The 70,057-nt window shown below is 48.9% G+C and overlaps 1 protein-coding gene across 9 annotated transcripts; it reads right to left on the bottom strand.

Moving 5' to 3' along the window:
• Positions 1-23,692: 23,692 nt before the first annotated feature.
• LOC121293428 (apoptosis facilitator Bcl-2-like protein 14) lies at positions 23,693-32,932 on the bottom strand. 9 transcript variants are annotated; one of them, XM_041216520.1, is made up of 6 exons: positions 32,364-32,932; positions 30,918-31,363; positions 28,715-28,831; positions 28,569-28,639; positions 28,183-28,464; positions 23,693-25,153 (listed from the first exon to the last, which is right to left on the bottom strand). In XM_041216520.1, exons 2-6 carry the CDS (start codon positions 31,354-31,356, stop codon positions 25,121-25,123), a joined length of 942 nt encoding a protein of 313 aa, XP_041072454.1. In that variant the 5' UTR covers positions 31,357-31,363; positions 32,364-32,932; the 3' UTR covers positions 23,693-25,120. The 9 variants fall into 9 exon arrangements, with proteins under 9 accessions (XP_041072454.1, XP_041072457.1, XP_041072453.1 ...); XM_041216523.1 differs by having other exon boundaries at positions 32,398-32,932; XM_041216519.1 differs by having other exon boundaries at positions 32,599-32,930.
• Positions 32,933-70,057: the final 37,125 nt, after the last annotated feature.

The raw sequence follows: 70,057 nt of genomic DNA, 5'->3' as shown, positions 1-70,057 counted from the left end.
GTGCACACTCCCTGGAAACCATGTGCACACCTGCAGGATATGTTTCTGGTGGTCACACACCTGCTGCACATTCAGTAAGTGGAATCCCTTGAGGTCGATGTAGTTGACCGTGTATTGCGACAGAGACTTGAGCGCCACATGAGTGCAGTCAGTCGCACCCTGTGCCTGTGCGAATCCCGAGATCCAGGAAAATCCAATGGCCCTTGCGTCCTGGCTGTCCCAGTCCCGGGCAAAATGCACAAAGTTGTGTGCCATGGAGAAGATGGCATCTGTGACCTCATGGATGCATTTGTGGGTGGCGGATTGTGAAATCCCACGGAGGTCATCTGTGGAGCCCTGAAAGGAGCCACTGGCAAAGAAATTGAGCGCCATGGTCACTTTCACAGTCACTGGCCGTGGAATCCCTCCATGTCCCCTTGGCGCCAAGTCCTGCAGTAAGTGGCAGATGTAAGCCATCGGGTCACTAGACATGCGCAGTCATCGGCGACACTGGTTCTCAGTCATCTGCAGGAATGGCAGGTGGCATCTATAGACCCTGGGTGTCGCTAGGTCACCAGGATCCATGCTCCTGATGTGGTCCTCCTGGGGCATGAAAGAGAGAGACATGGTTATCATGGGTGAACTCAGCACCTTTCCTGGCCCTGTTTGACCACCCCTTAATGCTTCCCAGAGAGAACTGGTCACTCCTTGGATAGCCAGAGATGAGTGCGCTGCATGGCTGTCCTGTCAGCCTATGACATGGGGGAACAGCTCCTAACCAGGATACTGAGATTGCAAGGGGCAGTGAGCATCTCCAGCAGTGACTGCTACATGGCCAGCGTTGGTGAGGAGATTGTACAACATGTGCAGTCCAACTGCTCCGCAGTCCAATAAAGTGGTCGTGCACTCTCAGTCTGTGCCGGCGGAGTGAGGGTCGGTTAGGGGGTTGGGTTGGGGGGGGTGGATAAGGTCTGGAGCGCTTGGTGGAATTTTGGTGCCTCCGTGTTGCTTGTGTGGACGGGCAGGCTAGGTGCCTGACCTCAACCGTATCAATGTGGCTGCTCCTGAGCTGTCTCAGTTGGAGAGGAATGGACAGTTTATACAGGTGTCCCTACTGTATGGCTACTTCCCTCGCCTACCCTGCCCCCACCTCGATTTCTTGTGTGTGGATCCAATGCCAGGGCAGCAGTATCCCCGGCACCCCCCCACACACCTGAACCCCTCCCCCCCCGCACATACCCGACTCTCCCTGCACATACCCGACTCTCCCCACACACACCCGACCCCCCTGCACACACCCGACCCCACCCGCGCGCCCCCCGCAAACACCTGCATGCCCCAGGCACACACTCGACCCTCCCGTACACAACCGACCCCCGCAGCACACACCCGCACACCCCACGCACACACCCAACCCCCCCGCACACACCCGACCCACCCCAGCACACACCTGCACGCCCCCCGCACACCCCCCACACATCCCCGCACACCCCCCACACACCCGACCCCCCCCCACACACCCGAGCCCCCCCCCCGCACACACCCGACGCCCCCCGTACACACCTGCATGCCCCCCGCACACACCCGCCCTCTCTCCACCCACACCCGACAACCCCCGCACACACCCGCATGCCCTCGACATCCCCGCACCTATCCGCACCCCCTGCACCCCCCCGCATGCACCCGGCCCCCCCGCACGCACACGACCCCCCCCACACGCACCCGACCCCCCCCCCCGCACGCTCCCGACCCCCCCCGCACGCACCCGACCCCCCAGCCCCCCCGCACGCACCTGATCCCCCCCACACGCACCTGACCCCACCCCGCACGCACCCGAACCCACCCCCCACACACACCCGAACCCCCCCCCCCCCACTCAACCGCGTGCACACACCCGACCCCCGCCCGCACCCCCAACAATAGCATTAGCCGCCTCTGAGGCTGGGCAGTGGTTGCCCCAGACATTCCCCCGCGCCCCAGCAACAGTCACCTCTGTGGCAGGGCGGCTCTTCACCCAGGCACTCCCCCCGCCCCCTGTGCCCCTGAAGCCTGCAAGACAACAGGCGACCCTGGTGAGCTGTGAAAAAAGATGCTGTTCCCTCACCTCAGATCCCCCAAAGTGAAGGCTGCCAAGTGCACATCGCCTGTGTGCTGTTGTGAAACACGTTGACGTGCTTTCCCGCCCACATGGACAGACGATTCAGCTGGATGGCCTTTTAATGATAGGCTGATGTATTACAATGAGCTCCCCAACGACCATTGTCAGTAAACGTGACCCACCGTGGGCTGGCTTAGTGGATGATCGCACCCTGTCTTCCCATTGTTGTGAAATCGATCGCGCCATATTGTCTGTGCACGCCACCTATCATGCCCTCTGCCAGCGGGCATTGAAAATTCTGCCCAGTATGTTTTAGTGCACCTCCATAAAATGTTAAAATACACATCATGACAGTCCATGTGGAAACATAATTCCTGTCTATGTAGATAAGCTCCATAACTACTGAAATTGTACCTATTAAGATGTGATAGTCTAGAAAAAGCTAGTGGAATGTGCCTAAAGTTCTCTTGAATTCACTCCTGGGCCAAAACAAAATTGAGCCATGATTTGTGGCGGTCAGGCATCTTTCGGTGTCTGCTGTTTGTTAGACTTGTCCTTGCATGCTTAGAGTTTTACATTTTTTGTGTAGAAAGTTGCTGAAAGTGTCAGCTGACAATATGGCAACAAGAGAAACTAAGCATCTGGAACCTGAATGAACAGGACAAACATTTCCTTAACCAATGATCAGATTGAAAAGATTGTGTAGTTAACAATGCAAGGGCTCAGAAGGAAATGTAAATTAGAGCTGGTGAATTCTTCCATCAGGTCCCACAAGGAATTCTTGGGCCACTCCAGACTAGCCACTGTCATCTTGTACCACAACCCCCACCCCCCCAACACCACCCTGTTCATTTACCTTGCCATTTCTTTAATTAATGATGGTGGTCTTTTGTCCACTCCTGTATATTGACATAGTGTCACTGATGCTGTGATTTGCTGTAACCTACATTTAAATCAAGCCTGGTAGTTAAAATGGTTTGGGCCTCATATTTGGGAGCCAGGTGAATCTGAGACTCATCCCACTAGCCTCTCACCCAGAGTTAAAATTGGGCTTTTATACTTACCTCAGTCTCTAAGTGTTTGGATGGGTTTGCACCACTCCTTCAAAAAAAGTGGACCACACTATCACCCTTGTCAGTTTGGCATCATGATCTTTACCAAGTGAAGGCTAAACACAAACCCAATGACACCTCAGCCTACCTCCCCCAGACCATCATCCCATCACTGATTGTCACACTATTGTTTCCAAGACTGTCACTGATCTCATCTCATCTGCAGATCTTCCCTCATAGTCCCTTTACTCTATACAGCTGCTTCTGCCAACTTGCTAAGATTCAAACAGGAATGTCCTGGCAGTCTAATCATTTCAACCTGTCCTTACCTCATGAACTGATTTCTCCTATCTTGATTCTATTCTATATCCCCTTGTCTTGTCACTTCCCAACTAAATAAGTGACTCTTCCAACGTTGACTGTCACTTATCACAGTTTCCAATGTCCTGACCCTAATTGTCCTGCTTGCCATCACCTTCCACCCACCACCTCCACAGACAATGGATCATCCTTCACCATTTCTGCCTCCTCCAGCATGATGCTGCCAGCAAACACATGTTCCCCTCTCTCCCTTTGCAGCTTTCTAAACAGACTGTTCCTTCCACAATACCATGGTCTACTCTTTAATCACCCCTCAGCTTCCCCTGTCACTTCCTATACAGGCACAGGAGATGCAACAGGTATCCTTTTACCCCTTACCTTTCCACCATCTAGAACCTGAAACACTCCTTCTGGGTAAAATAGTAATTTACTTGTTTCTTTTTCAATACAGTATTTGTTGCTCGTAAAATGGTCTCCCGTATGTGTGGAAGCCAAACACAGACAAGATGATCACTTTACATAACACTTCTGTCCAGACCGTAAGTATGACCGTAAGCTTCATTTTAACCTGTCATTTTAATTCTTTGCCCAATCCCCACTTGCCCATCTGCCTTCCACACTGTTCCAATTATGCTCAACATAAGCTGGAGGAACAGCACCTCATCTTTGGATTCAGAACTTTACAACTGTCTGGGTTGAACATTGAGTTTGGCAATTTCAAATCATTACTACTGCCCCCCATTTTTTTGGACAGCAACTGTTGGTGATGATTCGATTATTCCCATTTACAATTTCTCTACACTGCCTTTTGTTTCTTTACTTGTCCCATTACCACCCCCTTTTTGATGTGCTCCACCTCCCCTTGAATCATTTAATCTCTGCTGCCTTCCGCTTTATCATGGGCCTTCTGTTTTGTTTTCCCCTCTGCCTGTTTCTCTTCCCCTCTGTACTTGCTTAAAACCTATTGCATCTCTAACTTCTTTCAGTTCTGACAAAGCTCAAACTAAAATGTTGGATGGATTCTCACTGCTTTAGTCTCTGACACAGCATTGGGACCATTTTCCGATCTGGAACCTAACCTCCCAATAAGTAGACCTTGTGGTTGCTTTTTACCAGAGCAGTCCAATTGACAGCCCACCTCTGGGCTCTCTGATCAATGGGAAGGACGGGTTGATGCGTCCATTCTGTCAAAGGAAGCATTTCTAATTAAAGAAGTCACTGCATTTATCAGAGAAACTTGTCAATACTTGAGGCAGGACCTTATGGACAGATTTCCTGCCTGCCACCCAAAGAGTCAGTGAGGAATGCATCCCTGTGTTAAAGTAGGGGAGAGAACCTCCAATGAAATCTCTGACAACAAAAGACACATCTGCAAAAGAGATATAATGATGTCACAACAAAGGAAGGAACCAATTGGTTTATAGCTGGTAAGTGTTACTCTAGATAGTAGTCCAGAAAGTAAAGGGATGGTAGGGCACTCAGCCCTATGGTATGCGCATCCTGTACCATGTGGGAAATCTGAATGACCACATGTGCAGCAAGTATCACCAGCTAGGAGCTCCAGGTTTCAGAGATTGAGCTATGGCTAGAGTTATTACAGGGCATCTGCAAGGCTGAGAGCTTCAAGGATGTCCTTTTCTGGAAGTGGTCATCCCACAGCTTAAAAATGTGCAGGCATAAAGGGAATTGGTGACCATCAGAAAGACAAAGAGGACCAGGCAGGCAGGACTGAAATCCTATGAGTGCATCTCGCTCTCCAACCAGTATTTGATTCAGAATACATGTAAGAGTGATGGTTCCTCTGGGGAGTGCAGGCACAGCCAAGTCCACAGCACTATGGGTAGCTCAGCTGCATAGGGGGGTGGGGAGGCAGACGAGTGGAAGACCTACAGTACTAAGGGATTCAATAGTGAGGGAAATGGACAAGCACCTTTAATGTGAATCCAGGATGGTATGGTGCCAGGATCAGCTGAGTGGCTGAAGGATATTCTGAGGGAGAAGGGTGAAGAGTTAGAGTTCATGGTCCATATCAGTACCAAAGACAGAGGGATGAAGTCCTGAATTGAGAGTTTAGGGAGCTAAGAGAGAGGTTGAAAAGCTGGACATTAAAGGTGGTAATCTTTAGATTACTCCTGGTGCCATGTGCTAGTGAGCATAGAAATAGGAAGATAGAGATGATGAATACACGGCTAAAGAAATGGTGTTGGAGGAAGGGCTTTAGAGGCATTGGGACCGCTTCTGGGGGAGGTGAGACCTGTACAAGCTGGATGAGTTGCACCTCAAGGGCCAGGACCAATATCTTCACAGGGGGTTTTGCTATCCCCTTCCCAAACCTGTTTGAACCTTAGCTTGTTTGAACTCCACCCTAAAGGCATTCGTGATGATTGGTACAATAGAGATCCCATAGCCATAACATTTGTTTGTTTGAAATAGGAACTTCTGTATTGAAATGATGCTGAATTTAGACATATTAGTAGAAGATTGTAAATTTGATCTGTTGACTTTGGAGTTCGAAACTGACCATTGTGTCTGAGGAGTTGATTGTCTACTCAATCAGTGACAAAAAACATCTACAACAAAAACTTTGCCATATTAAGTAAACACTTCGACTCACTGGTTTCCCTTCACACAACATTAACATAAGCCCAGCTGATACTCGCTCCATAATAACTACTTCCATTAAGAGAAGAGTCAGCCTTCCATACATTGGCTTTGCCTCACACATATTGTATACATATACAATGTATACTCAAGTCAGCAGATAAAGAAGTCTGACACAAATCTTCTAAGAAGTTCCACTCCACCCCCATATTCAAAAAGACAAGAAACCATCACACAATTAATCAGGCGATTGCAGACTCGTCTACATAAGGGAAATAGGCTTTAGCATACACACTTAAATCATGGAACATCAGGTCTGCTTCAAAAACAGTGGGCTGAATAATATGCTCCATGATCAGGAGTATTTCCCACATTGTGGAGTGTATTATGGGGCAGGGTGACATTGGTGCCGTTCACGATATCACCACACCAGTTTACAAAAATCCCATACGTGGGTGGATCAAAAAGTTGGGAACCTGCCTGTATGATTTAAATGCCAATTTAAAACCTAATTGAGCCAATTAACTACCTATCTCACTGAAATAATACGGTCAGAAGGCAATAAGATGCCTTCAGGGGGAGATTTACGACAGGTGGGGAATCAGTTTTTTTAAGGGCAAGCTTATCTCAGTGGGTTTTTAAACTGCAGCTGAGAGCAGAGTTTCAACCTTGCAGTTCAAAATCAATTGACTGCAGGGACTGATCATTTCCGTGGGCAGATTGCATTTTAGATATTTTTTCATTCAAAGAACTCTCCTCTAATTCGGAGAGTCTGACGATTGTTCATTGAATATTCTCCTGTAGGTAACCCAGTGAGGAGGAGAGGAGAAGGAGGAGGAGGAGGAGGAGAAGGGAGAAAGGAATAATGGATCACAGGGAGGCTCAGGATACTGTGGGTCCTCAGGAAGGGAACAGAGCAGCGCCAGACCCCAATGGTCAGGAGGAGCCTAGAAGCCCTCAGCAGAGACGTAGATTGCCCTTATGCTGCCCCAAGACTATACAGGCAGCGATCCAGCTACCGGCAACTGAGTGAAACTCAGTGCAGAAGATGACTTAGGCTTCCAAGGGTAATAACGAGTTTAATGAAATATTTTCCCTCCATCTCCCAGTTGCAATGAGAGAGTCCTGAAGCCCTTACATCCCAACCTTCTCCAAAAATCCACATGGTTACATGATTTCTCCTGCCTTTCCTTGACCTTGATTTCGTAGCTCAACTTTCAGACACAAGTCACATGGCCGTAGCCATCAATAAGAACATGAGCATGAGGGAATGTGAGTTGTATTTATTCACAAGCCTTCAATGCATACCAACATCATTAAAGAAAAGTGTCACCCATGTGCTCCAATTCGTGACTAATAATGTGGATATTTACAAACAGGTTTACGAGTGCTCCAGTATAGTGATCCCCCTCGCTTGCGGCTGCATTAGAGAGAGGTGTTTGATCTGCCACCTCCATTGCCCTGGATGACTTCAATGAGCATCCTCTGTGAGGCTGTGGCCTTGAGCGGCCAGCCACTCCAGGAGACTCTCGCTGAGATGCATGCAAGTTCTAAGCCACAAGGGCAATGGTCGAGGCTCTTATCAATGGCCGATGAATGAAGGAGATAATGCCACCATCAGAAGTGCCTCGAGTGGAACTTCCAGATGGAGACAGCTGCTGCTCATCACCTGTCATTCAGACTGGTTGGTCCTCCCTGCCAACCGGTGAGGTTCCAGGAGTTGGGTGGGCAACCAAGCTCCCAGTTCCCCTGTCACCCTGGGTCTATGCCCCTGAGTTCAGAGCCAGGGCGATGGTGTCCAGGCTGGAGCGCATCCCAATGACTGCATCTGCAATGTGCTCAGTTTGCCCCTCCAGGACAGTCACCAGTCTGTCTGTGGGGTAGCTTGGTGCTCTGAAGAGTGGGGTGACCACAGCACTCATGGCCTGGCTGGATACCTCCACAGTCCAGGCCCAAACACACAAGCCCTCTAGTATACCTGCCAAATCTACATGGATCTTGCGCTGAACACCCAGCATCTGCTGCCTTTTGGATGCCTCCAGAGGCTCATCATCTGACTCAGAATCAGTCTCTGGATGACCTCGGACACTCCTCCAACTGCCTGAGGCCTGCTCTACCACACTCCACAGCAGCTGCACATGTGAATGTGAAGTGCTCTCACAAGTGTGTGCATGGCCCCCTGTCTGACGCACTGAACCTTGCCGAATTGCCTGTATCTGCGAAGGTGCTGGGTACAGAGAGAGGATGTAATGCTGCATCCTCCAAGGGTTCCTTCTCCTCATCAAAGGAAGGCTGCTGCAGACAGAGATCAGTAAGGGGGTAATCGGGTATCAGATTACTTCATGCATCAACCCAATCACACAACTCACATAAACCTTTTTGCAGCCTGACAGGCATGAACGAACTCTGCAGGCACTATGAAACCTTGTATGATGATGGGAAGCTTCTGATAATGAAGCTTGTTAAAGTTCCAGTGTGTGAACTCTATTCACCAAACACATTGCATATTTCCTAACTTCCTTTAAACTAGCATTAGCCATTTCCTCTTATCAACTAGTCTGATACTTTTGCCATCTCATCAGAACCAGGCCTCCCTGCAATCCCGTCACTGCCTATACTCCTGGATATGTTGGGTTCCAGCAGGGCCTGCACTTCTCCTCAAAAGGAGTCAGGACTGTGATGTTAGTTATACCCCCCACCTGTATGGGCTTGCTCTCAGGCATTGTGGGCTCGCTTCTCCTGAAAAGATTTGACACAGAGATTTCATCAACAATTTCAAACTATAACATGTCTCAATCCCATTGCCAAATCAGCATGTGCCAGACCGAAGTCTATACACTGATGTCAAAAGATGATCCTGCCAACTACCCATCGTTGAACTAGATCATTGCTTGGAATGTGCAATGGCACAGTCTAGGACAGATGTGCCCTTGTGGAAACATGCAACTTTTGATGAGCAGCTAATCTTGAATACCTACTGCATTCGCTTGTGAGACCTGTATCACGATGGACCAATATTGCTTATACTGATGCCATACTCACATCTTTGCCAACCTCATGAGGTCATTGAGCCTTTTGTGGGACTGGGACCAGATTGCTCTCATGTCAACACTGTTGACCTCGTCAGCTGCCTCCTTCCACGTAGCACGAATCTGCCCGGGCTTCCTCCTTCCTCTTCCCAGCGCTTCACATCTGCACACAGGAGGGCACCAAGGGCAGCCTCACTAGGGATAGCTTTGCCCTTTTTGGAGCGCTCCTCCCCACATGTTGCAGACATGTATGTCATTCATATGCAACTCCTCAATGGTTAAAGGTGGGAGACTTGCTAATTTATGAAAGTTTTGCCACTTATGAAGATTGAGATGATTGTCAGGCAAAAACTCAAATTAAAATAGACACCTGGATAGACAGCAAAACTAGAAATCCTCACAATACACAGTTTCGCCTCTTCAATGAGCATATGCTGGGTTGCCTGACACTGACCCTTACCCTTTAAAGAGCTGACCATGTCCTTGTTCCGGGTTATGGCCTGCAGCCTCCGAGACCGGACATCCTGCCCTCCAGCACACATTGGGCAGGATGATGGTCTGTAACCCACCCTTGGGGCTAATTAGTGGCAATTAGCATACTATCAGATGTGAGACTACGGCAGGCCCGGAAGTCGGAAGGCCGTCATTGGTGCCAGACTGTTTTATTCAGCCCAGTGAATGGAGCAAGTCAGTTATCTTCAAATATGCTCAATTTAATAACCACTGCATCCAATGGTCCAACTCTAGACTTACCTCATCCATCATGCACTGGCATACAAGACAGGTCAGGGAGGCAATGGAGATCTAACAACATCACACCATCCCCCAAGACCGTGGCTTTCTCATCAATGACACCTAGACACAAGAATCCATTCTGCACTGCTGACCAACCAGCCACAAGAATGTTAACATGTAGTGGACCTATTACAAACACAATAGACTGACCAGTCACCAGTAAGATCCCGCTCATGTTTCCCATTCTCCACTTTATAATGCCTCTTTTACCTGTTCCAGTCATTCCCTTAGAGAACGCAACGCAAAATGTTGAGGCCTACCAGTTCTTATAAGCTACTTTTTTGGCAATAACTGCTCTTTTCAGAGTAACCTTGATGTGGGTCTGGGGGAACATGAAAAATCCAGTGGGTGGTCTTCCTGCCACCTACCCGCCTGCACTCAAACTGTCCAAAATTTTACAGGAGGACTGGGGAGGATTCTGGCTTTGGGCCTACTGAGGTCTTTAAGTGGCCAGTTAATGGCCAAATAAGGGTCTCATCCTGCCCCTGCTGGAATTTTATCCTCAGTAGAGGGAGGCCCATGCCATGCAGTAAGCCTACCAGATTTAGCTGTGCGGGCTGGTGTTGGGCAAGGAGGCAATCCTTCTTTGCTGATCCCCTGAACCTATCAGTGAAGAGTGCAGGAGGACATGCTAGTAGCAGCACCAGGCATATCTAAAAATGAGGGGTTACCTTGTAAAGCTCCAACACATGACTACTTGCATGCCAAAAAGTGGAAGCTGCATGGAACAAGCAGAACTAAGCGATCCTACAATTAATGTTTCACATCTAAGCTCTGCAGTTCTGAATGATAGTGGACAAGCAAACAACTAGCTGGACAAGGAGGCTTCACAAATGTCCCCAACCTCAACGATGGGGGAGCCCAGCACATTAGTGCAAAGTCAAGGCTGAAGCATTTGCAACAATCTTCAGTCAGAAGTGTCAAGTTGATGATCCATCTCATCCTCCTCTGCAGGTCCCCAGCATCACAGATGCCGGTTTTCAGCCAATTCAATTCAATCCATATGATATCAAGAAATGGCTGAAGGCACTGGATACTGCAAAACTTGTGCTCCAAAACTAGCCATGCCCCTAGCCAAGATGTTCCAGTACAGCTTCAACACTGGCATCTACCTGGGTATGTGGAAAATTGCCCAGGTATGACCTGTACACAAAAAGCAGGACAAATGCAAGCCAGCCAATTATCACCACCCAACATCGACTCCCCCCGACAACTGCATCAATCTACTCTCGGTCATCAGAAAGTGATGGAAGGTGTTTCTGACGGTGCTATTAAGCAGCATTTGCTCATCTGCTCACAGATGCTCAGTTTGGATTCTGCCAAGGCCACTCAGCTCCTGACCTCATTACAGCCTTGGTTCAGACATGGACAAAAGAGCTGAACTCCAGAGGTGAGGTGAGAGTGACTGCCCTTGACATCAAGGCAGCATTTGACCGTGTGTGGCATTAAGGAGCTGTAGCAAAACTGGAGTCAATGGGAATCAGGGGGAAAACTCGTGACTCGCTGGAGTCATGCCAAGCACAAAGGAAGATCATTGTGGTTGTTACAAGTCAATCATTTCAGTTCAGTTCCGTTCCAGGACATCAGTGCAGGAGTTCCTTAGGGTAGTGCCAAGGCTTAACCACCTTCAGCTACTTCATCAATGACCTTTCCTTCATTCCGCCCTTCAACCCTCCTTTGACCTGTTGAACCCAGCACCCCCTGCCCCACACCACACTCCTTCACTGAGAACCCCAGGCTTACCTGGGCTCCTTGATGTTTTTTTTCTCCTTGTGCTTACTTAGTAGATAAACATCAAAGCACCAACCATCAATAAGGGATTGATTAACACAAAAATATGTAGGTTCATTTATTAAGAATTTGAGAAGTTGATAGCAGCATTACACAGTTGGAGAACTTGTACACACGTCTGATTTGGTAGCTTTCTCAGAACAAACTAAGTCTGAGTCACATGATACATTGCATCATTTCCCTCTAGTAATGTATACATAACCACACCCACTTAAAGCTGTACCACAACATCCCCCTTTTTTCAAATAACTGCCTTACAAATAACCATAACTATTTACAATACATGGAAATGCTTATTTATACATTACAGAGTTCTGAGTTAAGGAACTCAAAGACTTATAAGTCCCTGTAATGTAGTGGAGGTCTGCTTATACTCCCTAATTCAGTAACTGTTATTGTTAGCTTAAGGTTGCTGAGTTTTCTCACAGTGACCTGTGGGAATGTCTCATTTGGACATTCCTTTGGATTTTGACTTGGATCTTGTCCTGGATGTAATGGAGTTACACAGTAGATGATTTGGTGCTCCCCTGATTTGTCCTCTGTTCCACCTCACAACTGCACCATTGGTCTGCGGGAATGTCTCATTTGGACGTTCCTTTGGATTTTGACTTGGATCTTGTCCTGGATGTAATGGAGTTACACAGTAGATGATCCCTTGATTTGTCCTCTGTTCCACCTCACAAATGCACCTTTGTATGATCTCAGCTCTGGTCAGATCCTTGCCACTTCAGCTGGTTGTCACATGTCTTCCGTGGGCTGCTGAACTCAAACCTGGGTTGTCCTACCTTTAAATCTGTCAACTCTTTTTCTCCATTCCTGTCATGTGTGTCTTTCCTTCTCCCCTGTTTTTCCAAAAGTCCTTCCCTGGCTTCGGAATTGGTGAAAACTAGATTTGTTCACACAGGCTGCTAGGTCAGCTGATTTGGGGCTCTGCACACCCTGAAGGACAAAAAGATTTAATTGGAAAGGACAAGCTCTTAATAGTGCTGGTTATAGACACTACCAGAGTACATGAAGCCACGAGTAGACGGATGAAGACTCTGACTACCCAAACAGCCAGCTTTCAGTTAAGCCAAGAGAAAAGTAGCAGGGTTGATGCAGTGAAGCAGCAACAAAGGAATGCACACCAGACAGAGAGAAAGCTGTGGATGACCACATGAGATCACAGACAGGAGGAGATTCCTACATACGGATCAAACTGCAGAGCTTGTAGAAAGCCAAATCACTGGGAAAAGATGTGCAAAGCAAAGAAAAAAAATTCTGCCAGTGATGGAATGGTTGCACTTAGGGTTGTTGCTCTAAGGTGTAGCATTGTAATGTGTATACCTTCTTTGGTCTGTCTGCACTCTAAAATTAATGATTTCACTGTAAAAATCATTCTTTTGGCTAAGCTGTTAGATCTGAGGTAGTGCAGAGAAGTCACATGATCTATTCCTCACTTCTCACACATGCCCCTGAATGGTTTACCAGTAAATTGAGAACCATTATCTGAGATTATCTCCCTGGATGCCCGAAATGAACTGAAAATAGTTTTTCAGTATGTGCTACATTGTGCTTGACATATCGTGCAATTGACAGATGATAGGATACTTAGTTAAATAACCAGTGACAGCTGAGAAATCATTCCCGTGTACATGAAAGAGGTTGGAAGCAATCTTGGCCCAAGGATGAGTAGGAACTTCACCTGGTAAAGGCAGTTTCTTGTGCTGATTTGGTATATTTTCCTGATATGCCTCTTCTGATACTGATTTGTCTTCCAGTACCTAGCTGATTCCATGGATAGTTACCAATGTGACTAGACCTGCTATCCTTTGGTTTCTACTGTGTAGAATATCAGTGACACCCAAGGTGACTGGTTGTTTTTACACTCTAGCATGTTGGATCCTACACATGGTATTACTGAGCCATTACATGCTGAAAGCTTCATGGTAGTGGGTTTTACCAAGGCCTTCCACTTCAGTGGGTACATTGCTTGCAGAATTCTCAAATTCTCAATGTTGGCACAAGCCCTCATGCCATTTTTGCCAATAGTGAATGTTTACTGATTTTCTGAGGACAGATGATCTGAATCGTGGCAAATACATCTGACAGTGTGCTCTGCGACATTGGTGGTGTGGAATATGTGCTCACTGCACCTTGCAGCGTCTTGATCATCATCAGCGTTGTCCATTTAGTCCACCACTTCAAGTATGTTTTTTATATGGAATCTGGAATGGTCATTGTTATTGCTCCAAGATATTGTCTGTTTACGGTCTGCTTGAGCCTCAACATGACTTCTTGTAGCTTCTTTAGCCTTTGCTCTCTTGCATTGCTGTTGTCAGTGACCCTTTTTACTACATGCTTTGGAGAAATCATGAAATGCTGGGAATTTTTTCAGTGCATGTAGAAGCCCGCGCCTTCCAAATGTTTTTCCATGATAGGCTATTCTTGTGACTGTGTCAACGGTTGGGGTTGCACATAAGACCTATAAACTTTGTTGGCCTGTCATAACCACCTGATACTTTTGTATGTCTCTGAGTAACTCACTGCTGCTGTAGTTTTTGGGTTTGTCCAGAAAATCTTTTTGAAATACATCTATTGGAGTAAATGCAATCACTAATTTGACGATTCTCTTTGCCAGCTCTGCTTCTGATAAACCAGAGTAGGCAGGCACCCTTTTCTCTGCATCAGCTGACAAAATGATCGACAAATTCCTTAGGTTGTTGATGATAGGATATAAACTTCAGATGATGGATACAGAAATTCAATTTAACCCAAAGTCATCCAAATCTTCTTTAGATATTTTTGGTCTTCTTCTGTGAGTCTGGATATAAACCTTTATTTCTAATGGCTAAATTCATCTTTATGGCATCCTCTCTTCCCCTTTGATTCATTGAATGATTCTTCAGCAGCTAAGTAGTTATACGTTTTATATTCGTCTCTATTAGCCCTAATACTAGGTTCTAATACTGATCTCTATACTGGACTCTTACGGCAATCCTCATCCTCTGACAATTACTTTAGTCACTTCTGAGTTCCTACAACAACCCCCAACCTCGGGTAAATACCTGTCAACTAGAGTACTCCTAGCTTCCTCACCACAAATTGAACCAATCAACTTTGCAGGCTTGGTGTCCCTTCTAACTGCCAACAATAATTTGTAACTAAGCAGGAGGTCCTGGAACAGCTGGTGCTCTGACCACTTTCCTGACCATAACTTCAGTTTTTTCCTTCAAGTTACATCATAGTATTTGCCACTGAAAAAGATGCCAACTTTAAGACTTCTTAACAACATATCCCAAAATTCACCAATTATCCCAATAATACATACAATTTAAGACTTTTCATCACTAAGCTTATGTATAGTACTATTTCATAACTTAGGCCTTATTACTTACACAAATGTGCCAATGAGGTGAAATCTAACATGGCCATCCAATTGGCTGGCAACTTTCTAAGGCGGGACTTCCTACTGAGATAGAGTCAGAAGTCGTGCCTTAAAGGGTGTTTTTGAGTGGAAGTCTGTTTCTAGTAGAGTTGCTATGAGGCCCCATGCTTTTGCTGGTGTACATCAATGACTTGCACTTGAATGTAGGGGGAACGATTAAGAAGTTTGCAAATGATACTAAAATTGACTGTGTGCTTGATAATGAAGAAGAAAGCTGTAGACTGCAGGAAGATATCAATGGTCTAGTCAGGAAGGTGGAACAGTGGCAAATTGAATTCAGTTTGGCAAAGTGTGAGGTAATTCATTTGGGGAAAGCTAACAAGGCAAGGGAATACACAATAAATGGTGAATACTGAACAGTGTTAGAGGAACAGAGGGACCTTGGAGTGCATGTCTACAGATCTTTGAAGGAGTTGGACAGGTAGATAAGATGGTCAAAAAGGCACACAGGATAGTTGCCTTCATTAGCTGAAGCATTAAAAAAAGAGCTGAGAGGTTATGCTGGAACTATATAAATCACTAGTTAGGCCACAGCTGAAATACTGCATGCAATTCTAGTCAACAAATACGGGAAAGTTATGATGGCGTTCGTGACGGCACAGAGGCAACTTACAAAAATGTTGCCTGGGCAGAATTTTAGTTATTAGTAAAGATTGGATAGGTTAGGGTTGTTTTATTTGGAACAAAGGAGGCCGAGGGGAGACCTAATTGAAGTATATAAAATTTTGAGGGGGTCTAAATACAGTAGATTGAAAGGCCCTAGACCTTTAGTTGAGGGGTCCATAACCAGGGGACATAGATTTAGGCTAAGATGGAAGAGGATCAGAGGGGATTCTAGAGGATGGTGGGGATCTGGAATTCACTACCTGAAAGGAAGCTTCATAATAATATTTTTAAAGTATCTGGATATGTGCTTGAAGTGCTGTAACCTACAAGGATACTGAGTTAGAGGCCTGCAGCACAGGCACCACCCAGTTTCTACATAAAATATTGGTTGGAGTCCTATTAATGACCTGAAAATGGAAAAGAAATGATTCAGTGTTTGTGGGGAAATAGTGAGTGTGAGTTATTCACTAAGCCATGGATCAAGGTCACTTCTATTAAAGTGAGGTAACCATTAAATGTTGTGGTTCCCAGCACTGTTTCAGGCCTATTCAGGTCATAGGTCATGTTTTCCATGTGATAAGAGGCTTATTGCCTGAAACACGTGGGGAAGGATTTTCCCCATGTCTGGTGGGCCGTGCGGGAGTGGCCGCGGAGCCGATTGCCGCCCGCGATCGGGTCCGCGCCGCCATTTTATGCAGGCGGGCCAATGAAGGTCCGCCCAGTGTACTTCATGACTCCCGTGGATAGTGGGAGTGGGTGGGCGGCAGCAGGCGCACTCAGACCGCTGGGTCCAATGGCGACCTAGGAGCCTGTTTAAATAAATGCCTGGCAGCCTTTGCAAGGCTGCTCACAATGGCTGGGAGAAAAGCACATCAGAGGGCAATGTGCCTGACGCAAGTCCGGAGGATAGGCCAACGGGGCAGGCCAGGCCGGAGGACAGGCCAACGGGGTAGGCCAGGCCGAAGGGTTGGCCATCGGGGCAGGCCAGGCCAGAGGATAAGCCAACGGGGCAGGCCAGGCCGAAGGATAGGCCATCGGGGCAGGCCAGGCCGGAGAGAAGGGCAGGGGGGTAGGTCAGCGGGGCAGTGTGCCCCTCAGTTTTCTGATGAGTGCCCAGCTGCCCTCCTGGAGGAGGTGGCAGCACGACGGGAGGTCCTTCTTCCGAAGGACGGGAGGCGGAGACCTCCCCACCTGACCAAACATGCATAGGAGGAGGTTGTCGAGAGTGTGAGCTCCCATGATGTGGTGAGGCACTCGGGAAGGGTGAGTACCATATTGTCTCAAGTCAGCCAATGCAGCCGTCACCCTTTCCCCCCAACCCCCCTCCCCTGGCAAGTCTGAGCACAGAAATGGCATTGAATCCCTCACGGTATGGATCCCTCGCTGGGTGTGACAGCAGAGATTGCCCACACCCAGTTCACTCTGAGAGGATTGAGCTAGGATGTGTTCTCCATCCGCAACATGTGTGATACTGACAGCCAGAATATAGAGTGGGGGTGAAAGTCAAGGGTCTGCACCTAGGCAGAGTGGTGGAACTGTGAAGGATGTCTAAGTCAGGGTGCTAACATGCTGGGAGGGCAGCTTCCATCTGCTGGTGTTTGCTCTCCGTGTGCTTGTGCCTCCTTGCTGAGCAAAGTGACGCCTTGTGGTGCCACAGGTGAAGGAGGCAGCATCTGGGAAATTGGGGGGGGTGGGGTGGTGCTCAGCCCTGGCTTGTTTAGGTGACTGTGCGGCAGCTGCAGGATGACGAAGAACTGGAGTCCTGAAATGTCCCACTCAGGCTGGGTTGGCAGAGATGTGATGGGAATTCAGGTGCAGGCTGGACTGGTCAATGCTCCTCTCTCCTTTTCAGGAAAATACTGTGCACAATGCGTTGGAACGAATGAAGACTGGTGGAGGGCAGGCCCAGTTGGCCATCCTAACAGCTTTCAAGCAGCAGGCCATGGATCTGGAGAGTCGCCATGCCCCTAGGTCCACCAGTGGCGGTGAGGTTGGGTGCCACAGGGAGATATGTTTGGCGAGCACTCAGGTCACCATGTGTGTCCCAGTAGCCATGGCACTGCTGAATGCTCCGTGATTGAAGTTTGCAACATGGGTTGACCATTGATTATGGAAGGATGAGCGCATAATGATCCGGGGGACAGGGACTCACATTGACATTGTCTCCACTTTAATTAATCAAATATTCTTTTTCTTCCTTTCAGCATCACTGGAGCAGGGCTGGGAGGAGGAGGCAGAGGGCCCACCTCTCACCCCTGAAGCCACCGAGCAAATGCACTCTCCAGCATCACACCATCTCAGCCAGGCAGGCACCAGTGCACATGGGCGGGAATGAGATATTTGACTAGTGTCTCAGGGCACGGCAGTGAGGGCACCTCGCACTCGCTTGAGGCCTTGGCAGAGACAAAGTGCCCATGGCATCACCAGTCAAAAGACAGCTGGGGACCAGGTACATGCACGGTCGATGGCTGATGATGTGCCTCTGGAGTCGTCCCTGAGGCAGCGAACGCTGGAAGTGCAGCAGGATATGTGGGAGGATCTGGCTCTCATAGGCAACTTTCACACTGAAACATCACATTCGCGACCCCACTCACCCCTCTTATCCCGCCTGTGGATGAGGTTTATACAAATGTCTCCTACCCGCCTACCCGTTGCACCCGTGCAATGACCTGAAGATCGTACGGGCTGCGAAAAATCGAGGTCAATTGCTGCCTCAAGGGCCTTAACTGGCCCGTTAATTGATGGTGGGCGCACAGCTGAACTTATAGTGCACCTGCCTTCCCACATATCGTGATGGCGCGTGGTGACGTTGGGACCACGACGTCAACGTGCATCATTTTACGCGTCAGCTTGTGGGGCCTGCCTCTGCACACCAACGGGAAAATTCTGCCCATGATGTTTTGGACACTCTGATGATAAGCCCCTTTCAAACTGGAGTCACCACATTGCCAGTGGTTTAAAGATTCTTTCCTGGGACGTGAGTGTTAATGGCAAGGCCAGCCTTTATTGCCCATCCCTAATTGCCCTTGAAAGGGTGGTGAAGAGCCACCTTCTTGAACTGCACAGTGCTGTGAGGGAGTGTCAGGATTTTGACTTAGCGACAGTGAAGGAATGGCAATATATTTCCAAAGTCAGGGTGGTGTGTGGCCTGGAGGGGAACTTGCAGGTGGTGGTGTTCCCATGTATCTGCAGCCCTTGTCCTTTTGGGTGGTAGTGGTTGTGAGTTTGGAAAATGGTGTCTAAGGAGCCTTGGTGAGTTGCTGCAGTGCACCTTGTAGATGATACACACTGCTGCTACCGTGTAGCAATGGTGGAGGGAGTGAATGCTGAAGGTTATGGGTGGTGTGCTAATCAAGCAGGCTTCTTGAGTGTTGTTGGAGCTGTGCTCATCCAGGCAAGTGGAGAGTATTCCATCACACTCCTGACTTGTGTCTTGTTGCTGGTGAAGTCAAGAAGTGAGTTACTTTCTCAGAATCCCCTGCTCTTGTAGCCACTGTATTTATATGGCTAGTTCCTGTAAGTTTCTGGTCAATGATAACCCCAAAATGTTGTTGGTGGGGGATTCAGCAATGATAATGCCATTGAATGCAAAAGGGGGGTGGGGCAGGAGATAAATGCTTTGTTGTTGCATATGGTCATTGCCTGGCACTTCTGTGGTGCAAATATTACTTGCCACAGTACAAAACTGATGTTGTCTAGGTCTTGCTGCATATGGACACAGATTGCTTCAGTATCTGTGGAGTTGCAATAGTACTAAACACTATGCAATCATCAGCGAATATTCCATCTGACCTTATAATGGAAGGAAGGTCATTGATGAAGCAGTGAAGATGGTTGGGCCTAGGACACTACCCAGAGGAACTCCTGAGGTGATCTCCTGGGGCTGAGATGATTGACCGCCAACAGCCACAACCATCAAGGTGGTTAGGCAAATCATCCCATTTTGAGTCAGTTATTGCCTCAGATGAGAGAGTTGAAAATCAACAGCCATCTGTTGGAGAGGCCTGGAAAACAATGACCCAACATTCCAGTGGATGGTGTTTGATCCTGGGAGTGGTGGAGGGGCAGGGGGAGGTGGGTGATGTGAAGGTGTATGTAGATGTGGGAAGGTTGGGGGGTTAGGTGGGGGGCAGGAGCAAATTGTCTGCACTTCCTGGAGCATTATGAAGTTGTGCATCTCGAGCGCTGATGGTCTGTACTAGGGGAAGATAATATATTCAATCTCAGATGGTCAAGTGCCAATACAGCCAGAGCAAATCAAAATCTTGGCCCTTCTGAAGCAGAAGAATTCCCATCCATAGTGATAAAGTACATCATAATTAAATGCGTGCAGCACTAAGTCAACTTATCTCCTGCCTCACTGGCTCGTTGTAGTAGCTCCTTGCTTTACGCCAAGTCCCAATCCAGAACTTGAACACTCAACCCGAAAGGCATACTCCTACTACTAATTTGTATGCTTGCATGTGAATCCAGACTGAAACAACAGGGAGTGCTGTAATGGCATTAATGCTTTTCTTTGGCAACTCACTAAACCAAGGTTCCATTGACCTATTATGCCAGTTTGGGGAGCTTTCACAAAGAGCAGAGTGTTGCCTCTGGTAAATCAACATCATCAAAAATAAAACAGGACTTATCTTGTTGCTGCTCACTGGACAGAAAATTAATAAGGCCAGTACAAAAAAGCAAAGCTCATTTCTGGAGTGATAGAATTAAGAATGGAAGCCAAGTTAAAGATATATATATATATATGGTTCGACCACAACTGGAGGGCTGTGTTCAGTTCTGACCCTGATATTATGATAGGGCACAGAGGCACTGGAGAAGGTGCAAAACAAAAAAACCTCTTTAAAATTATGCTAGGGTTTAATAGAGTAGATACAGAAATTGTTTCCAGTTGTGGGGTGGTGGTGGGAGGAGACCCCAAAACTAGCAGCATTAAATATAAGGCATTAGTAAATCAAATTGGAAATTAAGGAGAAATTTATTTAGCCAGAGCATGGCTACAAGAAGCTGAAGAGGAACCCTGAATTAAAAGGGAAGCTAAATAAACATTTAAGAGAGAAAGGAATAGAAGGCTGTAGTGTTAGAATTAGATGAAGACAGGTGGGAGGAGTCTTGGGCAAAGCACAAATACCAACACTGATGAGTCAGGTTGAATGCCTTGTATCTGTGCCGTTAAGTCTATGTAATTCTATACAATTATAAGCTTGCTTTCTTTCCTTTAGAAAAGGCATCAATGCCATCTAGTGGGCACTGTATACAAAGCAGTTTTCAATCAACTGCTGGTGAGGTTCGAAAATTCAGCTTGATGGAACACAGATAAGGTGCTCATAGTTAAACACGTCACCAGTGGTTAGTTTTAAAAACTTTTATCCAATGTTTAAATTCATATTTATTAGATTTTAATTGCATTTATATAACCTGTCAATTTAATGTGATCATCTAAATATCCACACCTTTCAAAACTATGTGAAGGACAAAATGCTCAAGTATTTGAGTATTAGGTTATATCTTTGCAGGCTGCCTGCTTCCCTATATCCTATAACTGACCAGAGCTGGAAAGGGAACACAAAGGCAACACTTCATTTGACAGCACACACCTGATTATTCAGCACCTGTGTAGGGTTTTGGTGAGACTACATCTGGAATACTATGTGCACTTTTCAGTCTCCACGTTTAAGAAAGGATATACTTGCATTGGAGGCAGTTCAGCAGATTGGTCCCTGGGATGAGGGGCTGAGTAAATTGGGTCTATGTTGTCTGGAGTTTAGAAGAACGAGAGATGATCTCGCTGAAACGTACAAGATTCTGAAGGGGCTTGATAGAGTGGATGCTGAGAGATTGTTTCCGCTGGTTGGGGAATCTAAAATGAGGGAGCACAGCCCAAGGATATGGAGCTGTTTATTCAGGATGGAGAGGAGGTGAAATTACTTACTTCAAAAGGGTTATGAATCTTTGGAATTCTCCATCCTAGAGGGTTGTGGACATTCCAGCATTGAATACATTGAAGGCTGGAATAGTTAGATTTTTGTGCTCTCAGGGAACCAAGGGACACAGGGAGCGGATGGGAAAGAAGTTGAAGCCCAAGATCAGCCATGATCGTATTGAATGGCAGATCAGTTTCAATGGACCATGTGGTCTACACATGCTCCTATTTCATGAAAGGATCGAGTTCTTCCCACAGATGGTGTTGGAAGATAAAACCTGCAGGGCGGGAGAGAACTGGACTGTTGGAATTGTTAATGAACAGACATTAGCAATATTTAATATGTTATTGCCACCTAATATACTATCCAGAGATGACATTTAGGTTCCCCAGAATAACCATTAGGGTTTCTTCAGCTAAGCCAATGGATGGTTTAAACCAACAGTATTCACTACACAGGCCGTATATGGCCCCAACTAGTCCTTTCTGCAGCCCGGTCACTGCCTCTCCCTCTTGCCACCTCCCTCCTGACCCTTCCACTAAATGCCCCTTGCTCCTTTCCTCCCTCTTGCTGCCCATCTTGAGCCCTTTTTCACAGCAAGGGTCCAGGAAAGGGAAGTGGCAAGCAAGAGAGAGTGGAGAAGGAAATGACAATTGAGAGGGAGGGGGTAAGCAGGAGAGAAGCAGCCGGAAGTCAAAAGTTAAGTTACTAAACACTAACTGTATACTCAGCATACTGAGACAGATTAGCGGAGCACTTTGTCTGTCCGCAAGCATGACCCAGACCTCCTTGTCGCTTGCCATTTCAACACTCCACTCGAACATTGCAGCAGGCCAAGAACGGACATGTGGGCATGAGAGCAGTGAAGCTCAACGCAAACTGGAGGAACATCTTCCGACTAGGCACTTTACAGCCTTCTGGATTTAACTTCAGACCGTGAACTCTCTTCTCTATCTTCACTCCTTTTTAAAAAAAAAAAACTTATTTTCATTCAATTTGTTTTACCCTTATATTAATCCTTTATCATTCACCCCCCCTCCCCTACCATGATACTTCTCTAAAGAAATAAATCATAATGAATCTATAGGTATTTTTAGTAGCCTGATTCAAACTTTCCCAATTGAGACTTTTTCTAGTGAATACTACTGGTGTAAACACAATACTGCTTTATTTTACCATTACTTACTGGAAATAACCTGCATTGACAAGGGAAACCAAAGCAACAGGCCAAACGTCTCTGCTTCTGACCAGCATGGTCTCAAGAATGTATTGAAATGGCATTTCTAAATAATTTATATGCTATCATATAGAATAACAGCTTGTTTCTATAATATATATTAAGCAGCACCTTGAATGCAGTACAACTTTCCTAGGTGCTTCACAGGAGTGAAGTTTTTAAAAAAATTGACATTGATCCAAAAGGAGACATTAGTAGGTGACCAAAAGCTTAGACAATGAGGTAGATTTTAATGAGTGTCTTGGAAAAGAGAGAGATGAAGAAACAGAGGCTTAGGGAGGGAATTCCAGAGTTTAGCTTCTAGAAAGCTGAAGTCATGGTCATGGAAGTCAGAGATGCACAAGAGGCCAGAATTGGAGGAACACAGGTTCTGGGAGGATCGTAGGGCTGGAGGAGATATTATATTCACATTTTATATCAGATTAAGTTACATCTAATCCAAATGGATTTTTATTGCTTCTAGAATTATTTCCCACTTGTGCATAATTACCTCAATCCCAAGATTCATAATCTCTTGCTAGATATTTATATTTCATAAATTTATCTTTTAATTTAGCAAGAATCTATCCTGACTTACTTATTTTGTCTGCATTTACATTCCACAACCCTCCCCCCAGACAATTAAATTAGGTTAGAGAAATCTCCCATTATCTATCACAACAGAACTGACACCAGTCTGTACCCCACCCCCCCCACCCCAACACTGCACCACTGTCCCCAATCTCTCTCTGGTGGATAACAGACATTTACAAGAAACAGAGTTCCTAAATGTTGGCCTTACACATATAGTAAGACAGCTTCTGCATGGGAATGAAGACAGGTGACAAAATTATCATGGGAGCTTTATTTAACAAAACGAGAGATGAAATCCAAATATAACTACATTTTACAAGCTTTGACAAAAATTCTGGCAAATAGCATCTCTAGGCCATCTTCCAATGGATTATCCTTCATTTCTAAAGGTGCAGGGAATTTTAACTCTCAGCTGAGATTCTGGCCAGGGGAATGGTAGTGAGAGGTCCAGATGATTTTAACAGTTGGACCTCAATAACTGACTTCCAGATCAGAAAAGACTGAAGTCAGCAGAAGGAGATGGGAGAACCCCTAGTCATTTGAATCCCACAACAGGAGAGAAATAAACTTGAGACACCTTTTCTCTGATCAGTCACGCAATGTTATAATGGCTTCTTCACTCAGGCCCATGTGATTTGGGTACCCTGATGTTATAAAGTACTTTATACAAGTCCATGGGCAGAATTTATTCAATGCCACAGGTCCTGGTGGTGGTGGGGGGCATTGCCAGTTGTATGCAATTGGCCATTTAACAGGATGGGGTCACTGGGCCCAGCCAATCAAGTGCTAGGGGTAGGCAGGAAGCCACCAATTCCAGCTTCAGGTGATGTGAGGGCAGGTGGTGCTGCCACTTTTAAATGGTATCCAGACCTCAATACAGAGTGAATGAAGCTTCTGGATCACTACCTTATGGACCCTGAACAGCTTTCATAATTTTTGTTGCTGCTGCAGCATTGGTGCCTCTGCTCTGCTCCTCCTCCACTCAGGGGTCCAGGAGGACTGGGTGGATGAGTCCCATGTCTGTTTGTTCTTTTTACTGGTTACTGCCCTTGGATGAGATGTCCTTTGGTGGGTCCCTGGTCTTCCTGATCACCTGGTGCTTGCACTCAGTCTGTTTACCTCACAGAGGCAACATCTGAAGGCGGTCCTTCAACTGTGTGATTGTGATGGTCTCCTCTTCCCTTTCGGCAAAAATTTCCACTCCAATGGAAGGTAATTTCACAATGTGGTAGAATCCAGGCAAGGCCTCATGTTCCAAAGGGGAGGTCAACCAGAGGGCTGCACATTTAATTACATACAAATGAGACAAATACCTCTATCTAGCACATTTGGCTTCCTACTGCTTGCAAATGGAATCACTGCCTTCCTGTCACCAACATAATGCAGCCCAGAGTTCCTGGCATCAGGCTTCAAACTCCCCCCTACTCTAAAATATAAAATTATATTTAACACCCTTGCAGAACGTTGTCATTTGGACTTTTCTTAGAGTTATCAGTCAGTTTCCACGAGACTCTGGTTCATTTTTCAGCTGTTCCAAACTCCATAGGTGATTTGATGCATTAGGAGTCCATGATCACTCACCACCACAGTGTAAGCTAGCTCAAGAAACAAGTCTGGTAAAGTGTAAGGCATTGCCATCGTTTAGGAAAGCATTTGTATAACTTGACACCTGGGTTTCTTGCAGTCAGTCAATATATTCTTCTTTCATTAACTTTGCCTGGAAGGAGAGAAATAGAATGGTTATTTAATGACAATACACATGAACTATTAGGATCAAAGATAAAAACAGTTCTGAAATATGAGTAAATATTAGGGGAATAATAGATAAAAAGGGGGGGAAAATCCTGAGGGGTCAGTCCTGTGGTATGATGCAATCAATATAGACAATGCCAGTGCCTGGGAAAGGTAGCCATAGAGGAAAAACCCAAGCCAATGAAATTTTTCAACAAAAAAAGTAAACATGTACTTGTACATTTCGATCATTAGGAAATAGCAATCGTTTAAGTTATATTGGTATTTGTGGGTGTTAGGAATGAGTTTTAACTTTAATGTTTAAGTTTGATTTGTATGTCTGGGTCAGTGCGTTTTTTAAAATTATTCATTCATGGGATGTGGGGTGTCACTGGCTAGGCCATCACTTATTACCCTTCCCAGTTGCCCTTGAGAAAGGGGTGGTGAGCTGCCTTCTTGAACCACTGCAGTCCATGTGTTGTAGGTATATCCACAGTGCTGTTAGGGAGGGAGTTCCAGGATTTTGACCCAGCAACAGTAAAGGAACAGTGATATATTTCCAAGTCAGGATGGTGAAGTCAGGATGGTGAGTGACTTGGAGGGGAACTTCCAGGTGTTGGTGTTCCCATCTATTTGCAACTCTCGTCCTTCTAGATGGAGTGGTCGTGGGTTTGGAAGGTGCTGTCTAAGGAGTTAAGCAAGGCCAAATTGAGCTGTAGTTTCACTTTAAAAAGGTGCCTGTGCTTTTAATGAGTTACACAACTAAGTTTAGTAAAGCAAACATGTTAAAAAAAACCTGGGCTATTGCCTAGCAACAGGGATCCAGAGGGGCAGATCCCTCCCACAGACAAGAAACTAGAAACAGCAGTTTGATTTGGAAGCTGTTTGAGTTCAGTTAGTTTTGAAGACAGCTGCCAGGAGACTGGAGCAAAAAGGGGACAGCTAGCCAGTCCCAAGCTAAAGAAAAGACCCCACAATCCAGGGGAGTGGAACAGGGGAATGTCCCAAGCACACCTTCTAGTCAAAGGAAGGACAGGAACATGGAAAAGGCCCTGTTAAGTGAAGTTATGAGTGAGGGGCAGAAAGAAAAGGCTCCGAGCTTCAGAGTTAGAGACAAAAGCTGCAGAAAGCAGATTTAAAGTGTGAGCAGCTTACAAGAGGCCAGGAGGTCCAAAGAGAAAATGGAAGATCTGTAACTCTTTGTTATGGGCATGTGAAGCAGTGATACTGTTGACTGCTGAGTTGGAGAGAGAGGGTATGCATGGAAGAAAGCTTAAATGCTATGTGACCACCCAGGGGAGAGGAACATTAGGAGAGTTTGAAACCTTGGAGATGAGTCCTTGCAGAACACGTCTAAATGGAAGTGAGTGTCAGTTTGGGAGAAGATTCTAAAAGTGAGCAGAGATTGGAAACCCTCATCCAAAAGACTGGTTGGCTCATGGTGAGACAAGCATCTGGGGGGGGGGGGGGGGGGGGGGGGGAGTTGAGGAGAGATCCATAGCATTAGTTTGAGGTGGCATATGTCACCTGAAGTCACATGCAGACCAGACCAGGTAAGGACAGCAGATTTACTTCCCTAAAAAGGACAATAGTGAACCAGATGTGTTTTACAAAAATCAGCAATGGTTTTGTGGTCATTTTCAGATTTTAACACTAGATTTTCACCATTTGCCATGGTGGGATTCAAACCTAGGTCCTAAGAGGATTACCCTGGGTCTCTGGAATACCAGTCCAGTGACAATGCCACCACATTCCCCATGTTTTACTCTTTCGCTAAAAGTTCATTAGCTGATTCTGGTGACTGTTTAGTAGCCACTCTCCATGTATTTAAACAAACTAAAACTTGAATTTCACCATGCAAGCGTGAAAAGGAAGGAATTATAGAAAGAACCATTCAAAAGCCATGTCCATTAACTCTGTAGATTTATGTAGTTCCAAGCCTTTCCTCTACATCTCACCAACTGTCCTAAAGTTGAGCTACACAGAGGATTAGCAATATTCTCTACATTATTTGCCTAAGTGCTCTGACCTTCATTGATACAGAAAAACTGCTCTCCCAGAATCCCCAATTTAAGTCCGAGTACAGTTGCATGGACACCAGTCACTATCCTGTACTTCAGTCAAGTGTACAATCTATGTGTGAGCATCAATTCAATAAAGGGCAAGCCTGATATTCTCCTCTTCATCTGATGTCCACACAAGCACTTACAATCTAAGTTATCAACGTGTTACTTGTCAAACCAGCTTGTAGTAGGGCACTGTATGCTGCACTGCAAATTGACATTAGTGTGGGACTCTGCCCATGTGGTTTTATCTCCTAACCTTGATTTCTTGCATTCACTATTAACAATTGCTTTATATTAGTAACAGGAAGTGAATTCTGAGGTTATATACACATGTAGCCTTGCAAAACGCCATAGAAAATAAACTATCAGTATATATTATTTAAAATATTGCATTGTAAAGTGATAAGTGACTGTAAACAAGCTCTACAGATTCAAGGGATTGGGGAATGTAGATAACACTGGTATCTGGAAATTCCTTTAATGAAAAGAACCATCCCAAAAATAATTCATAAGAGATCTAGAATATGGTTGAAATAAAAAGTTGGGGAGGTGACTGAAGGCATAATTAAAGAGCCAGGTTTGGGTGGAAAGGCTTAAGTAGACTTGAAGAAGAGAATCCCAGAGTGCAGTTATTAATGATGGCTAATAACTTTGAAGTAGAAAGAAAGTAGGTCAAACTACTAGGAGCAGGGGAATTAGATAGAACGTTGGGTTGGATCAGACTGTAGAAATGGGGTGAAACAAGGTCATGGAAAGATTTATACAGTAGAAGAAAATAGAGGGATTTTAAAAATAATAAAAGGTGATCAAATACAAAGTGAGCTATTTAATGGTGATTCATGGACAAATGCAAGTTTATGCCAGCCAGTTAATTATACTGTAAAAATGACATGTTTATTCATCAAGCAGAAAAAAATTATATTTTGATGGATTTGCTGCATCAACTTACCCACCCTCCTTTCTGTGTGACCCAGGCAGTGTAGTTATCCTGCAAATATTTTGTTCCAAAACCCATAATTTGAGTCATTGGGTGATTACCAACAGCTGCAAATCTAGTGGTTGCATGTACGACAAAAGCAATCTTCTTCAGCTTCCTTTCTGTTTCACTCTCTACTTCAGAATTTATTTCTGCAGGCAAGGCTACTTCAAGAACAGAATCCATAACTTTTTTAAAAATGGTAAGTGATGGCTTTTCACCAAGTAGTCTGGTAAAGGTGGGGTCTTTTTTAATCTATTTCAACAGATGAAAGCAAGGAAATCATTTATGCAAGCAGGGAAAAAAATCTTGTCTCATTAGACATTCGCAACATAACAGGAATAATTTAATTGAATTACTTCTTCATCTATAGAGTCTCCTTCAGTTGTCAAGAGTGCAATAATCCAGTCTATCGTTTTCTGATCATCCCCTATAAAACAAATTAAATTATTTCTCAGGCAAAAATAACATTTTTGAAAGATCTTCATTCTTGTTAACTACTTACCAGTAGCATCAACTTCTAAACTGTAAGAACGAATCACCCCAACGGTATTCTTCTGCTGCTTCGCATTCATAATCTTCTGCAACATTTCAGCAACCTCATTAGCAGAAGGCATTGATTCTGCAATAGGAGTTACAAATTAAAGTTTAAGACCACATAGCTTCCAAATTGTTTTTAGTATTGCATCTGGGTCTTTCAGAAATGGCCCAAGCACTTCACATATAAAAATGAATTATATTAAAATGCGGTTCCTGTTATGTGGGTAAATGGCAGCCATTCTGTGCATCTAAGGAATCAGTTTGAACAACTTTTGATTCAAAAGATAGATACTAAAAGTTATCCTTCTGTAATTCACTTTCTGCTAGTCGACAAGTCAGTCTAATTTCATCCAAAAGTTTTTGCACCATGGCACAGATAAATATTTTTTGGTTGCTTGTGTTGCCGTGGCTGACTGCCATCTTTTTTTACTTTTAAAATGACCAGCAAATAACTTAACTGTGCCACCATTTTTAGAGTCACTAGAAATTGCCTATCTAGCACTTGCATTTGTCACTAAGCTGGAGTAGGTGCTCCACATTACTATAATTAACCCAAATGAGTTTTGCAGAAAAAGTGTTCAAGTGACCCTCTAGTTAGATAAGAATTAAGCACATAACAGACCACTTACATCAGTCAATTACCTGATGTGACTTTTTATTGCAAAAGGGTGACAAATCTAATTTGGACCCATTGGTCTTAAATCAATTACTAGAATAATGGAATTAATTGGCATGAACAAACTTGATAATCTGTAATGGTAATAGTGCATAATGGTTTAACAATTGCAGAAACAAGGAGCTACTTAGAACCAACTGCCTTTATTTTAGTCATTTGGTAGTAAGGAGCTGGGCTGCAAAAGATTGGCATCTAACAGTTTCCTGGTACATTCTTCATGGCAACACCTCTAGCAATCAGAGTCCATTTGCCAACCAATTAACACTCTTCTCCTGCAGTAAAAATTGTTGTTCCCTTTACTATTGGTATTCTTGCAAAATGTCCTGATAAGATGAAAAACATGTTTCTTTTTTCAGTAATGCCTTGATTTTCTTTGAGGACATCCCAAATGTTTAAAATTATATTACATTGAGATTTATTTATTTTTATTTTAAAAACAGACAGCTGATAAAAGTTCATGAGACTTGCTGCTTTCCACAAATTTCAGATAATACGGAACATCCCCAAAGGAGGAATTACTGTAGTGTATAAACTGTCTTCCCAGGCCAATAGTTTTATACCATAAAACCCAGCCCGCTATGAAGCGCACAGGCACAAGCAGTCCTATATTACACATACAAGAGGAAAGAACATTTTGAACTGTGTTGCACTTTTAAGTCCTAAAACAAATAACCTTGGCAACAGAAAGTAACATGGGAGGCTTCACCAAAGATGGTGGCAGATTGCAGTTCCCTTGTGTCCTGGCAGTTACAACACATCACTTAAATTTTCTTTCCTGTGTTTTGACAAATCCATGCCAAATTTATTTCCTCCCTTCCTCACCTCAATGCAATGGATATCGATAACCTTCAAGGATGTACCAAGTGGCAATGTTCAGTATGAGCCTTTAGGTTGGTTGTGAAAAAGCTATTTGACCAAGGGAAATATCCAGGTCCACCTTGGGTCTTTCCTCCCTGACACCACCACACAGACGTATCCAACAAGGAAAGATAGTCCTGCCCAATTTTCTCCTCAGTAACTAAGGAATGTTTAGGCAAATATACTGTTCTTACTGCTCCTGGCTGAGGTTAACTAACTCAGCATAGACAAGGTTCAGCTTTAACTCTTTTGGTGCATAGCTGATCATGCCAAGGGATCCTATATGGTAAAGGAAATATACAAAGTATATGAGTAGCTTTGAACTGATGTATAATTAAAACTAGGTGGAGACTGCCTTAATTTACGACACACAAGGTTGCTGCACTTCATCCCAATGATTAAATGATACAGGTCAAAAATGCTCAAATTTAAAAAATGTTAGTTAGAAGTGGGAAAGGTGGAATAACAATGTTCCCACTCCTATTTACCCAGCAACCCTAGATGATGCTCGGTGGGTGCTGATGTCCTACATGCTCAACTTAGGCTCAAAAAGATTATGCTTTACCTGCCTGCCTCTCTCTCCCCTCTTTTAAAAGGAAATTACTTACTTACTATCATGCGTCAGAACACTCACCATATTCTGCTTCTGGAAAAGTGATTTTGTATGAAGATTTGAACATCATCTTGCCCTCTTCATCCATTCCTTGTTGTTCTACAAAAGAAGCTTTGCATTTTTCTGATTCTCCTCGTAAACATGGAATCCTTCTCCATATAGATTTCCTTCTGCCGCTGGATTTGCGAGCACAATTTCTCTCTTTTCCACCAGATTGGATTTTGCTTGTTTGCCTTAGTTCAACTTTTGCTTGTTGGTTTGAACCAACATTGTGTGCAGCACCCACATTGCTCCCTTCAACTGAAGGCTTGTCTGGTTTCCCGTTGCTAGCTTTAGGGGCTTTATCTATAGGCAAAGTCCTTTTTGCATAGGCCATCAACATTCTGAACTCAAAGCTGTCATCATCTGTGGAGTTGGAGTCCAACATGGAATTATCCTCAACTGCATCAGATGGACCCATGTTTTACCTATAAAAGATATTCAAGATGATTAAATACATTTATTATTCACAAACCTCACGTCTTCCCTAAGAAAATTAGTGGTTAGCATGTACAGAAAGAGGGGAATAAATTTATTGGGAATAATAATTTAACCTGTCACAGCAAAACATCATCAGATAACCTCCAAAGCTTCCCCAAGTCCATAGGGCCTGAGTTTATCATAAATGCAACATCAGCTTCTATTCAATTACAAAATGTAAGTATAAATGCATTTCAGAAGGCTTCAAATTTACGTTTTAAAATAAATGGTCTTGATCACCAATACGCACATATAAAATTCTGCATATATACACACGTAGGATTTACAATTATGTACAACTGCCGCCTTCTAACAACGTCTCAAATCCCTGGCAGAGTCAGGTTTTCCTTCCAGTCCAGTTCTGGCTAGCTACTCTTCGCCTTTGTTTCACTTTCGTTTTTTTCTTACACTTCCTTGTTCCTCCATCTATTTGGGATTCCCATTTCACAAAGCTCCCAAGTTTGTGCAGTGGGCCTCAATCAGGCATTCAGCATTAAACAGCCGAGTTGCAGCTTACCCCTTCAGAATTAAAAAGCTGCAATCGACTGGCAAACACGTTGTTACATATAGAATTCACTGAACTGAGAAATAATTATTTAAGAGTTTTACAATACAACCGAAAAAGTGGTCGACTGATTATTTGACCAGACTGAACCCATCTTACGCCTTCCTTACAATAAAACATTGAAAACAATTCACATTTTTTCAAATGACCGCAAGCTTATGCTACAGCAAAAAAAAAACACACATTAGGCAGTATTCAGTGGTAATTTAGAGAAAATTACTCATTACACAACGAAACGGATTCTGGATTTGGTATCTGGATTCATTAAGCCCATTTGTGAATCACTTTGTCATTTTGTCTTATTAAATTGCCATGTACAGAATATTGATGTAAAGTAGTAACCTTGAGAAAGTATAGCTAAGCAACGATTAGATATCAGGTACCTGAAAACTTCAGAACAGCGGAGTTGCAGCTTACCCCTTCAGAAATAAAAAGTTCCAATCGACCGGTAAAAACGTTGCTACACATATAGAGTTTACTGAACTTTTAAAAAATTGTTTGAGTTTTACAATAAAACCCACTGTTAAGAAAAGCCTGGCAGAAAACACGATCACTATTATTGTAATGTGAAAGAGAAACAAACAAAAACATCACTACTAAAACTCCCGTTGCACTTACAGCGAGTGTGGTTACACCGCAACTTCAGCTTAAGGAAACAATCTTGGAATTTCTTGGTGGAAATTTATCTCGGAAACTAAATTTAACACTGAAGAGCATTTGATCTATAAGCAAAGGACCAAGTCACTGCATTTTAACAACTCGGCAATTCATTTCGTATTGAAAAAAATGGATCTTATCAGATGTGGTTTTTTTTGGCAACATTTCTCCCTTCGGGTCACCCCAAGCTCAGGCTGTTAAAATATCCGTAGAAATGTGAGGGTAAATTCAAGCAATCTCATCGGTTTAAGAAAACCGTGTGTCCAATGCGTGTCGTTGTAACTTGTTTCCGTGTACTTGAGTGGAATTTAGCTTTTCTTATTCTGCGAGAACCTATTGGCAGGACAAACGTTCTCAGATACACTCATGACTGTGTAGGCGGCCACGGCAAATCACTATATTGCTGACCAGCTCTACCGATATCACGAGTTATGAGCTTGACTAACAAGCGTGGGCAATTGGATGCAGAATTCAAACACAAGAGACAATTAGACAAGCTTGTGATTGCTAGTTAGGCCCAAGAGTTGCGTGGCGATTCCATCCTAAATAGTATCAATGATTCAGCTCTAGGCTGAGTACAGAATAAGGCTGTGACTAGCCAAGTGGTTATGGTAAAACAAAAACAGAATTACCTGGAAAAGCTCAGCAGGTCTGGCAGCATCGGCGGATATGGTACTGGGTTTGTAACCCCAAGATCAAGAGTTCAAATCTCACAATGGTAAACTATGAAACAATGTAACTTCATCTGAAATATTTAAGTGGCTTGCTAAATATCTCGGAAGACAATACTGGGATATCCTGTCCTGCTCTTCTCGACCAAAATTGTTCATTTTTTTAGGGTCATCCTGAAACACATTGATAAACTCGGCTTCTCTTCACTTTAAAAAACAACTTCTTAGATGCCTCTCCCCAGCCCTCCTCACATACAACAAGAAATTGGGGGGACTTATGGGTTTCTTTGTTACAAAGATTGAGACTATCCAATCATTTGCCTCCCTGCTCCTAGCCCACCAGGTCAAATATCTCCAAAGGTTCTTCTTTCCCCTAGCCCTGAAATTACCCCTGTTTTAGTTTTGCTCCTATCTCCTTCATGCCCTTCCTGAGCTCAGCTTGTCCGTGAGACCCAGCTCATGTTCACCCAAACCTATTCCCACTGGCTACCCAGTTTCCCTCTCTGGCTCCCATGTTAGCTGATAATGTTCACAATTCCCTCTCCCCTTCAAATCTGCCATCATCACACCCCCTCCTCAAAAAACCCAACCTTGACCCCTTTACCCTTGCAAGCCACCACCCCATGTTCAAATTTCCTTTCCTCTCTAGTGTTCCTGAATGTGTTTTGCCTTCAAAATCTCTGCCCACCTTTACTGTAACTCATATTTGAACCGCTCTGATCAGCTTTCTGCCCTATCATAACACTGAAATGGACCTTCTCAAAGTCACAAATAACACTCCATGTGACTGATGATGGTCATCTATTCCATGTCTTTCTCAACTGGTCTGTAGCCTTTGACATGTTGACCGCACCATCCTCCTCCAAGGCCTCTCCTCTCCAGCCAGGTAGAAATGCCCTTGCCTAGTTCGATTTTTATCATTTTTGTCATCGCTCAAGCAGGACCTGCAATGGCTTCTTGTCCTTCAATCACACTATTACCAATGGTGTTCCCCCAAGAATCTATCTTGACCTCCTGCTATTTTTCACCTGCATGCTTCCTCCTTGGTAACATCATCTGAAAAGAGCCAGCTGCACATTTACACTGACAACACCCAGCTCCACCTCACTGCCACCTCTTTTGATATCTTCACCGTCCTTGATTTGTCATACTGTTTGATATCCAGTCCTGGATGAGCAGAAATTTCCTCTGAATAAATACTGGGGGAAGCCTTTGGTCCCAGCCATTAACCATTTCCTAGTCACTGACTCCATTCCTCTCCCTGCTCTCTGCCTGGAACTCAACTAGACAGTTCACAGACCTATTTGACCTTGGAATGAACTTCCGTCACACATCCACTCCAAGGTCATCTGCTTCTACTTTGCTATCTCCGTCCCTGCCTCAGCTCATTTACAGCTAAAACGCTCAACTATACCTTTGTTATCTCTAGACTTGACTATGCCAATGCTTCTGACTGGCCTCCCATCTTCTACTCTTCATAATTTGAGTTCATCCAAAACTGCTCTCCATATCCTCACTCATACCAAGACCCATTCATCCATCACACATGTTTGATTTTAATCGCTCCACCATTGATGGCTGAATGGTCAGCTATGTGGGCCCTAGGCTTTGGACCCTTGGACAATGGAGAGGCCATGATTCTCTCTCTCCCTCTCTCCTTTGAAACCTGCCTCTGACCAAGTTGTCCTAATAGCTCCTTATGTGACTCAGTGTCAAATTTTGTTTGATAACACTCCTGTAAAACACCTTGGGGCGTTTTGCTACCTTCAAGGTGGTATATAAATGAAAGTTATTGTTATAGGTTAGGCTTGTTCTACTTTTTATGGGAAAAAATATCATCCACATTGTCAGGTAAAATGGCAGCATTATGGCAGCATTATGGCTGCGTTGGAACAGCTTAGATAAGGAGCTAACTTATTGTGGTGCGCAGGTGTTCAGCACTAAAGCTAAGATGTTATCAATGCTCATAGCATTTTCTGCATTTAATGTAGTCATCCATTTTATAAAGTTACATGAAGAGAACTGAACACTTGCCGCATGATGGTGGGGACTGAGTAGAATTGTTCCCTGAGCATTTTTAACTGAAAACACTTGCTACCACTTCAGCCTTGCTACTTGCTTCTCATGCTGGTCTCTGCCAGAATCAAAGATGAAAATCTTCAGTAATATTCCTCCTGATAGCTACCTGATTGCTCATCATCTTTCTTTACTGGATGTGGTAGAGTTACTGTTGTCACAACAATGGGCTACAGCCCCGAACAACTTACAGGCATGTTGAACTTTTTAAGGAAGATGTGTTTTTTTCTAAAAAGACACTGAGTAGACACTGTGTTGGCTGAGAAGGTAAAGTCACCACTTACTGGAAAATTCCCATGTGGATTAGACTTGACCAACTAATCCTGAGAGAACATTGAATACCGCACCACAAACGGTGTCAAGGCCTACTTCAGATAGAGACACTTGAAGAGATGAAATGCAAAAGGCTGAACTTTAATTTTCTGTGGCTGCGGAGACAATGGGGACTGATTGCTACATCTCAGAATGTAGATATGGTCTGAGTTGAAAGAAAACAGACACTGGGTGAAATACATGCTTGTTTTTTTTCCCTTCCAGGAATGCACAAGGAAATGAATTAAAAAGCTAGTTGCAGACCTGATCTGACTGTGCTGATGTTCTAGTGTGCTGTGAGAGTCACAGCAGAAGTAATTCAACTAGGCACCCCAACAGCTTGCAGGCAAAAATCCCCCTCTCTTTCTCTTTTTATCTCTTTTGCCCCCTCTCTTGCTCGCTCACCCCCTCGCCCGCTCGCTCGCCCCCCCTCACCCACCCGCTCACCCCCTCGCTCGCCTGCTCGCCCCCTTGCTCGCACCCTTTCCCGCTCACTCGCACCCTCGCCCGCCCGTTCGCCCCCTCATTTGCCCCCTTGCCCGTCCGCTTGCCCCCTCGCCTGCTTACTCAACCCCTCACTCGCCTCCTCGCCCACCCCCTCGCCCACCCCATCGCCCCCACACCCGCCCCCTAGCCTGCTTGCCCTCCCTCTCGCCTGCTGGCCTGCCCCCTCGCTCGCCCGCTCGCTTGCCCCCTCGCCCACCCGCTCGCCCCCTCGCCTGCCCGCTTGCCTCCTCGCTCGCCTCCTCGCCCACTTGCTCACCCCCTCGCCCGCTCACTCGCCCCCTCACTCGCTCACTCTCTCTTTCTCTCTTTCTGCTGCTGAAAGCAAGTCAGCAAAACTACAATCAAAAAAAGGAAATATGACAGCTTCTTCAGTGTCTCCAAACCAACTGCTAATCTGCCAAAGTCAGCTCTACTAGAATCACCCAATTTAATGACCACAATGTTTCGCCATCTACTCCTCATTGACGTGCCAAAGACTGAAGAAATGGATAAGGGAGCAGTGGAAAGATTAAAATTGGAACTGCGGAAATTAGAATTTCGGGAAAGAGGGAGAAGGGAAGAAGAGGAAGCTTTCCAAAGAGAACAGAAAGAGAGACAGGAAAGGGAAAGAGAGGAAGCTTTCCAAAGAAGACTGTACGAACTGGAACGAGAGCCTCCAAGGCATCCTGTTAAATAATACTCCTGAGCAGTCGGGAAAAATCACTTGATTCAAAAGAAGCTGAGAAGCCTAGAGGAAGCCAGCCGGGATCTGTAGGAATACAGGGAACCCAGAAGCAAGGGCTCCTTGCAATCAAAGAGGCAGAGAACACAGCCAAAGTCTGCAGAGAAGCAGAGAGCTAGAGAGTGATCAGGGGCCCAGCAAGGATTGAAATAGTTAATAAACAGCTTCTTGAATTTGGAAAGGCCAAGGTTATGTCTGAAAAGTTAATGATGGTCCAGAAGAGACCAGTGGAATTTAAAACAGGCAAAGAGGAAGATCTGGAAATTGAGTTAGTAGGTACATTTTTTGCAGAATTAAACAGGGACCAAGGGAGTTCCAAGACAAGTAAGGAGACATTGACAGGGGTGCCACGCCAAGCTGCAGATCTACTGGAAGTGAAAAGGGCCAAGGACATGCCTGCAGAAGTATAAAAAAAACAAGGTAGAACCTGAGCAAGTTAAAAGGATCAAATCTAGACCAGCAGTAATAAAAGAGATCCATGAGGGACCTGTAAAAGTTTTTAAAAAACAGGATAGGAATAGGCCAATGATTTGTTTGGCAAACAGTTTCATGGCAGATTTGAATGGGGACAAGGGGAGTTCCCAAACAGAAGGATAGATAGTGAGGGAGATTCTTCACCGGACTGAAGAACCACAAGGGAGTACGGCAGGAGCCAAACATCCACTTGTAGGCGGTAATTTCCAGGAGATGTGAAACAGGTTAGGGACACACAAATTCCCAAGACAATGGAGAGTGCTATTGAACCAATGTTCTGTTTGCTGGATAGCTTCATGGCAGATTTAGATGGGGAGGGGATTTCCTAAACAGAGAAACTAATAGTGAGGGAGCTGCCTCACACAGTCAAAGAACCACATAGCAGAGCAGTAAAAGCTAGCTAGCCCCATGTGAGCCAGGGTATCCCAGAGGACCTGAGTATCCCAGAGGTCAGAGAAAATGGACCGGTCCACCCCTACAGTTGAGGAAGTCATTACCCCATGATCAAATCCACACTTGCCACCACCCAAAAGGCAGAGCAAGTGTTGCAATTAACTCCCAGGCAATCAAAATGGGTGGGCCATACACTGTTGACGAGCCGGGGGAAGATAAAAGACTGGCATAGGAGTGGCAAAGGTTGGAGGAGGTGCAGCCAATGAGGGGCTAGCAAAATCCATCTCTGTGGAGATAAATAGGGGCTGAATTTTGAAATTTGAGACACTGGGAGACTGGGACCCAAAGTAGGTCTGCAATGACTGGGCTATTATACAGGACAGGAAATGAACCGGAGTGTGTTCGAGCTGAAATTGACAATGTTTCTCAGTTTCTGTAAATTGCTTGAACCTATACTTGGGTCCTTGATGAGACAAAAAGTTGGCAGAAAGTAGTTTCAGTGTAACAAATGAAGAGGATTTATTAAATAAGAAAGCAATACTTGAAAAGCAGGTGATAGTTTATGAGTCACACGGCCTTTATACCCTGGAGCAACTCCTTTAATTTGGTTTGGTCTGGCTTCTTATTTTCTTTTCTCTTCAATCTTCTTTCTTTTGTGAATCTGTACAACTGTGTACTGGATTCTTTCAGAGAGCCCTTTTTATCTCTCTCTATGTCTGACATCCAGGATTTCCCCTAATATATTTGGTAAAAGCAATCAACTCACACCGCTTGTAACAATCAATATGATCAATGCACCATTTACAGTTACATCATTATACCATCAATATACAATCAATAGCTACATCCTGAACTACAATTAATAAAATCTATGGCATGCAAACGATTTAGAGTCTAAATTGTTCTTTGGTAACACAATTACAATTTAACAATACTGCCAAAAATATGCAAACAGCCTAGTCACATTGAATCATCCTTTACCTGTCTCTTATTGTTAATCTGTACCTTCCACAGTCATTTTAAACTGTTCTAATTTCCTTTTAATCATTCTGAATTGTCCCAACTTCTTAACCTTTGAGCAGAATCGTCTCAGATTTGCACTAAATGCAGTAGTGGACAGGAAAACAGTGTTTTATCCACCAGCCGCAATGGCAGCTTTCCACATTGTATCATCCCAAACCTGCTGAATTAATGAAGCATTCCCAGGATACATGCTGCTTCCATGGTGGGTGGGCTTCGATGTGCCTGCCATCACTTCGCTGCTTCACCACGCCAGGCACCACATTTAAAGTACAGCTGCACTCAGTGCTTCCAGCCCAGGACTGCAGCTAAGAAGACTGCAGCCCTCGAGCGCCTTTTGGACACTGTGGAGGGTCACTATGATCTCCTCTACCCAAGCTCTGGTCGCAGGAGGGGCAGCTACATTACCATTCCAGCTTGGTAGATGATGGCAGTGGTGGTCAGTGCCAATGCTGCACAGGAGAGTTTGGCCACCCAATGCAGAAAGAGGATGAATGATCTCATCTGTGCAGCCAGGGTAAGGCAATTATCTCATCACTCGAAACTCTCACACTCGAGCCCATCACATTCACTGGCATCTCACTCACTGCCAGCTCAAGGGACATTACCACTCACTATCTCACACACAAACCCTCACGTGTCCATCTGGCCTCATCTCCTCTGGTGACTTCCTCCTCAGCCCTCACCATCTTGAGGCCACTTGCACAGATCAATATGTGGCCCACACACATACTCTGGGATACCCTCCTTCCCCTGTACAGCTCTCTTCCTGTAGCCTCTTCCCTTGCCTGAGGCCACTTCTCCCTCTTCACCAAGCAAGACTGAGCCCTGTAGCCATTGAAAAGCCCCCCACATATGGCTGATCTGGTAGGTAGAGACCTACCCGTGAGCCTCCCGAAAAGCGATGTGGTGCTGTCTGTGAAGCCTGGCGCTGATGACCGTGAGTACTGACGGAAGCAAGGTAGACAAACAAACCTTGAAGTCCGGAGCGAATTGCAGCTTGCCAAGTGCATGCCTTCTATATGCTGTTGTGCTGTTGGGAAACACATTGGTGTGTTTTCCTGTCGACATGGTGGATGATCCAGTGGTGGGGGGATAAGTCCGGTGGGCTGGCCTTATAATGCTATGCTGACGTATTACAATGAGGAGCAAAACAAAAACAGAATTACCTGGAAAAACTCAGCAGGTCTGGCAGCATCGGTGGAGAAGAAAAGAGTTGACGTTTCGAGTCCTCATGACCCTTCAACAGAACTTGAGTTCGAGTCCAAGAAAGAGTTGAAATATAAGCTGGTTTAAGGTGTGGGGGGGGTGGGGGGTGGGGGGGGTGGGGGGGTGGAGAGAGAGAGAGAGAGAGAGAAGTGGAGGGGGTTGGTGTGGTTGTAGGGACAAACAAGCAGTGATAGAAGCAGATCATCAAAAGATGTCACAAACAACAGGACAAAAGAACACATAGGTGTTAAAGTTGGTGATATTATCTAAACGAATGTGCTAATTAAGAATGGATGGTAGGGCACTCAAGGTATAGCTCTAGTGGGGTGGGGAGAGCATAAAAGGTTTAAAAATATTTAAAAATAATGGAAATAGGTGGGAAAAGAAAAATCTATATAATTTATTGGAAAAAAAACAAAAGGAAGGGGGAAACAGAAAGGGGGTGAGGATGGAAGAGGGAGCTCAAGACCTAAAGTTGTTGAATTCAATATTCAGTCCAGAAGCCTTCCCTTCCTTGACCTCTCTGTCTCAATCTCTGGTGATAGACTGTCCACCAATATCCATTACAAACCCACCGACTCCCACAGCTACCTCGACTACAGCTGCTCACACCCCGCTTCCTGTAAGGACTCCATCCCATTCTCTCAGTTCCTTCGCCTCCGTCGCATCTGTTCCGATGATGCTACCTTCAAATACAGTTCCTCTGACATGTCCTCCTTCTTCCTTAACCGAGGTTTTCCACCCACGGTCATTGACAGGGCCCTCAACTGTGTCCGGCCCATCTCCCGTGCATCCGCCCTCACGCCTTCTCCTCCCTCCCAGAAACATGATAGGGTCCCCCTTGTCCTCACTTATCACCCTACCAGCCTCTGCATTCAAAGGATCATCCTCTGCCATTTCCGCCAACTCCAGCATGATGCCACCACCAAACACATCTTCCCTTCACCCCCCCCCCATCGGCATTCCGTAGGGATCGCTCCCTCCGGGACACCCTGGTCCACTCCTCCATCACCCCCTACACCTCAACCCCCTCCTATGGCACCACCCCATGCCCACGCAAAAGATGCAACACCTGCCCCTTCACTTCCTCTCTCCTCACTGTCCAAGGGCCCAAACACTCCTTTCAAGTGAAGCAGCATTTCACTTGCATTTCCCCCAACTTAGTCTACTGCATTCGTTGCTCCCAATGTGGTCTCCTCTACATTGGAGAGACCAAACGTAAACTGGGCAACCGCTTTGCAGAACACCTGCGGTCTGTCTGCAAGAATGACCCAAACCTCCCTGTCGCTTGCCATTTTAACACTCCACCCTGCTGTCTTGCCCACATGTCTATCCTTGGCTTGCTGCATTGTTCCAGTGAAGCCCAACGCAAACTGGAGGAACAACACCTCATCTTCCGACTAGGCACTTTACAGCCTTCCGGACTGAATATTGAGTTCAACAACTTTAGGTCTTGAGCTCCCTCCTCCATTCCCACCCCCTTTCTGTTTCCCCCTTCCTTTTGTTTTTTTTCCAATAAATTATATAGATTTTTCTTTTCCCACCTATTTCCATTATTTTTAAATATTTTTAAATCTTTTATGCTCTCCCCACCCCCACTAGAGCTATACCTTGAGTGTCCTACCATCCATTCTTAATTAGCACATTCGTTTAGATAATATCACCAAATTTAACACCTATGTGTTCTTTTGTCCTAAACAAAAACAAAAACAGAATTACCTGGAAAAACTCAGCAGGTCTGGCAGCATCGGCGGAGAAGAAAAGAGTTGACGTTTCGAGTCCTCATGACCCTTCGACAGAACTTGAGTTCGAGTCCAAGAAAGAGTTGAAATATAAGCTGGTTTAAGGTGTGTGTGTGGGGGGCGGAGAGATAGAGAGAGAGAGAGAGGTGGAGGGGGGGTGGTGTGGTTGTAGGGACAAACAAGCAGTGATAGAAGCAGATCATCAAAAGATGTCAACAACAATAATACAAAAGAACACATAGGTGTTAAAGTTAAAGTTGGTGATATTATCTAAACGAATGTGCGCATTAAGAATGGATGGTAGGGCACTCAAGGTATAGCTCCAGTGGGGGTGGGGAGAGCATAAAAGATGTAAAAAAAAATAAATAATTTTTTTTTCTTTTTCTCTTTTTATAATGGAAATAGGTGGGAAATAGGTGTTCTTTTGTCCTGTTGTTTGTGACATCTTTTGATGATCTGCTTCTATCACTGCTTGTTTGTCCCTACAACCACACCAACCCCCTCCATTTCTCTCTCTCTTTCTTCCACCCACCGCCCCCCCCCAACTCAAGTTCTGTCGAAGTGTCATGAGGACTCGAAATGTCAACTCTTTTCTTCTCTGCTGATGCTGCCAGACCTGCTGAGTTTTTCCAGGTAATTCTGTTTTTGTTTTGGATTTCCAGCATCCCCAGTTTTTTTGTTTTTATTACAATGAGGATCCTGATTTCTGATGGCGGGGAATGTGGCCCGACATCGGCGGGAGGAGTGGATGATCGCAAACTGGCCTCACGACGTCATGAAACCAATTTTTAGCCTTCTCGCCATATTGTGCACTCACGCCACTGAACACGCCCAATACCAGCGGGCACGGAAAATCCTGGCCTTTGTCTCTATAAATGTCTAGCTTCATACGACATGCTATCCCTAATCATTGGGTGCCATCATTTATTTACACCTAATCTAAACAATGCAAACAGCTCTTCACATACCATTAATTTAATTCTTTGCTTACCAAAGGTCTACACGAATATTTATAAGGTACAGTACCTTAAATTCATTGCGCAAGGTAAAATATATGTAAGAAATATTGTTTTTAATGTAGAGCACAAGAGTCTGGCCAAGAAAATATCAAATTAAGAGGCATATTAAATTCAGTTTCATAACTTGCTTTGGTGGAATTTGAATCCTCTGGATTGCTTGCATCACAATGATTTGGGCAATTGTGTTGAATATAATGCAAAAAGTAAGATATAAACAACAAGAAAAAAATGCAATATAAAACAAATGTAATAAAATCAAACATAAAAGTAAAAAGTGATATTTACCTTGCTGTGTCTGTCTAAACTGGTAAACAAATGAGATAGTTCAAGATCCAGTGTAGGTCCAATTTTTGTGCTATAAATGGTGTTTCATTTTGAAACGCTCAGAGCCAGCAGAGAATTAAGAAGATTTGTATTCAGTGTCAGAGCTTCATTCAAACCCAAGCCTCAGATGTGAAAAGGTAATGTGCTAACTCACTGCAGCATCCAGTTACTTCAGAGAATCTTACAAATCAGACAACGGGTGTGGAATTATAAAAGTTTAAAAATAAAATAGCCTTCTTCAAAATATTCAAATGTTCCAAAGCTCTAACCACACCTTGAGCTTTCTTGTTTTCTACAAAAGCTGTAAAAATATTTGTATTTACAACTGAGGGAAGTTTCTAAGTGAGTCCAACTTGTGGGAGCATTCAAGTGCAGTGAGCTTACACTTCTCGAGAATTTGTAATGACATTTTGTGAATCATTTTGACCTCTTAGATGAGCCATAAGAACATGAAAACATAGGAAATAGGAGGAGAAATAGGCCATTTGGCCCCTCGAGACTGCTCCACATTCAATCAGATCATGGCTGATTCGATTGTGGCCTTAACTCCACTTTCCTGCTGCCGATAACCTTTGACTCCCTTGTCAATCAAAATTCTGTCTAACTCAGGTGAACCAAAAAGAAAATTCAAAGGAACATCTTAATCATAATGCCACTGAAAGTTATGACTCACTGCAGCCTGGGAACAGTTCCAAGTAACTCAGTAAAGAATGTGTGCGGAAGGATTGCACAACAGGGAGAATTGAAATGCAAAGCACAGAAAGTCCAAAGTGTAATATAACTATGACACTGAAACTGATACTGGATTCTGGACTTTGGTTCTGGGCAATGCTAGCAGTATTTTGTGTTATTGTCTGGGGCGTGAAAATGACGTTTTAAATCAAACTGCTAAATGCCCACGTTAAAATAATGATCAAAAATAATTTAAACTTAAGTATCTAGTCTAGAAGTTCTAAAAAAAACCAATAGACTGTAAAATTATTCTTGTGTGATGATACATTAGCACGTAAACACAAATTTTCTAGAGTCTAACCAGGGGTTGGCACTATTGAGAAATGCACCACTTGTTGTGATACTGAGAGTAACAGAGCAGAAGTTTACTGATTTGATCTTTAGTTCCTACTGAGTTAACTGGCCTTAGCTGGGGTGACGATAAAGAATGACACAATTGACCTCAGTGCCCTTGGGCTAGATTGTGAAACAATGGGTGGTATCTTATTGTGGTGTAGAGGATCTTGCCTACTGGTGGGAGAGCTAGCAAGAGACCCACAGTGCCTCTTTTCAGAAAAGGCCTCCAAACCATATGTCAATCAGGTAGTGGCGAGGCCAGTGGTTGGCCTTTCCCTGGAATCAAGACCCTGGGGGTGGAAGTCCTGCCTAGTGAGAACAGCCAGCCAATCAGAGGCTGGCACTCTTATGCTCAGCAGTGCCACTGAGAAGGCCATGGCTGCTGCTGGAAGGATAGGCACCAGAGACCTAGGTTTGCAGAGGACCCAGGTTACGGGTAAGTGATGTGGTGGCAGGGGATGGGGGTTGGTCAGAAGCAAGGGCAGGGTGTGGTTCTCAGTGGGCCCGCCCCTTGTTGATGTCCAGTCCCTTGATCTGGCACGCCGAAAATTGGAGCACTACCATCGCATGAATATTTTAGTTACGGCATTTCAAACTCACAGTGGTGCTCTGAATTTTGGAGAAATGGTAACATTTTGGAATTTTTTGTAAACAAATGAATATCCAAGGGCTTGGATTATGCCTATTCCAAAACCAAAACATCACACAAACATCAGATAATGTAGGTTTGGATGAAGAAGACCCTTTAGACCATTTGATTTCATCTTTTGGGAATATTAACCCACTGGAATGTGACTTTCATACAAGGAAAATAAACTGCCTCCCTCATTTCCCCCACCAAGTCACTCAGTGGGTACCTGCACTCTGTCATCTTACTTCCAGGTTTGATCCTTGACTCAAGGCATCAACAGCAACATCTGCTATTGGCAGCAGAGGCATCAGACCAAGGAGATGAAGAAGGTTCAAACTCCCTCACACACGTTGAATTGCTATGAAGTACAGTGACTGTTACTTGGTAAGAAAGCATGAATTCCCATTTATATAAAAACTTTCATGTTCTTACTTTTCAAGTGTACTCGCTGTTGTTTTGTGCCAAATTTGGTAACCAATTTGCTCATGGTAAGTTCCCACACATGGCAATGAGAAAAGTGACATTGGTGGAGGTATAAATATTGGCCAGGACATTGCTGTGCTTGCTCTTTTTTAAGTTGGGCCGTAGAATCTTTTAAGGTCATCTGGACAAGCGGATAGGACCTTGGTCCCCCTTCTCATCCATAATATGATGCTCTGACAAAGCAGCATAAATTCAGTACTGCACAGAAGCTTTACCTCGATCATCTGTTTAAGTTCTAGATGGGACTTAGACAAATCCTCTGATTTAGAGGTGAGACTGCCACCCATTCAACCAGCCTGATATAAAGTCCAGGAAAAAGTGGGGGAAGTTTACTTTGAATTCCCCCATCCATAAATTGCCCTAGGGACTCCTGGGTTTTTTTTCTTCTCAGTTTAGAACTGAGCATTGGCGAAAAATATTTTTGTCCAGTCCATTACCAGAAGTGAAAGCACAAAGAGGCTCTGTGGGCGGGAAAACACATGGTATATTCTACAAGTTGTGCCAAAAATAGAAGACAAGATTCCACACTGTCCATTTAATTCTATTCTGGAATTGTTTCCTTGGAGAAATGAAAGTTAAGGGAGACTTTAAAAAGCCATTCAAAATGATAAAGGATTTTGATGGAGTAAATAAGGAGAAGAATTTTCCACCGACAGGAGCGTCTGTCACCAGATGACACAGATTTGAGATAGTTGGCAAAAAAAGAGGTGAGGTCAGAGGACATTTATTTTTACAAGTGAAATAAAAACAAAGTTCTGGAAAAAGCCCATTGGTCTCCTTTTCCAGCTCCTTTCTGTTTTTAATTCAGATCTCCAATATCCGCAGTATTTTGCATTTATTTTCACACAGTTGAGTTGTTGTGATCTGGAATGATTTGCATTTAGACTTGGTGCAAGCAGGTTGAATAGTAACTTTTCAAAAGGAAATTGGATATACATCTGAGAAGCAAACATTTACATGGCTGTGGGGAATGAATAGGGATATAGGACTAATTGGACAACTCTTTCAAAGAGCTGACATAGGCACAATGGGCTGAATGACCTCCTTCTGTACTGCATGATTCTATAATTTTATAATCTGCTGACTACTTTTCACACACACACACACACATGGCTGCGTCTTTTAAGGGAGATAGTTACATAGCTCTGTGACATGCTTTCCCTTGAGATTGCCTCCAATTGTGTGGGTGGCCACCCTATGTCTGTGGCCTTAAAAGTGATTGTGGCATTGAGCTTCTTCACCTCTGGGACATCCCAAGCATGTGGAGACCTTAGTGGGATCATCCAGCCTGCAGCACATCACTGTGTTAAGGTCTTCATTGATGCCATGTTTAGGCATATCCATGAAAACGTCTCCTTTACATGGGTATACACCAGTCAAGTGGAAGGAGATGGAGGCTTTGCAGCCATGGCTAGATTTCCAAGGGATCAAGGGGTAATTAATTGCACATAAGTTCCATCTGGACAGGCAGGGGTATTTATAAACAGGAAGGGATATCACTCCATAACTGTCCAGAATGAGTGTGATCATTAAAAAGGCATATTGCAGGTATATGCTCGTTATTCACATAGCAGCCACAAAGCATACACCCAGACTTCCAGGTGCCAGGGATGTTCATTGGCCTGGAAGCATTGGATTTGAGTGAGAGAGGAAGAGAGTGAGTGTGTGTTAGTGTGAGATAGGTGGGGAGAGAGTGTGTTTGTGTGTGTGGGAGTGGAGGGGGCGGGGAGAGGGTGTGGGGGCGGGGAGAGGGTGCGGGGGCAGGGAGAAGGTGTGGGAGCGGGGAGAGGGTGCGGGGGTGGGGAGAGGGTGCAGGGGCGGGGAGAGGGTGCGGGGGCGGGGAGAAGGTGTGGGAGCGGGGAGTGGGTGCGGGGGCGGGGAGAGTATGAGATAGGTGGGGAGAGAGTGTGTTTGTGTGTGTGGCAGTGGAGGGGGCGGGGAGAAGGTGCGGGGGCGGGGAGAAGGTGCGGGGGTAGGGAGAGGGGGCGGGGAGAGGGTGCGGGGGCGGGGAGAGGGTGTCGGGGAGTGGAGGGGGTGTGGACAGGGTGTGGGGGCAGGGAATGGGGCAAGGGGAGGGTGTGGGGGCGTGGAGAGGGTGCGGGGGTGGGGCGGAGTCGGGAAGAGGGTGTGGGGGCAGGCAGTGCGGTGGGGAGAGGGTGTGGGAGTGGGAGAGGGAGTGCGTGTTGGTGTGGGAGTGGGGAGAGGGTGTGGTGTGAGGGTGGGGAGAGTGTGTGGGAGTGGCGTGGGGAGAGTGTGTGGGATTGGGGTGGGGAGAGGGTGTGGCTGTGGGAGTGGGGACAGGGTGTGGCTGTGGGAATGGGGAGTGTGTGTGAGTGTGGGAGTGGGGAAAGGGTGTGGTGTGAGGGTGGGGAGAGTGTGTGGGAGTGGGGTGGGGAGAGTGAGTAGGTGTGGGAGTGGGAAGACAGTGTGGGTGTGGCACTGGGGAGAGGGTGTGGCTGTGGGAGTGGGGAGTGTGTGTGGGTGTGGGAGTGGGGAGAGGGTGTGGTGTGAGGGTGGGGAGAGTGTGTGGGAGTGGGGTGCATAGAATGTGTGGGTGTGGGAGTGGGGTGGGGAGATTGTGTCGGTGTGGCTAGAGTGTGTGCGGTGGGGAGAGTGTGTGGGAGTGGGGTGGGGTGAGTGTATGGATGTGTGGGTGGGGAGAGTGTGTGGGTGTGGAAGTGGGGAGAGTGTGTGGGTGTGGAAGTGGGGAGTGTGTGTGGGTGTATAGGTGGGGGGAGTGTGTGGGAGTGGGGTGGGGAGAGTGTATGGGTGTGGAGGTGGGGAGAAGGCATGGGGGTGGGGAGAGTGTGTAGGCGTGCGGGTGGAGAGAGTGAGTGGGGATGGGGAGAGTGTGTGGGTGTGGGAGTGGGGAGAGTGTGTGGGTGTATGGGTGGGGGGAGTGTGTGGGTGTGGGAGTGAGGAGAGTGTGTGGGTGGAGGGAGTGTGTGGGAGTGGGGTGGGGGGAATGTATGGATGTGTGGGTGGAGAAAGTGTGTGGGTTTGGGGGTGGGGAGAGTGTATGGGTGTGGAGGTGAGGAGAGGGTGTGGGGGTGGGAGGAGTGTGTAAGCGTGCGGGTGGAGAGAGTGTGTGGGGGTGGGGAGAGTGTGTGGGAGAAGGGTGGGGAGAGTGTGTGGGTGTGGCTTGATTGTGTGGGGGTGGGGTGAGTGTGTGGGACTGGGATAGGGAGAGTGTGTGGGTGTTGGGAGAATGTGTGGTTGTGGGTTTGAGGAGAGTTTGTGGGTGTGGGCGTGAGGAGTGTGTATGGGTATGGGGAGAGGGTGTGGGAGTTGGGTCGGGAGAGTGTGTCAGGGATGGGTGGGGAGAGTGAGTGGGATTGGGGTGGGGAGAGTGTATGGGAGTGGGGTGGGGAAAAGTGTGTTGGTGTGGCTAGTGTGTGTGGGGTGGGGAGATTGTGTGAGTGGGAGTAGGGAGTTTTTGTGGGTGTTGGGGTAGGGAGAGTGTGTGGGTGTGGGAGTGGGGTGGGGAGAGTGTGTGGCTATGGGAGTGGGGTGGGGAGTGTGTGGGAGTGTGGGGTGGGGAGAGTGTGTGGTTGTGGGAGTAGGGTGGGGAGAGTGTGTGGGTGTGGGAGTGGGGAGAGTGTATGGCAGCAGGAGTGGGGAGAGCGGGTGGTGTAGGGGTGGGGAGAGTGTGTGGGTGTGGGGGTGGGGAGAGGGTGTGGGTGTGGGAGTGGGGTGAGGAGAGTGTGTGGGTGTGGCAGTAGGGAGAGGGTGTGGGTGTGGGAGTGGGGAGTGTGTGTGGGTGTGGTATGGGGATGGGGAGAGTGTGTGGGAATAGGCTGGGGAGAGTGTATGGATGTGTGGGTGTGGGAGAGTGAGTGGGTGGGGAGAGTGTCTAGTGTGGGTTTGGGGAGAGTGTGTGGGTGTGGGAGTGGGGAGAGTGTGTGGGTGTGGGAGTTGGGAGAGTGTGTGGGTGTGGGGGTGGGGAGAGTGTGTGGGTGTGGGGGTGGGGAGGGAGTGGGGGTGGGGGTGGAGAGAGTGTGTGGGGGTGGGGAGAGTGTGTGGGAGTGGGGTGGGCAGAGTGTTTGTGAGTGGGGTGGGGAGTGTGTGTGGCGTGGGGAGACTGTGTGGGTGTGGCGGTGGGGAGAGTGTGTGGGTGTGGTTGTGGGGAGAGGGTGTGGGAGTTGGGTTGGAGAGTGTGTCCGGGATGGGTGGGGAGAGGGTGTGGAAGTGGTGTGGGGAGCAGTTGTGGGCGTGGGGTGGGGAGTGTGCGTGGGATTGGGGGCGGAGTGTGTGTGGGATTGGGGTGGGGATAGTGAGATGGGGGTGGGGAGACTGTGTGGGTGCGTGAGTGGGGTGGGGAGAGTGTGTGGGTGTGGGAGAGGGGAGAAGGTGTGGGTGTGGGCGTGGGGAGAGTGAGTGGGTGTGGGGGTGGGGAGAGTGTGTGCGTGTGGGAGAGGGGAGAAGGTGTGGGTGTGGGCGTGGGGAGAGTGAGTGGGTGTGGGGGTGGGGAGAGTGAGTGGGTGTGGGGCTGGGCAGAGTGTGTGGGTGTGGGGGTGGGGAGAGTGAATGGGTGTGGGAGTGGGGAGAGGGTGTGGGTGTGGGAGTGAGGAGTGGGTGTGGGTGTGGGAGTGGGGAGAGGGTGTGGGTATGGGAGTGAGGATTGGGTGTGGGTGTGGGAGTGAGGAGTGCGTGTGGATGTGGGAGTGGGGAGAGGGTGTGGGTGTGGGGGTGGGGAGGGAGTGGGGGTGGGGGTGGAGAGAGTGTGTGGGGGTGGGGAGAGTGTGTGGGAGTGGGGTGGGCAGAGTGTTTGTGAGTGGGGTGGGGAGTGTGTGTGGCGTGGGGAGACTGTGTGGGTGTGGCGGTGGGGAGAGTGTGTGGGTGTGGGAGTGGGGAGAGGGTGTGGGTATGGGAGTGAGGATTGGGTGTGGGTGTGGGAGTGAGGAGTGCGTGTGGATGTGGGAGTGGGGAGAGGGTGTGGGTGTGGGGGTGGGGAGAGTGTGTGCGTGTGGGGGGCAGGGAGAGTGTGTGGGTGTGAGAGTGGGGTGGAGAGAGTGTTTGGGTTGAGAGTGGGGTGGGGAGAGTGTGTGGTTGTGGGGGTGGGGAGAGTGTGTGGTAGTGGGAGTGGGGAGAGGGTGTGGTAGTGGGAGTGGGGAGAAAGTGTGGGTGTGGGAGTGGGGAGATTGTGTTGGAGTGGGGTGGGGAGAGGGTGTGGGATTGGGTGGGGATAGTGAGTGAGATTGGGGTGTGGATAGTGAGTGGGATTGAGGTGGGGAGAGTGTGTGGGCGCGTGAGTGGGGTGGGGAGAGTGTGTGCGTGTTGTTGTGCGGAGAGTGTGTGGGTGTGGGAGTGGGGAGAGGGTGTGGGTGTGGGAGTGAGGAGTGGGTATGGGTGTGGGAGTGGGGAGAGGGTGTGGGTGTGGGAGTGGGGAGAGGGTGTGGGAATGAGGAGTGGGTGTGGGTGTTGGGTTGGGGAGAGGGTGTGAGAGTGAGGAGTGGGTGTGGGTGTGGGAGTGGGGAGAGGGTGTGGGTGTGGAAGTGGGGAGAGGGTGTGGGTGTGGGAGTGAGGAGTGGGTGTGGGTGTGGTGGTGGGGAGAGAGTGTGGGTGTGGGGGTGGGGAGGGTGTGTGGCTGTGGGAGTGGGGAGAGTGTGTGGGCGTGGCAGTGGGGAGAGTGTGTGGGTGTGGCAGTGGGAAGAGGGTGTGGGTGTGGGGATGGGGTGAGTGTGTTAGTGTGGGCGTGGGGAGAATGTGTGTGTGTGGGAGTGGGGAGAAGTTGTGGTAGTGGGAGTGGGGAGAGGGTGTGGGTGTGGGGGTGGGGAGAGTGTGTGCGTGTGGGAGTGGGGAGAAAGTGTGCGTGTGGGCGTGGGGAGAGTGAGTGGGTGTGGGGGTTTGGAGAGTGTGTGGGTGTGGGAGTGGGGAGAGTGTGTGGGTGTGAGAGTGGAGTAGAGAGAGTGTTTGGGTTGAGAGTGGGGTGGGGAGAGTGTGTGGTTGTGGGGGTGGGGAGAAGGTGTGGGTGTGGGAGTGGGGAGAGTGTGTTGGAGTGGGGTGGGGAGAGGGTGTGGGTGTGACGTGGGGAGAGTCTGTGGGATTGGGGTGGGGATAGTGAGTGAGATTGGGGTGGGGATAGTGAGTGGGATTGAGGTGGGGAGAGTGTGTGGGCGCACGAGTGGGGTGGGGAGAGTGTGTGCGTGTTGTTGTGCGGAGAGTGTGTGGGTGTGGTGGTGGGGAGTGTGTGTGGGTGTGGGAGTGGGGAGAGGGTGTGGGTGTGGGAGTGAGGAGTGGGTATGGGTGTGGGAGTGGGGAGAGGGTGTGGGTGTGGGAGTGGGGAGAGGGTGTGGGTGTGGGAGTGGGGAGAGGGTGTGGGTGTGGGAGTGGGGAGAGGGTGTGGGAGTAAGGAGTGGGTGTGGGTGTGAGAGTGGGGAGAGGGTGTGGGTGTGGGAGTGGGGAGAGTGTGTGGTAGTGGGAGTGGGGAGAGGGTGTGGTAGTGGGAGTGGGGAGAGTGTGTGGTAGTGGGGTGGGGAGAGGGTGTGGGTGTGGCGTGGGGAGAGTGCATGGGATTGGAGTGGGGATAGTGAGTGAGATTGGGGTGGGGACAGTGAGTGGGATTGAGCCAGGGAGAGTGTGTGGGCACGCGAGAGGGTGGGTAGAATGTGTGGGTGCACGAGTGGGGTGGAGTGAGTGTGTGGGAGTGGGAGTGGGGAGAGTGTGTGCGTGTTGTTGTGCGGAGAGTGCATGGGTGTGGCGGTGGGGATTGTGTGTGGGTGTGGGAGTGAGGAGTGGGTGTGGGTGTGGGAGTGAGGAGAGGGTGTGGGTGTGGGGGTGGGATTGGGTAGAGGGTGTGGGTGTGGGAGTGAGGAGTGGGTGTGGGTGCGGGAGTGGGGAGAAAGTGTGGGTGTGGGAGTGAGGAGTGGGTGTGGGTGTGGGGGTGGGGAGAGTGTGTGGATGTGGGGGTGGGGAGGGTGTGTGCATGTCGGAGTGGGGGAGGGTGTGGGTGTGGCAGTGGGATGATGGTGTGGATGTGGGAGTGGGGAGAGTGAGTGGGTGTGGGGGTGGGGAGAGGGCGTGGGAGTGAGGAGTGGGTGTGGGTGTGGAAGTGGGGAGAGGGTGTGGGTGTGGGAGTGAGGAGTGGGTGTGGGTGTGGGAGTGGGGAGAGGGTGTGGGTGTGGGAGTGAGGAGTGGGTGTGGGTGTGGGAGTGGGGAGAGGGTGTGGGAGTGAGGAGTGTGGGTGTGGGAGTGGGGAGAGGGTGTGGGTGTGGGAGTGGGGAGAGGGTGTGGGTGTGGGAGTGAGAAGTGGGTGTGGGTGTGAGAGTGGGGAGAGGGTGTGGGAGTGGGAGTGAGGAGTGGGTGTGGGTGTGGGAGTGGGGAGAGGGTGTGGGAGTGAGGAGTGTGGGTGTGGGAGTGGGGAGAGGGTGTGGGTGTGGGAGTGGGGAGAGGGTGTGGGTGTGGGAGTGAGGAGTGGGTGTGGGTGTGGTGGTGGGAAGAGGTGTGGGTGTGGGGATGGGGAGAAGGTGTGTGTGTGGGCGTGGGGAGAGTGAGTGGGTGTGGGGGTGGGGAGAGTGATTGGATGTGGGAGTGGGGAGAGTGAGTGGGTGTGGGGGTGGGGAGAGTTTGTAGGTGTGGGGATGGGGAGTGTGTGGGGGTGGGGGTGCGGCGAGTGTGTGGGTGTGGGAGTGGGGAGAGTGTGTGGGTGTGAGAGTGGGGCGGGGAGATTGTGTGGGTGTGGGAGTGTGGAGAATGTTTGGGTGAGGGGGTGGGGAGAGTGAGTGGGGGTGAGGAGAGGGTGTGGGTGTGGTGGTGGGGAGTGTGTGTAGAGGTGGGGAGAGGGTGTGGGTGTGGGTGTGGGGACATGGTGTTGTGTGGGTGTGGGAGTGAGGAGAGGGTGTGGGTGTGGGGGTGGGGAGAGGGTGTGTGTGTGGGTGTGGGGTGGCGAGAGGGTGTGGGTGTGGGAGTGAGGAGAGTGTGTTGGTGTGGTTGTAGGGAGAGTGTGTGAGTGTGGGTGTGGAGAGATTGTATTGGGGACGGGTGGGGAGAGGGTGTGGTAGTGGGGTGGGAGAGGGTGTGGTAGTGGGGTGGGAGAGGGTGTGGAAGTGGGGTGGGAGAAGGTGTGTGTGTGGGGTGGAGAGAGTGCGTGGGATTGGGGTGGGGATAGTGAGTAGGAATGGGGTGGGGAGAGAGTGTGGGAGTGGGAGTGGGGTGGAGAGTGTGTGGGTCTGTGAGTGGGATGGGTAGAGTGTGTGGGTGCATGAGTGGGTTGGGGAGAGTATGTGAGAGTTGGAGTGGGGTGGGGAGAGTGTGTGGGTGTGACAGTGGGTGGGGAGAGTGTGTGGGAGTGGGAGTAGGCTGGGGAGAGAGTGTGGGTTTTGGAGTGGGGATAGGGTTTGAATGTGGATGTGGTGAGAGGGTGTGGGTGTGGGAGTGGTGAGAGGGTGTGGGTGTGGGGTGACTGTCAATGTTCAAGTGGGGAGAGGCTGTGGGTGTGGGAGCAGGGAGAGTGTGTGGGTGTGGGAGTGGGGTGGGGAGAGTGGGTGGGTGCGCAAGTGGGGTGGGGAGAGTGAGTGGGTGTGGGGGTGGGGAGAGTGTTTGGTAGTGTGAGATTGGGGTGGGGAGAGTGTGTGGGTGTGAGAGTGGGGAGAGGGTGTGGGTGTGGCGGTGGGGATTTTGTGTGAGTGTGGGAGTGAGGAGTGGGTGTGGGTGTGGGAGTGAGGAGAGGGTGTGGGTGTGGGAGTGGGGAGAGGGTGTGGGTGTGGCGGTGGGGATTTTGTGTGAGTGTGGGAGTGAGGAGTGGGTGTGGGTGTGGGAGTGAGGAGAGGGTGTGGGTGTGGGAGTGGGGAGAGGGTGTGGGTGTGGCGGTGGGGATTGTGTGTGAGTGTGGGAGTCAGGAGTGGGTGTGGGAGTGGGGAGAGGGTGTGGGGGTGGGAGTGAGGAGTGGGTGTGGGTGTGGGAGTCAGGAGTGGGTGTGGGTGTGGGAGTGGGGAGAGGGTGTGGGAGTGGGAGTGGGTGTGGGTGTGGGGGTGGGGAGAGAGTGTGGTGTGGGAGTGAGGAGTGGGTGTGGGTGTGGGGGTGAGGAGAGGGTGTGGGAGTGAGGAGTGGGTGTGGGTGTGGGAGTGGGGAGAGGGTGTGGGTGTGGCGGTGGGGATTGTGTGTGAGTGTGGGAGTGAGGAGTGGGTGTGGGAGTGGGGAGTGGGGGTGGGTGTGGGAGTGGGGAGAGGGTGTGGATGCGGGAGTGAGGAGTGGGGGTGGGTGTGGGAGTGGGAGAGGGTGTGGGAGTGAGGAGTGGGGGTGGGTGTGGGAGTGGGGAGAGGGTGTGGATGTGGGAGTGAGGAGTGGGTGTGGGTGTGGGGGTGAAGAGAGGGTGTGGGGGTGGGAGTGAGGAGTGGGTGTGGGTGTGGGAGGGAGGACTGGGTGTGGGTGTGGGATTGGGGAGAGGGTGTGGGAGTGGGAGTGGGTGTGGGGGTGGGGAGAGAGTGTGGTGTGGGAGTGAGGAGTGGGTGTGGGTGTGGGGGTGAAGAGAGGGTGTGGGGGTGGGAGTGAGGAGTGGGTGTGGGTGTGGGAGGGAGGACTGGGTGTGGGTGTGGGATTGGGCAGAGGGTGTGGGTGTGGGGGTGGGGAGAGTATGTGCGTGTGGGAGTGGGGGAGGGTGTGTGTGTGGCAGTGGGATGACGGTGTGGGTGTGGGAGTGGGGAGAGTGAGTTGGTGTGGGGGTGGGGAGAGTGTGTGGTAGTGGGAATAGGGTGGGGAGAGTGTGTGGGTGTGAGAATGTGGTGGTGAGAGTGTGGGGTGGGGAGAGTGAGTGGGTGTGGGGGTGGGGAGAGTGCGTGGTAGTGGGAATAGGGTGGGGAGAGTGTGTGGGTGTGGGAGTGGGAGGGTGTGGGTGTGGGAGTGGGGAGACAGTGTGAGTGTGGGGGTGGAGAGTGCGTGTGGGTGTGGGAGAGGGGGAGGGTGTGGGTGTGGCAGTGGGATGACGGTGTGGGTGTGGGAGTGGGGAGAGTGAGTTGGTATGGGGAGAGTGAGAGGGTGTGGGTGTGGGGAGAGTGTGTGCATGTGGGAGTGGGGAGAAGGTGTGGGTGTGGAAGTGGGAGGGTGTGGGTGTGGGAGTGGGGAGACAGTGTGGGTGTGGGGGTGGAGAGTGCGTGTGGGTGTGGGAGAGGGGGAGGGTGTGGGTGTGGCAGTGGGATGACGGTGTGGGTGTGGGAGTAGGGAGAGTGAGTTGGTGTGGGGAGAGTGAGAGGGTGTGGGTGTGGGGAGAGTGTGTGCATGTGGGAGTGGGGAGAAGGTGTGGGTGTGGGCGTGGGGAGAGTGAGTGTGTGTGGGGGTGGGGAGAGTGTGTGGGTGTGGGGGTGGGGAGAGTGAGTGGGTGTGGGGAGAAGGTGAGGGTGTGGGCGTGGGGAGAGTGAGTGTGTGTGGGGGTGGGGAGAGTGTGTGGGTGTGGGGGTGGGGAGAGTGTGTGGGTGCGGGGGTGGGGAGAGTGTGTGGGTGTGAGAGTGGGGTGGGGAGAGTGTGTGGGTGTAGGGGTGGGGAGAGTGTGTGGTAATGGGAGTGGGGAGAAAGTGTGAGTGTGGGAGTGGGGAGAGTGTGTTGGAGTGGGGTGGGGAGAGGGCATGGTAGTGGAATTGGGGAGAGGGTGTGCGTGTGGCATGGTGAGAGTGCGTGGGATTGGGGTGGGGATAGTGAGTGATATTGGGGTGGGGAGAGTGAGTGGGATTGAGGTGGGAAGAGTGTGTGGGCGCGCAAGAGGGTGGGGAGAATGTGTGGGTGCGCGAGTGAGGTGGGGTGAGTGTGCGGGAGTGGGGTGGGGAGAGTGTTTGGGTGTGAGTGTGGTGGGGAGAGTGTGGGGGTGGGGAGAGTGAGTGGGTGTGGGAGTGGGGAGAGTGTGTGGTAGTGGGAATAAGGTGGGGAGAGTGTGTGGGTGTGGGAGTGGAGAGAGTGTGTGCTTGTGGGAGTGGGGGAGGGTATGGGTGTGGCAGTGGGATGACAGTGTGGGTGTGGGAGTGGGGAGAGTGAGTTGGTGTGGGGGTGGGGAGAGTGAGAGGGTGTGGGAGTGGGGAGAGTGTGTGCGTGTGGGAGTGGGGAGAAGGTGTGGGTGTGGGTGTGGGGAGAGTGAGTGGGAGTGGGGGTGGGGAGAATGTGTGGGTGTTGGGGTGGGGAGAGTGAGTGGGTGTGGGGGTGGGGAGAGTGTGTGGTAGTGGGATTGGGGAGAGTGAGTGTGTGTGGGCGTGGGGAGAGTGTGTTGGAGTGGGGTGGGGAGAGGGTGTGGGTGTGGTGTGGGGTGAGTGTGTGGGATTGGGGTGGGGAGATTGTGTGGGTGCACGAGAGGGTGGGGAGAATGTGTGGAGTGTGGGGAGTGAGGAGTGGGTGTGGGTGTGGGAGTGGGAGTGAGGAGTGGGTGTGGGTGTTGTGGTGGGAAGAAGGTGTGGGTGTGGGGATGGGGAGAAGGTGTGTGTGTGGGCGTGGGGAGAGTGAGTGGGTGTGGGGGTGGGGAGAGGGTGTGGGTGTGGAAGTGAGGAGTGGGTGTGGGTGTGGGAGTGAGGAGTGGGTGTGGGTGTGGGAGTGAGGAGTGGGTGTGGGTGTGGGAGTGGGGAGAGGGTGTGGGTGTGGGAGTGAGAAGTGGGTGTGGGTGTGGGAGTGGGGAGTGTGTGTGGGTGTGGGTGTGAGGAGTGGGTGTGGGTGTGGTGGTGGGGAGAGTGTGTGGGTGTGGGGGTGGGGAGAGTGAATGGGTGTGGGGGTGGGGAGAGTGAGTGGGTGTGGGGGTAGGGAGAGTGAGTGGGTTTTGAGGTGGGGAGAATGTGTGGGGGTGGGGGTGGGGAGAGTTTGTGGGTGTGGGGGTGGGGAGAGTGTGGGTGTGGGGGTGGGGAGAGTGTGGGTGTGGGGGTGCGGATTGTGTGTGGATGCGGGAGTGGGGAGAGTGTGTGGGTGTGAGAGTGGGGCAGGGAGATTGTGTGGGTGTGGGGGTGGGAACAGTGAGTGGGTGTGGGGGTGGCTAGAGTGTGTGGGTGCGGGAGTTGGGAGAGTGTGTGGGTGTGGGTGTGGGGAGAGTGTGTGGTAGTGGGAGTAGGGTGGGGAGAGTGTGTGGGTGTGAGAGTGGGGAGAGTGTGTGGGTGTGGGATTAGGGAGAGTGTGTGGGTGTGGGAGTGGGGAGAGGGTGTGGGTGTGGGATTGGAGAGAATGAGTGGGTGTGGGAGTGGAGAGATGGTGTGGGTGTGGCGGTGGGGATTGTGTGTGGGTGTGGGAGTGAGGAGTGGGCGTGGGTGTGGGAATGAGGAGTGGGTGTGGGAGTGGGGAGAGGATGTGGGTATGGGGATGGGAGTGGGGAGAGGGTGTGGGTGTGGGAGTGAGGAGTGGGTGTGGGTGTGGGAGTGAGGAGTGGGTGTGGGTGTGGCGGTGGGGAGTGCCTGTGTGTGTGGGAGTGAGGAGTGGGTGTGGGTGTGGGAGTGAGGAGTGGGTGTGGGTGTGGGAGTGAGGAGTAGCTGTGGGTGTGGGAGTGGGAGTGGGGAGAGGGTGTGGGTGTGTTTGTGGGAGAGAGGGAGTGTGCGTGTGTGAGAGAGGGGGGGTGTGCATGTGTGAGAGAGGGGGGGTGTGCGTGTGTGAGAAAAGGAATGTGTGTGAGAGAGAGAGGGAGTGTGTGTGTGGGAGACAGAGGAAGTGTTTGTGTGTGTGCGAGAGAGAGGGAGTGTGTATATGAGTGAGAGAGGGAGTGTGTGTGTGCAAGAGAGAGGGAGTTGGTGTTTGTGTGAGAGGGAGGGAGTGTGTGTGAGAGAGAGAGAGGGTGTGTGTGTGCTGGCGAGAGAGAGGGAATGTGTGTGTGTGTGTGAGAGAGCGGGAGAGTGTGTGTGTCTGTGAGAGAGAGTAAGTGTGTGACTGTGCACAAGAGAGGGAATGTGTGTGTGTCAGAGAGAGGGAGTGCGTGTGTGAGAGAGAGGGAGTGTGCATGTGAGTGAGAGAGGGAGTGTGTGTATGCGAGAGAGACGGAGTTTGTGTGTGTGTGAGAGAGAGGGAGTGTGTGCGTGAGAGAGAGAGGAAGTGTGTGTGCTGGCGAGAGAGAGGGAATATGTGTGTGTGTGTGAGAGCGGGAGTGTGTGTGTGTCTGTGAGAGAGGGTAAGTGTGTGATTGTGCGAGAGAGTGGGAGTGTGTGTGTGTCAGAGAGAGTGAATGTGTGTGTGAGAGAGAGGGACAGTGTGTGTGAGAGAGAGGGAGTTTGTGTGTGAGAGACAGGGAGTGTGTGTGTGTGAGAGAGAGGGAGTGTGCATGTGTGAGAGAGAGAGGGAGTGTGTCTGTCTCTGTGAGTGTGAGAGAGAGGGAGTGAGTGTGTGAGAGAGAGGGAATGTGAGTGTGAGAGAGACGGTGTGTGTGTGAGAGAGAGGGAGTGTACCTGTGTGTGTGAGAGAGAGGGTGTGTGTGTGAGTGTGAGAGAGAGGGACTGTGTGTGAGAGAGAGGGAGTGTGTGTGTGTGCGAGAGAGAGGGTGTGTGTCTGTGTGAGTGAGAGAGAGGGAGTGTGTGTGTGGGTGAGAGAGAGACAGTGTGTGTGTGTGACAGAGAGGGAGTGTGTGTGTGTGAGAGAGAGGGAGTGTGTGTGTGAGAGAGGGGCAGCATGTATGTTTGTGAAAGAGAGGCAGTGTGTGTGTGTGTGAGAGAGAGAGCGAGTGTGTGTGTGTGACAGAGAGGGAGTGTGTGTGTGTGAGAGAGGGATTGTGTGTGTGAGAGAGATGCAGCATGTATGTTTGTGTGAGAGAGAGGGAGTGTGTGTGTGAGAGAGAGGGAGTGTGTGTGTGTGAGAGAGGGAGTGTGTGTGTGAGAGAGAAAGTGAGTATGTGTGTGCGAGAGAGATGGGCTGTGTGTGCGAGAGAAAGTGAATGTGTGTGTGTGTGCATGAGAGCCGGTCTGTGTTTGTTTGTGGGAGAGAGGGAGTGTGTGTGTGTGAGAGAGAGAGGGAGTGTGCATGTGTGAGAGAGAGGGAGTGTGCATGCGTAAGAGAGAGGGAGTGTGTGTGTGAGAGAGGCAGCATGTATGTTTGTGAAAGAGAGGGAGTGTGTGTGTGTGTGAGAGAGGGAGTGTGTGTGTGTGAGAGAGAGGGAGTGTGCGTGTGTGAGAGAGAGGGAGTGTGCATGCGTGAGAGAGAGGGAGTGTGTGTGTGAGAGAGAGGCAGCATGTATGTTTGTGAAAGAGAGGGAGTGTGTGTGTATGAGACAGATGGATTGTGTGTGTGAGAGAGAGACAGCATGTATGTTTGTGAGAGAGAGAGAGTGTGTGTGTGTGAGAAAGGTAGTGTGTGTGTGAGAGAGGGGGAGAGTGTGTGTGAGAGAGATGGAGTGTGTTTGTTAAGAGAGAGAGAGCGAGTGTGTGTGAGAGAGAGAGGGAGTGTCTGTGTGTGTGAGAGAGGGAGTGTGTGTGTGTGTGAGAGAGGAAGTGTGTGTGAGAGAGAGGGAGTGTGTCTGTGAGAGACAGAGGGAGTTTTTGTGTGTGTGCGAGAGAGAGGGATGGTGTGTTTGTGTATGCGAGAGAGAGGAAGTATATGTATGTGAGAGAGAGAGGGAGAGTGAGTGTGCGAGAGAGAGTTAGTTTGTGTGTGTGTGAGAGAGAGGGAGTGTGTGTGAGAGAGAGAGGGAATGTGTGTGCTGGTGAGAGGGATTGTGTGTTTGTGCGTGTGAGAGAGAGGAAGTATATCTATGTGAGAGAGAGAGGCGTGTGTGTGTGCGAGAGAGAGGGAGTGTGTGTGTGAGTGAGAGAGGGAGTGCATGAGTGAGGGAGAGAGGGAGTGTGTGTGCTGGCGAGAGAAAGGTAATGTGTGTGTGTTTGTGAGAGAGCGGGAGTGTGTGTGTGTCTGTGTGAGAGAGTAAGTGTGTGACTGTGCGTGAGAGAGGGAGTGTGTGCGTGTCAGAGAGAGGGAGTGTGTGTGTGAGAGAGAGGGACTGTCTGTGTGTTTGAGAGAGAGGGAGTGTGCATGTGTGAGAGAGACAGAGTGTGTTCGTGAGGGAGAGGAAGTGTGTGTGAAAGAGGGAGTGTGTCTGTGTGTGTGAGAGAGAGGGAGTGTGTGTGTGTGCAAGAGAGAGGGAGTGTGTGTGTGAGAGAGAGGGAGTGTGTGTGTGTGAGAGAGGGAATGTGTGTGTGAGAGAGAAAGTGAGTATGTGTGTGTGAGAGAGATGGGCTGTGTGTGCGAGAGAAAGTGAGTGTGTGTGTGTGTGTGAGAGATCGGGTGTGTGTGTGTTTGTGGGAGAGAGGGAGTTTGTGTGTGTGTGAGAGAGAGAGGGAGTGTGCGTGTGTGAGAGAGAGGGAGTGTGCATGTGTGAGAGAGAGGGAAAATGCATGTGTGAGGTAGAGGGAGTGTGTGTGTGAGAAAGAGGGAGTGTGTGTGTGTGCGAGAGAGATGGAGTGTGTGTGAGTGAGAGAGAGGGAGTGTGTGTGTGTGACAGAGAGGGAGTGTGTGTGTGTGAGAGAGAGGGAGTGTGTGTGTGAGAGAGAGGCAGCATGTATGTTTGTGAGAGAGGGGGAGCGTGTGTGTGTGTGTGAGAGAGGGGGAGAGTGTGCGTGAGAGTGAGGGAGTGTATGTGTGAGAGAGAGGGAGTGAGTGTGTGAGAGAGGGGGAGGGTGTTTGTGAGAGAGGGAGTGTGTGCTTGTGTGTGTGAGAGAGAGGAAGTATATGTATGTGAGCGAGAAAGGGAGTGTGTGTGTGCGAGAGAGATGGGCTGTGTTTGTGAGGGAAAGTGAGTGTGTGTGTGTGTGTGAGGGAGCGGGTGTGTGTGTGTTTGTGGGAGACAGGGAGTGTGTGTGTGTGAGAGAGAGGGAGTGTGCGTGTGTGAGAGAGAGGGAGTGTGCATGTGTGAGGGAGAGGGAGTGTGTGTGTGAGATGGAGGGAGTGTGTGTGTGTGCGAGAGAGATGGACTGTGTGTGTGTGAGAGAAAGGGAGAGTGTGTGTGCGAGAGAGATGGGGTGTGTGTGTGAGAGAGAGGCAGCATGTATGTTTGTGAGAGAGAGGGAGCGTGTGTGTGTGTGTGAGAGAGGGGGAGTGTGTGTGTGTGTGAGAAAGGTAGTGTGTGTGTTAGAGAGGGGGAGAGTGTGCATGAGAGAGAGGGAGTGTGTGTGTGAGAGAGAGGGAGTGAGTGTGTGAGAGAGGGGGAGTATGTTAGTGAAGAGAGAGAAGCGAGTGTGTGTGTGAGAGAGAGGGAGTGTCTGTTTGTGTGTCCGAGAGAGAGTGAGTGTGTGTATGTGTGAGAGAGGGAATGTGTGTTTGTGTGAGAGAGGGAGTGTGTGAGAGAGAGAGAGGGAGTGTGTGTGTGTGTGACAGAGAGGGAGTATGTGTGTGTGAGAGAGAGGGAGTGTGTGTGTGAAAGAGAGGCAGCATGTATGTTTGTGAGAGAGGGGGAGCGTGTTTGTGTGTGTGAGAGAGGAGGAGAGTGTGCGTGAGAGTGAGGGAGTGTATGTGTGAGAGAGAGGGAGTGAGTGTGTGAGAGAGGGGGAGGGTGTTTGTGAAGAGAGAGAAGCGAGTGTGTGTGAGAGAGAGAGGGAGTGTCTGTTTGTGTGTCCGAGAGAGAGGGAGTGTGTGTATGTGTGAGAGAGGGAATGTGTGTGTGTGTGAGAGAGGGAGTGTGCGCTTGTGTGTGTGAGAGAGATGAAGTATATGTATGTGAGTGAGAAAGGGAGTGTGTGTGTGCGAGAGAGATGGTCTGTGTTTGCGAGGGAAAGTGAGTGTGTGTGTGTGTGTGAGAGAGAGCTGGTGTGTGTGTGTTTGTGGGAGACAGGGAGTGTGTGTGTGTGTGAGAGAGAGGGAGTGTGCGTGTGTGAGGGAGAGGGAGTGTGTGTGTGAGATGGAGTGTGTGTGTGTGTGTGTGAAAGAGATGGAGCGTGTGTGTGTGAGAGAAAGGGAGTGTGTGTGTGCGAGAGAGATGGGGTGTGTGTGTGTGTGAGAGAGGCAGCAAGTCTGTTTGTGACAGAGAGGGAGCGTGTGTGTGTGTGAGAGAGGGGGAGTGTGTGTTTGTGTGAGAAAGGTAGTGTGTGTGTTAGAGAGTGGGAGAGTGTGCGTGAGAGAGAGGCAGTGTGTGTGTGATAGAGAGGGAGTGAGTGTGTGAGAGAGGGGGAGTGTGTTAGTGAAGAGAGAGAAGCGAGTGTGTGTGAGAGAGAGAGGGAGTGTCCGTTTGAGTGTCCGAGAGAGAGGGAGTGTGTGTATGTGTGAGAGAGGGAATGTGTGTGTGTGTGACAGAGGGAGTTTGCTTGAGAGAGAGAAGGAGTGTGTGTGTGGGAGACAGAGGGAGTATTTGTGTGTGTGCGAGAGAGAGGGATTGTGTGCTTGTGTGTGTGAGAGAGAGGAAGTATATGTATGTGAGCGAGAAAGGGAGTGTGTGTGTGCGAGAGAGATGGGCTGTGTTTGCGAGGGAATGTGTGTGTGTGTGTGTGTGTGAGAGAGAGATCGGGTGTGTGTGTGTTTGTGGGAGACAGGGAGTGTGTGTGTGTAAGAAAGAGAGGGAGTGTGCGTGTGTGGGAGAGAGGGAGTGTGCATGTGTGAGAGAGAGGGAGTGTGTGTGTGCGAGTGAGAGGGAGTGGGTGTGTGTGAGAGAGGGAGTGTGTGTGTGAGAGAGAAAGTGAGTATGTGTGTGCGAGAGAGATGGGCTGTGTTTGCGAGAGAAAGTGAGTGTGTGTGTGTGACAGAGAGGGAGTGTGTGTGTCTGAGAAGGAGCAAGTGTGTGTGTGTGAGAGAGAGGCAGCATGTATGTTCGTGAGAGAGAGGGGGTATGTGTGTGTGTGAGAGAGAGTGAGTGTGTGTGTGCGCCAGAAAGGGAGTGTGTGTGTGGGAGACAGAGGCAGTGTTTGTGTGTGTGCGAGAGAGAGGGGTTGTGTGTTTCTGTGTGAGAGAGAGGAAGTATATGTATGTGGGAAAGAGTGGGAGTGTGTGTGTGGGGTGAGAGAGTGGGAGTGTGCGTGTGTGACAGAGAGGGAGTGTGTGTGTGTGAGAGAGAGGGATTGTGTTTGTGATAGAGAGGCAGCATGTATGTTTGTGACAGAGAGGAAGCGTGTGTGTTTGTGAGAGAAGGGGAGTGTTTGTCTGTGTGAGAAAGGTAGTGTGTGTGTGAGAGTGGGGGAGTGTGTGCATGAGAGAGAGGGAGTGTGTGTGTGAGAGAGAGGGAGTGTGTTTGTGAAGAGAGAGAAGTGAGTGTGTGTGAGAGAGAGGGAGTGTCTGTTTGTGTGTCTGAGAGAGAGGGAGTGTGTGTATGTGTGAGTGAGGGAGTGTGTGTGTGTGAGACAGAGGGAGTGTTTGTGTGTGCGAGAGAGAGGGATTGTGTGCTTGTGTGTTTGAGAGAGAGGAAGAATATGTATGTGAGTGAGAAAGGGAGTGTGTGTGTGCGAGAGAGAGTGAGTTTGTGTGTGTGTGAGAGAGAGGGAGTGTGTGTGTGCGAGAGAGAGGGAGTGTGTGTGTGAGAGAGAGGAAGTGTGTGTGTGCGAGATAGAGGGAGTGTGTCTGTGTATGTGAGAGGGAGTGTGTGTGTGCGAGAGAGAGGGAGTGTGTGCATGAGAGAGGGAGTGTGTGTGTGAGAGATGGAGTGTGTGTGTGAGAGAGAAAGTGAGTGTTTGTGTGCGAGAGAGATGGGCTGTGTATGTGAGAGAAAGTGAGTGTGTGTGTGTGTTTGAGAGAGCGGGTGTGTGTGTGTGTGTTTGTGGGAGACAGGGAGTGTGTGTGTGTGAGAGAGAGAGGGAGTGTGCGTGTGTGAGAGAGAGGGAGTGTGCATGTGTGAGGGAGAGGGAGTGTGTTTGCGCGAGAGTGATGGGGTTTGTGTGTGTGAGAGAGGGTGAATGTTGTGTGTGCGAGAGATTGGGAGTGTGTGTGTGTGTGTGGGTGAGAGAGAGGGGGAGTGTGTTTGTGAAGAGAGAGAAGCGAGTGTGTGTGAGAGAGAGAGGGAGTGTCTGTTTGTGTGTCTGAGAGAGAGGGAGTGTGTGCATGTGTGAGAGAGGGAGTGTGTGTGTGTGAGACAGAGGGAGAGTTTGTGTGTGTGCGAGAGAGAGGGATTGTGTGCTTGTGTGTGTGAGAGAGAGGAAGAATATGTATGTGAGCGAGAAAGGTAGTGTGCGTGTGTGAGAGAGAGTGAGTTTGTGTGTGTGTGAGAGAGAGGGAGTGTGTGACTGTGCGAGAGAGAGGGAGTGTGTGTGTGTCAGAGAGAGGGAGTTTGTCTGTGAGAGAGAGGGTCTGTGTGTGTGAGAGAGAGGGAGTGTGCGTGTGTGAGACACAGAGAGACTGGGAGTGCGTGTGTGTGATAGAGAGGGAGTGTGCGTGTGTGAGAGAGATGGAGTGAGTGTGTGTGAGCAAGAGGGAATGTTTGTGTGGAAGAGAGAGGGAGTGTGTGTGTGAGAGAGAGGAAGTGTGTGTGTGTGTGAGAGAGAGGGAGTGTGTGTGTGCGCGAGAGAGAGGGAGTGTGTGTGTGAGAGGGGGAGTGTGTGTGTGTCTGTGAGAGAGAGTGTGTGTGAGCGAGAGTGACTGTGTGTGTGTGAGAGAAAGGGAGGGTGTGTGTGAGAGAGTGGGAGGGTGTGTGTGAGAGATAGGGAGTGTGTGTGTGTGAGAGAGAGGGCGTGCGCGTGTGTGAGAGAGACGGTGTGTGTCTGTGAGAGAGAGGAAGTGTGTGTGTGCCGGATAGAGGGAGTGTGTCTGTGTGTGTGAGAGAGAGGGAGTGTGTGTGTGTGCGAGAGATAGGGAGTGTGTGTGTGAGAGAGAGACGGAGTGTGTGTGTGAGAAAGAGGAAGTGTGTGTGTGTGCGAGATAGAGGGAGTGTGTCTGTGTATGTGAGAGGGAGTGTGTGTGTGTGCAAGAGAGAGGGAGTGTGTGTGTGAGAGAGGGAGTGTGTGTGTGTGAGAGATGGAGGGTGTGTGTGACAGAGAATGTGAGTATGTGTGTGCGAGAGAGATCGGCTGTGTTTGCGTGAGAAAGTGAGTGTGTGTGTGTGTGTTTGTGGGAGAAAGGGAGTGTGTGTGTGTGAGAGAGAGAGGGGTTGTGCGTTTTTGAGAGAGAGGGAGTGTGCGTGTGTGAGAGAGAGGGAGTGTGCGTGTGTGAGGGAGAGGCAGTGTGTGTGTGCCAGAGAGAAGGGGTGTGTGTGTGCGTGAGAGAGTGAGTGTTGTGTGTGCGAGAGAGTGGGAGTGTGCGTGTGTGTGGGTGAGAGAGAGGGAGTGCGTGTGTGTGACAGAGAGGGAGTGTGTATGTGTGTGAGAGAGAGGGAGTGTGTGTGTGAGAGAGAGGCAGCATGTATGTTTGTGAGAGAGAGGGAGTGTGTGTGTGTGTGAGAGAGAGCGTGTGTGTGTGTGACAGAAAGGGAGTGTATGTGTGTGAGAGAGAGGCAGCATGATTGTATGTGAGATAGAGGGAGCGTGTGTGTGTGTGAGAGAGGGTGTGTGTGTGTGAGAAAGGTAGTGTGTGTGTGAGAGAGGGGGAGAGTGTGTGTGAGAGAGAGGGAGTGTGTGTGTGAGAGAGATGGAGTGAGTCTGTGAGAGGGTGGAGTGTGTTTGTTAAGAGAGAGAGCGAGTGTGTGTGAGAGAGAGATGGGGTGAGTGTGTGCGAGAGAGTGGGAGTGTGTGTGTGGGTGAGAGAGAGGGAGTGTGTGTGTGTGAAAGAGAGGCAGAATGTATGTTTGTGAGAGAGAGAGGGAGTGTGTGTGTGTGCGAGAGAGATGGACTGTGTGTGTGTGAGAGAGAGGCAGCATGTATGTTTGTGAGAGAGAGGGAACATGTGTGTGCGTGAGAGAGGGGGAGTGTCTGTGTGTGAGAAAGATAGTGTGTGTGTTAGAGAGGGGGAGAGTGTGCGTGAGAGAGAGGGAGTGTGTGTGTGAGATGGAGGGAGTGTGTGCGTGCGCGAGTGAGAGGGTGTGTGTGTGTGCATGAGAGATGGACTGTGTGTGTGTGAGAGAGAGGCAGCATGTATGTTTGTGAGAGAGAGGGAACATGTGTGTGTGTGAGAGAGGGGGAGTGTCTGTGTGTGAGAAAGATAGTGTGTGTGTTAGAGAGGGGGAGAGTGTGCGTGAGAGAGAGGGAGTGTGTGTGTGAGAGAGAGGGAGTGAGTGTGTGAGAGAGGAGGAGTGTGTTAGTGAAGAGAGAGAAGCGAGTGTGTGTGAGAGAGAGAGAGGGAGTGTGTGTGTGCGAGAGAGATGGCATGTGTGTGTGCGAGAGAGTGGGAGTGTGTGGGTGAGAGAGAGGGAGTGTGTGTGTGTGACAGAGAGCGAGTGTGTGTGTGTGAAAGAGAGGCAGCATGTATATTTGTGAGAGAGGGGGTGCGTGTGTGTGTATGAGAGAGGGGGAGAGTGTGCGTGAGAGAGAGGGAGTGAGTGTGTGAGAGAGGGGGAGTGTGTTTGTGAAGAGAGAGAAGCGAGTGTGTGTGTGAGAGAGAGGGAGTGTCTGTTTGTGTGTCCGAGAGAGAGGGAGTGTGTGTATGTGTGAGAGAGGGAATGTGTGTGTGTGTGAGAGAGGGAGTGTGTGCTTGTGTGTGTGAGAGAGAGGAAGTATATGTATGTGAGCGAGAAAGGGAGTGTGTGTGTGCGAGAGAGATGGTCTGTGTTTGCGAGGAAAAGTGAGTGTGTGTGTGTGTGAGAGAGCGGGTGTGTGTGTGTTTGTGGGAGACAGGGAGTGTGTGTGTGTGAGAGAGAGTGAGTGCGCGTGTGTGAGAGAGAGGGAGTGTGTATGTGTGAGAGAGAGGGAGTGTGTGTGTGAGATGGAGGGAGTGTGTGTGTGTGCGAGAGAGATGGAGTGTGTGTGTGAGAGAAAGGGAGTGTTTGTGTACGAGAGAGATGGGGTGTGTGTGTGTGAGAGAGAGGCAGCATGTATGTTTGTGAGAGAGAGGGAGCGTGTGTGTGTGTGAGAGAGGGGGAGTGTGTGTGTGTGTGAGAAAGGTAGTGTGTGTGTTAGAGAGGGGGAGAGTGTGCGTGAGAGAGAGGGAGTGTGTGTGTGAGAGAGAGGGAGTGTGTGTGTGAGAGAGTGAGAGTGTGTGTATGTGTGAGAGAGAGGGAGTGTGTTTGTGTGTGAGAGAAAGGGAGTGAGCGGTTGTGTGAGAGAGATGGAATGTGTGTGTTTGAGAGAAAGGAATTGTGTGTGTGCGAGAGAGATGGGGTGTGTGTGAGCGAGAGAGAGTGAGTGTTGTGTGTGCGAGAAAGTGGGAGTGAGTGTGTGTGGGTGAGAGAGGGGGAGTGTGTGTGTGTGACAGAGAGGGAGTGTGCGTGTGTGAGAGAGAGGGAGTGTTTGTGTGCGAGTGAGATGGGGTGTGTGTGTGTGAGAGAGAGGCAGCATGTATGTTTGTGAGAGAAAGGGAGCGTGTGTGTGTGTGAGAGAGGGGGAGTGTGTGTGTGTGTGAGAAAGGTAGTGTGTGTGTTAGAGAGGGGGAGAGTGTGCGTGAGAGAGAGGGAGTGTGTGTGTGAGAGAGAGGGAGTGTGTGTGTGAGAGAGTGAGAGTGTGTGTATGTGTGAGAGAGAGGGGGTGTGTGTGTGTGTGTGAGAGAAAGGGAGTGAGCGTGTGTGAAAGAGAGATGGAATGTATGTGTGTGAGAGAGAGGGATTGTGTGTGTGCGAGAGAGATGGGGTGTGCGTGTGCGAGAGAGATGGGGTGTGCGTGTGCAAGAGAGAGTGAGTGTTGTGTGTGCGAGAAAGTGGGAGTGTGTGTGTGTGGGTGAGAGAGAGGGATTGTGCGTGTGTGAGAGAGAGGGAATGTGCATGTGTGAGGGAGAGGCAGTGTGTGTGTGAGAGAGAGGGAGTGTGTGTGTCTGCGAGAGAGATGGAGTGTGTGTGTGTGAGAGAGAGGGATTGTGTGTGTGCGAGAGAGATGGGGTGAGTGTGTGCGAGAGAGTGGAAGTGTGTGTGTGGGTGAGAAAGAAGGAGTGTGTGTGTGTGACAGAGAGGGAGTGTGTGTGTGAGAGAGAGGGAGTGTGTGTGTGAAAGAGAGGCAGCTTGTATGTTTGTGAGAGAAAGAGGGAGTGTGTGTGTGAGAGAGAGAGACGGAGTGAGTGTGTGAGAGAGGGGGAGTGTGTTTGTTAAGAGAGAGAGTGAGTGTGTGTGAGAAAGAGAGGGAGTGTCTGTTTGTGTGTGCGAGAGAGAGGGAGTGTGTGTGTGTGAGAGAGAGGGAATGTGTGTGTGTGAGAGAAAGTGAGTATGTGTGTGCAAGAGAGATGGGCTGTGTTTGCGAGAGAAAGTGAGTGTGTGTGTGTGACAGAGAGGGAGTGTGTGTGTGTGAGAGAGAGGGAGTGTGTGTGTGAGAGAGAGGCAGCATGTATGTTTGTGAGAGAGAGGGGGTATGTGTGTGTGTGAGAGAGAGCGAGTGTGTTTGTGTGACAGAAAGGGAGTGTGTGTGTGCGAGAGAGAGGGATTGTGTGTGTGAGAGAGAGGCAGCATGAATGTATGTGAGATATAGGGAGCGTGTGTGTGTGTGAGAGAGGGGGAGAGTGTGTGTGAGAGAGATGGTGTGTGGTGTGAGAGAGACGAAGTGAGTGTGTGAGAGAGGGGGAGTGTGTTTGTTAAGAGAGAGAGAGCGAGTGTGTGTGTCAGAGAGAGGGAGTGTTTGTTTGTGCGTGCGAGAGAGAGGGGTTGTGTGTTTCTGTGTGTGAGAGAGAGGAAGTATATGTATGTGAGTGAGAGAGGGAGTGTGTGTGTGCGAGAGAGAGTGAGTGTTGTGTGTGCGAGAGAGTGGGAGTGTGTGAGTGTGTGTGAGAGAGAGGGATTGCGTGTGTGAGAGAGGGAGCATTTATGTTTTTGAGAGAGAGAGTGTGTGTGTGTGTGAGAGAGAGCGAGTGTGTGTGTGTGACAGAGAGGGAGTGTGTGTGTTTGAGAGAGAGGGATTGTGTGTGTGAGAGAGAGGCAGCATGTATGTTTGTGAGAGAGAGGGAGCGAGTGTGATTATGAGAGAGGGGGAGTGTTTGTGTGTTGAGAAACGTAGTGTGTGACTGAGAGAGAGGGAGTGTGTGCATGAGAGAGAGGGAGTCTGTGTGTGAGAGAGAGGGAGTGAGTGTGTGAGAGAGAGGAAGTTTGTGCATGAGAGAGAGGGAGTGTGTGTGTGAGAGAGAGGGAGTGTTTGTGTGTGTGCGAGAGAGAGGGATTGTTTGCTTGTGTGTGTGTGAGAGAGGAAGAATATGTATGTGAGCGAGAAAGGGACTGTGTGTGTGCGAGAGAGAATGAGTTTGTGTGTGTGTGAGACAGAGGGAGTCTGTGTGTGTGCGAGATAGAGGGTGTGTGTGTGTGTGCGAGAGAGAGGGATTGTGTGTGTGTGCGAGATAGAGGGTGTGTGTCTGTGTATGTGAGAGGGATTGTGTGTGCGCGAGTGAGTGGGAGTGCGTGTGTGAGAGAGGGAGTGTGTGTGTGTGAGAGATGGAGTGTGTGTGTGAGAGAGAAAGTGAGTATGTGTGTGCGAGAGAGATGGGCTGTGTTTGTGAGAGAAAGTGAGTGTGTGTGTGTGTGTGTGAGAGAGCGGATGTGTGTGTGTTTGTGGGAGACAGGGAGGGTGTGTGTGTGAGAGAGAGAGGGAGTGTGCATGTGTGAGGGAGAGCGAGTGTGTGTGTGCGAGAGTGATGGGGTGTGTGTGTGCGAGAGAGAGTGAGTGTTGTGCGTGCGAGAGAGTGGCAGTGTTTGTGTGTGTGTGGGTGAGAGAGGGGGGAGTGTGTTTGTGAAGAGAGAGAAGTGAGTGTGTGTGTGAGAGAGAGGGAGTGTCTCTTTGTGTGTCTGAGAGAGAGGGAGTGTGTGTGTGTGAGAAAGAGGGAGTGTTTGTGTGTGTGCGAGAGAGAGGGATTGTGTGCTTGTGTGTGTGAGAGAGAGGAAGAATATGTATGTGAGCGAGAAAGGGAGTGTGTGTGTACGAGAGAGAGTGAGTTTGTGTGTG

Source organism: Carcharodon carcharias, chromosome 21 (assembly GCF_017639515.1).
Source record: "Carcharodon carcharias isolate sCarCar2 chromosome 21, sCarCar2.pri, whole genome shotgun sequence".
Classification (NCBI taxonomy): domain Eukaryota; kingdom Metazoa; phylum Chordata; class Chondrichthyes; order Lamniformes; family Lamnidae; genus Carcharodon; species Carcharodon carcharias.
The sequence above is the reverse complement of the archived record's forward strand: the minus strand, read 5'-3'. Positions and strand labels throughout refer to the sequence as shown.

Bases quoted from the DNA above. Each gene is read 5' to 3' on its own strand.
- LOC121293428 (XM_041216520.1), bottom strand. From the start codon at position 31,356: ATGGGTCCATCTGATGCAGTTGAGGATAATTCCATGTTGGACTCCAAC. The intron at 28,832-30,917 runs GTGAGTGTTCTG...CTCCTATTGCAG, and splicing joins TTTTCCAGAAGCAGAATATG to AATCAATGCCTTCTGCTAAT. The intron at 28,640-28,714 runs GTAAGTAGTTAA...TTTGTTTTATAG, and splicing joins TTTAGAAGTTGATGCTACTG to GGGATGATCAGAAAACGATA.